Here is a 62,143-nt window from a genome sequence, read left to right on the forward strand (position 1 = left end):
CCTAAACAATTCTATGATTCTATGAATGTTTCATCACTTGTGACGGACATTAAGCTCAACATAACCAAAATGGTCATGAACTTAGAGTTGATTTGGATAAAGAATAATCTGAAGCTTGTCCAAATACTGGCGAAGATGTGCTAGAAATGGGCGGGGAAAAAGCTGGAGGGTTTTATTGTAGATTTTCTATCAAGTAAAACTGGGCAGAAGGAGGCTCAGGCCATCACCCACTCTGTTTCTAAACAGCAGGCAGGATCAGCAATACCTGAAACATTTCTTGTGCTCTGACCCCTTCCCTGACCTTCAAAGGTAAAATCCTATATTATTTCTGTTTTTTAGAAATAATGACCGTCTTATTCCATCATTTTGAACAGACTTCCTGTTATTCAAGACCTTGCCGCAAATCTCTTGTCACTTCAGATCAGTCAGTCTGTAGGATTCCTCTTGGTTTGTACACTGGGAATTGAAATATTAGTAAGTATTTTATCCATATGTATCAACAGGGTATCTCACTGCTAGCATTCTACCCCTTTGAGGAATTGTAAGTTTTATTAATGTGCTTGTTTTTCACTCTTCTGTTGGATTTTTTTTTTTTTTTCATTAGGTCTTCAGCTTTTTCTACCGCTCTACACTTACTATTGGTCTTCTTGTCTTTGCTGGCTGGCCAGTGATCACACAGCTGTGGGTTCAAGCAAAGGTACTGTATTGCTTTGCTTAAAAAGAGCATTTTAAATGGCTAACAGCTGATTGCATCTTAGGATGTTGGGACTGGTCTCTTTGGAATGTTGCTTTAGATTCTTGTTCAGTTATGCTCTTATTCTGATCTCTGTCATGAGCAGCATGTAGCAAGGCAAGGGAGTTAAATATGATCTGGATAGATCTCTTATATGAGAAGTAATAAGACTGCTTAAGAATTTCAGGGTAGCTATGAGTTAGCTATCAGTTTTCTGTTCTTAATGATAACTAAAAAATGCTTGACTTAAAATCATATGAAATACACATAATTTATCAAATTGTCACAGTGACAAAAGCATTGACGTGCATGATTGGTGAAAGTGCCACCATTTAAGTAATATGATCATTTATTGAAAAAAAAGTACTAATAACTGAAAAATGCGTGTCAATTCATATTGTCTGCAATCAACTGGCACGCATCATTCCTCAGGGGCAGCTTTCTGTACGGTTTTCCCCAGGAAAAAACGTCACTTTGTAGATATGGGTATGAAGTGGCACAACCTTTAATATAAGAGGCTTTTCTTCCATTAGTTTATCCAAACATCTCTTATTTCACAGGATACTTAAAACCTAAAGTTCTGGTGTAACATTAACATTTTAATTAAAACAAAAAAAATTGGAGTCAAATTGCCAAGTCTTGCTCTGCAAGAACTGTCAAGATGGAGGCTTGTATTTATTTACAATTTTTTTTATTGTATTTGAGTAATCAAGTAACTTGTCTTAAAGCTGGATATACACAGAAGATGTTTTGCAGCACTGAAAATTTCCTTTCAGGAACTTGAGTCTGACTTGAGCTTGAAAACTTGAAGTGATATAGCTCTTAATATCTTTAGAGTAAAATACCTGGGATAGGGTTGGTTTTTTTTTCCCCTCCTAGCAAAGAGTTTAGAGAACTACTTAGACGATTATGGTGGTTAAATCAAATGGCATTCACATTCAAAGACTGGAAAATGTTACCATATTGCTAGAGAATGGGTGATTACTTAACTGCTGCAAACTTCTGATGAGATTAGTTTTATTCCTTTCTTCCATAAGGTTACTCATCAGCTTTCTGGTGACTGCAATGTGTGTGAAGGCCATACTTTAAGAAAGTGTTTTTAAATATAAACTTAGCTTTAATTCGCATTGTCTTTGATAGGATTTTGACAGCTGTGTAAATGAGATTCTTTTCTGTATTAAATTGAAGTGCTGTAATACCAATGACCCTGTGTCCTTTTTTCAGTTAATTTTACTCTTGATAGATGCAAGGGTGTTCTGCCTGTGGGAGATGCTAGTAGCCATTAGTAGTTCACTGAAGTATTTTTTTTCTGATTAGACAATTGTCTGTCCACATGACCTCCAAAAAAATCCCATTTGTTTTTCTTCTTTTAGGCAACAGCATTGATGTGGACTTTTCTGTGTGTCCTCCTGGCAATATTTCCTTTAATGCCTGTTGTAGGAAGAGAACCAAACATTCCTCTGGTGTAAGAATCTCATGTTGTTCTCTAAACTTTTTATTTCCCTCTTTGATATTCAAAATTCAGGCTGAGGAGTTGTATTACTGAAAGCTGGCTGAGACAGGTATTGAAATTCAGAATTTAAATAACATGATTATAGAGACCTCAGTTATTCACTAATGTGAATGAGAACAGACTTTTAATTCTTTTGACACATCCATTTGCTCTTTGCATTATTCTGTAATTTCTTGTCGAGGGAAACATTTCTCACAATACAAAAATTTGCAAATTTTATGTGAAAATAAAGGTCATCATTAAAGGAGGAGCTTCACTGGGGTGCAAACATGGTAAATAGCACTGAGATATGTGAATAACAGCATTTATTCAAAAGCCATTTACTTTGACAGCATCTTTCTGAATTCCTCCATCTAATTTTGAATAATCTGTCTTTGAATAGGACTCTATACCTAATGAGATATTCAGGGAAATAGAACAGATAGAATAGGCAGAGCTCTCTTCTTCCTCAGTGTCTCCTTTGTCTCTTCTTTTTCCACTTCTGCTTCTCTGTTCTGCATTTTCCTTTCTGGTGTTGCCTGTCTAATTTTCTACAGTTGTTGATCTGCATTTTTTTCTAGTACATCTTTGTCGTCTGTCCCTCTCCGCTTGTGAGCTACTCTTTCATCATACAAGCAATTCTCTCATATCTAGATACAATCCAGATGGTTGGCCTGAAGGCGTTGGGCTTGTGGTATCGTTGTAGTTACTGCAGAGGGAGACTTGAATTGACCTAGACTGCAAAGGCTGCTTCTGCTGTCTGGCAGAAGATACTGTGCCCCATCAGAGCCAGGGTGCCTGATCCTCAGTAAAATACAGGATTTGAGCAGTAGTATGTGATTGCAGATAGAATTGTGAGCCCAGATATTTCCAAAATTACTTACATTCTGCCCTGATATTTTTCACTGTGATTTAAATCTATCTATTGAAAACCCTTCTTAGTCTTGATGCTTGGCATGTTGGAAATATTCAGGACAGATTTGCTTTGGCTGTATTACAACCTCTCAGCTGTATACACACGTATGTATTTCTGCTGGTCCAAACTGATTTTTTTTTTTTTTTATTCTTTAGAACATTTGAGCACAGCTTAGAAATCAAAATGGAATTAAATTACCTTCAGATCTTCCTCGCTGACACTTCTTTACATTCACCTTACCCAGGCTATACATCTTCCTATTTAATCTTCTAATGAAACATAGTACCTCTGAAACAGTTTGCACCTGTCTGAATCTTGTCAAGGGAGTTTTGAATCTGAAAAGGCTTGAAGCAACAATTAATATATGTATATGTGACACTTCAGGATATTGGAGATAAGGAGATGCTGGGAGAGAAGATACAGGAGGGAGAAATTAGAGTGCCAATGAGAAATAGGGGCATTTATTAAACCTGTTCTTGAGCAGAGGCACTATATGTCAGGTCAGGGCTTCTTCAATACATTAATAAAACTTGTATGGTACAAACAGGGAGCTCCTGACTCAACTCAGTCATAAAAAGGAAGCATACAGGAGGTGAAAGCAGAGTCAGATGACCCAGGAGGAACATAGAGATGCTGTCTGAATATGCAGGATAGGTTAGGAAAGCTAAAGCTCTCCTAGAGTTGACTCTGGTGTGGGATGTAAAGTGCAACAAGACAGCGTACAGCAGCAAAAGGACAATGTGGCCCTGCTGCTGACTGGGACGGGGACCTGGTGATAAAGGACATGGAAAAGGCTGAGGCCTTCTTTTGCCTCTGTCTTTACTGGTAAGACTGGCCATTAGGAACCCCAGCCTTCAGACTGCTGAGACCTATGGGAGGGTCTGGAGCAAGGAAGACATAACCTTAGTGGAAGAGGATCAGGTTAGGGAACACTTAAACAAATTGGACATGCACGAGTCTATGGGCCCTGATGGGATACATGCAAGAGAGCTGAGGGAGCTGGCCAATGTCACTGTGATCATCTTCGAAGAGTTGTGGCAACAGCTGGTGGGAGAGGTTCCTGAGGACTGGAAGAAAGCAGATGATGTCACTGCTATCTTCAGAAAGGGTAAGACAGAGGATTCAGGGGACTACAGGCCAGTCAGCCTCACCTCAATCCCTGGAAAGGTACTCGAGCAACTAATCCTGGAAGCAAACCATTTCTAAACATATAAAGGACAAGAAGGTGATTGGGAGTAATCAGCATTAAGTTATGAAGGGGAAGTTGTGCTTGACCAACCTGGTAGCCTTGTAAGATGAGAAGACTGGCTCAGTGACCCAGGGGAGACCAGTGAATGTTGTTTATTTTGACTTCAGCAAGGATTTTGTTACTGTCTCCCATAACATCCTCATACACAAACTGATGATGTACACGCTAGATCAGTGGACGGCGAGGTGGACTGGAAACAGGCTTAACTGTCAAGTTCAAAGGATTGTAATCAGCGGCACAAAGTCCAACTGGAGGCCAGTCACTAGTGGTGTACAGCAGGTGTTGGTACTGGGGCCAATACTGTTTTAACATCATCTTGGCTTAAATGATGGGATAGAATGCACCTTCAACAAGTTTGTAGGTGATACAAAACTGGGAGAAGTGGTTGATGCAGCAGATGGATGTGCTGCCCTTCAAAGGGACCTCAACAGGCTGGAGAAATGGGCAGACAGGAAGTTCATGAAGTGCAAAGTCCTGTACCTGAGCAGAAATAATTTCCATGCACCAGAACAAGCTGGGACCGACTGGTTTGACCACAAGCCAGCAATGTGCCCCTTGCAGGAAAGGCCAATAGTATCCTTGGCATCACCAGGATGAGGAGGAGGAGGGTGATTATTCCTCTCTACTCAGCCCTGACGAGACACATCTGAAAGTGCTGTGTCCGGTTCTGGGCTCTCCAGAAAGAGAGACGTGGACATACTGGACCAGGTCCAGAGAATGGCCATTAAGATGAGTAAGGGATTAGAGCATCTGTCACAGGAGAGCAAGTGAGAGCTGGGACTGCTTGTCCTGGAGGAGAGATTGGGAGAGCTGGAACTGGTTATTCTGGAGAAGAGAAGACTCAGGAGGATCTTATCAATGTATATAAATACCTGTCTGGGGGAGAAGTGTAAAGAAGACAGATTCTTCTCAGTGTCCAGTGAAGAGACAAGAAATAGGCAGAAATTCAGATACAGGAAATTCCATTTAAACATAAGAAAAAAGCTTTTTTACGCTGAGGGAGGTGAAGCAGTGGAACAGGTTCCCCCGAGAGGTTGTGAAGTCTCCATCAGTGGAAGTATTTAATACCCAGCTAGGCACGGCCCTGAGCAGCCTGCTGTAGTTGGCACTGCTTTGAGTAGGGAGTTGGACTAGTCTGATCTCTAGAGATACCTGCCAACCTCCATTCTATGAGTGAGTAGCCTGCAACTGTGTTCCTGTATTGGTTAGATCATTGCTTGAAAATTGCTATTGAGATATGCCTGTGTAGCCTGATTTTACTGAATATGAGGTATTTGTACGTTTTTGTGTTATGCCTGAGAAAACACGAGTGGAGCAGTCACAAATGGAGATTTTTGTCAGTAATCTCTCAGTGGAGATGCCAAGGGACAAGTGGAAGTGAGGACTGTGTGGTTTGACTACTGCCATATCAAGGTTGTACCGTGACAGAGAAATACATGCAAAAACTTCTGCTGCTTTTACAGTTCCTCTGCTTGCTTGATGACTGAAGGGAGATAATCGGAGGTGCTATTAGTATTGATCTTTTAGTGAATCATGTCTATTATTTTGGAACAGTGTCATAATTAGTAGATTTACTCAATTTATGTCAAGCAGTGCTTTTTTTCCTGTGTTTACTTGATGAGTGACAATCTTCCTTGCTGTTGCGTTTAGACAAAGCTATTTATTTGATAGTAATGGTGGTATGATTACCCTGTTAGATGACAACCTGACAAACCTTGAAACCACTAACTTTAGATCAGTGATCACTGTTACTCTTTTGTTCAAAATATTATTTGGAGGTAATCAAAAGTACCTACAAATAATGGGTGACAGATCAGACACGTGGCCAAAATGGAGATTTTTTTTTTTTTTTTTTTTTTTTTTTGGCCACTGCCGTGAAAAGAGAATCACTATATTTGTGGATGACAAGCTTGTATTTAAAAAACAAACAAACAAACAAACAAAAACAACAACAAACTCCCACCCCACCCCCTGCAAAAAACCCCCACAACTGACCACTACAAAAAAAAAAACCAACAAAAAACCACACACCACAAACCACACTTGATTCTGGATTGGATTTTGTTTTTCTAAAGCTGGATGTTGAAGCTTCCTTAATGTATTAAGTCTTGATACTGTAACGAATTATTTCATCTTAGTGAAGAACACTTCTGTGAAAATTTCCTGAACCTTTTGATGATATTTCCTGGGATTTTATTTTCTTTTGTTTTTTTTTTGCAGACTAGTAACTGGTTTGCTGACTCTCTTGATCTCTTGCTTCTCATTGGCATCTCTTTGTAAAAGCGAAAATAAGTACAGAAATAACGAAGATCTGAAAGTACATTTTTATCAGGTCAGTTGCGACTTTTCAGTAATTCTGAATGTTAGAGGGTTTTTACATGCAAATTTTTACATACTTTCTAAGAACGTGTTCCTACCAAGGCCACAATTTTCAAGAAGAAAATTATTGTTCCTAAGAGTTTTCCCCTTGACTGTTTTAAGAGAACCATGTGCTCATGGTAATATGCATTTTTAAATATCATTATGCTATGTTCCCAAAAGCTCATCCTGTCCATATTTATGTGTATTGATACATAGATGTGCATAGACATTTTGATGCTCTACTCGGAGAGTTTGAGAGTTTGTCCTGCCTTCAGTCTGTATGTAACTTCCAGTGACCTTTGCAGGAATTGCACATGCACACCAAGGAAAGTCTTGCTGGTTCAGGGGGTTCTTTCCAGTTTCTGGCTGTTGAATAACAATGTGAGACTGATACTGAGCTCGTTTTCTGTTGGTTAAATCTTCTTTCAGATGAAAGATGAGATTTTTCACTTTATAGCTTCATGAAGTAGGTAGATCTTTTCATAGTATGTGCTAACTAAGTTCTAGAGAGCCTTTAAGATTCTAATAATACCTTGCGTGTCTGCTGTCCTCTTTTTTTTTTTTTTTTTTTTTTTTTTAAATCTTATTACAATATAATGGTTTTATTTCAGGACCAGCTTTATTGGTTATGACTTATGTGCTGGAGTTTCTTATTGAGCTAAGCAATGCATTCATTATATCAGTGATTTAGGTATGGAGCTCAAATTGGTTAAAACGAGGAGGGGAAAGAATAATGAATGCTTAAAATGCCTTTACGTGAATGTACCCACATGTATAATGTGCTGGTGGTTTCTCTTAACTTTTCCAGCTTAACTGTGGAGAAGAGGTATCAGTTCCTTTCCTAAGCATTTAGGACAGATATTTTCAGTATATACTCAGCAGTGGATTTCTCACTGGAATGCCTGAAAACAAATTGTACTGGATGGGGGAGTGAGAGAGCAGCTGGGTGGGTATCTGATAGCTGGCTAATGTCAACTCACCACACAACTGCTACAGCATCTCATGCGGAGATGGAGAAGCTCACAAATGATGATGATGATGATGAAATAGATCTGTTGTCAAAAAGTAATGCCAGACTATTCTTGAGCCAACTTTAGAGAATCAGGAAATTCACTCACAGAGCCCTGAGATACTTAATTAGATGAAAATGTTCTGCCTGCTTGTTCAGGGAATAACATCTTCGTTTTCCTCCCAACCTTTAAGAAGATCATAAAGCTCCTCAAATAGCTCCTTAATCAGAGGATATTTTACAATAGTGACATCTAATTACTAGTCTCTATAAGATTTTTATTTCAAAAGCTTACTTGGGAATGGAAAACGTGGATCCACCATTCACACTCTGGGTAAGGAAAGGATTGGGAGGGGAGATTATTCAGACTTAAAGGGGTAAAAGGACTTTACAGAGGCATTACCCGTTTCTAAGTAAATAACTTATTTTGAGGTTAGATTTCATTTAGTTGCTTTGAAACATACAGGAATACAAAAGGAAAATGTTTATCAGAAGACTAGTATTTCTAGGCAATGGAATTCCCTTGTTCTCCTTTTTCTTTTGAGTTGGAGTTTTCAGTGGGGACAGGGAAGAGGGTAGTCTTCAAAAATGCTGGTTTGGAGTGTTTTGAACACATGAGTTTTGATTTACAACTCCCAGGCAGTTTTAAGGGTGAGGTGAATCCTCTAGTCAGATGAAACATACCTATTTTGCAATGACAGACAGAGATCAGGGCACTGACGTTCATATACATAAGCACACATGATCAGGTTCCTGCTTTGCATCTGACAAAGGGTTTCTTAAAAGTAGTTTTTGCAGCTCCCCCGTTTGTGATGTTTGGAGACAGTCACTGAAGGTTATGCGTTCCTCTGGTAATGTTGTTCCTTCCTAGACAGGAAGTTAAGATTGGTTGTTGGACATTTCTTCATTTTGGGGAGTGAGAAGATAGATTAATTTGCTACAGGTCTTTCTTCTTTGTGTGCCACTTTCCTCCAAGTATTGATTGAGGTGGAAGGGAAAATACAGCGTCCCTTCCTCATATTCTTTGTGGTTTGTCCTGGGGATTCCCTTAGCCACTCTGCTAACATCTTTTATAGGTTCAGCTCTGACTAAAAGCTTTTGAATTACACAATGGAGAAGGAATAGCTGGTGTTTCTAGTTTTCTTCCTTTTAGCAAAAAGCCTATCGATCTGGCCAGACTTCTCTGATCAGGATCCCCTGACTTTTTTTTTTTTTTTTTTTTTTTTTAAAATCCTTTTCCTCTTTGTTTTGGTAGAGTCTGTGTGTAAGAACCCTCTTTTAAATCTTTCATTTCATTTCACCTCACCTCAATTTTTTGCATCTGCTCATTTGGGATGAGATGCATTTTCATACAAGAAATAAGGTAATATTTCCCAAAGGCTCAAATAGTTCTGAGTTGTTCTTCACAAGTTATTTTGGAATTGCATCTGAATAAAGACACTTCCCTTTTCAGTTCTCTTCCTGTTTCAGTTAGAGAAAGAGAGAGATTCAGCATAGCCTAGGCTTTTTGTTGTGCTTATGATTAATTTTTTTCCTCTTCTGAAGACAACTTTCTTCTTTCTTGTCCAAGTGAGCTTCCTTTTCCATCTGGGAATTAGCCTGTAGTGAAGATATCGTGCCTGGTAAGGAATAAAGCTTGTTCCATTATGTTAATTGCTTTCCTTTTGGTCAAAAAGAAATCTGAGTTGGCAGAGACCCTCAGAGTAGGCAAAATCCCTCCAGTTTGCATGTAGTCCTCCACAGAAAAGATAATTCCCTCCAATCCAGTCCTGAACTATGTATTTTTGCCTTGGTTTCTCCATGGATGGGACAGAGTGTACACCTTAGCAAATGAGTATGAACTACATACCTGTATGGCCATTTACAGACTACTCATTTATTCACTTGTTTTTGCACCTACACACTATAGATTTCCATCATGGGTATTAGCCTTAAAGAAACAAAAAAGTCCCAGACAACCAAACATCAAAAGTGTATAAATAAAGAAATTTTAAAAAGTAAAAATGCAAGCTTGAGTAACTTCGTATTGTTACATTTACATTTCTGTTACAAAAACTTCAGTTATATTTAGACCTAATTTTGAAGTTTTGATACATGTCGCTGCTTGAGGCAGAAGATACTAATTACACCCTTATAGTTTCTGAAAATTGCCAAGAGTTTCTCAGGTTTTCTCATGATATCATTAAAGCAGGAATAACTTTTTTTTTTGCTGAGTTTTGTTTGCTGTGGCAAGGAGAGAATTGTCTTTTGGTTAATGCTACTTCTGTCTTCTAGCAAGATGGGTGTTGGTTTCTTTTCCCAAGTAACAAGTGTCAGGATGAGAGGAAATGGCTTCAGGAGGTTTAGACTGGATATTAGAAAAAATTTCTTTACTGAAAGAATGGTCAAGCACTGGAAGAGGCTGCCCAGGGAAGTGGTTGAGTCACCATCCCTGGAGGTATTTAAAAGACGTGTAGGTGTCGCGCTTAGGGACGTGGTTTAGTGGTGGACTTGGCAATCTTAGGTTTACAGTTGGACTTGATGATCTTAAAGGTCTTTTCCAACCTAAATGATTCTATGATTTTATGATCTTTGAGAAGTCAGGAAGGCTTCAGGAATGGTGAAAACAGGAGTTATTGATAATCCATCAGCTAGACTGCTGCAGTGCCTACTGTACAATTTAATTTTTTTTCCTGGAGAGAACACCAGTTTCTCTTTGCCAGCAGTTTCATAGGTGAAGTCCAGTTTTTGCTGCACTACCGAAAACACTGCTCTTTCCATTGGTTGATAATGTTGGGTCAAGTTGTTATTCCTAGCAGGCTTGAATTTCATGTGGGTCCAAGGTGGTCAGTTTATTAGTTTTCTCCTCTAAATTAGGAGGAGAAATAAACAATAGGAATCCATATCGTATCAGTGGAACTAGGGGACAGGAGGAGTGTTTTCAACTAGCCTCGTATAGTGTCCAGCTGATGATGCTGGTTCTCCTACCATTCTCTCTATGGGTTCTTACCATGTTAGATGCTTAGGAGAGCTCCCAGCCAGAGCTGCTGACGAAGAGGTGTTGGGACTGCAGATGTCACCCTTGGTTTCCTCTTTCTATCTGTAACCTATGGATGAGTGTTTCTCAGGTCTTGAGCTGTTCAAGAATAGTCTCTGAAATTCAAAGAAAGTTGTGAAGGGGGAAAGAAGACAGATTCTTAGATGGAGACCTCAGTTTGCACCTTGAAGTTGCTTCTGCACTGTTCCACAGTCCTGGAGATGTTGGTGAAAGCTGAGAGCAGTTTGAACATTACTTAAACTGCAAACACAGGAGTCTCAAAAGCAGATGCTGAGCCCTTCCCTGGACACTGGCATAGATCTAGCAGCAGTAAATTGGGTTTACTAAAGTGCCCGGGTCATCACAAGTCTTTCAAGGCACAAGATATATTATGGGAGATGACACAAAGTGAGTGCAAAGTGACTTCACCAGTGGCTAGGGCATAGCAGAGGGATTACCAGAGCTCATGACACTAAAAGAAGTTGAAAAGGTATATCAAAGGGAAGAGATCTGGCCTGAATACAGCAAAAGCATCTGAAATAAACATCAGTGGTCTAAAGGGGCCAATTCCCTGAGCTTTTGGAGACTTAATGCTTTGACCTAGCTTATTGATGTCACACAGAAATAAAAGTTACATGTTCTTGTGGCCTGAAATTAAATAAAAACGGCAGATACTGAGCACCTGTGAAACTGGGCCAAAAAAGAATGCTGACTGCTAAGTGTATCCTCTGGGCAGGTACCACTAGGAATCACTGCGTCTGGCAGGGGAATGGCAGCTATTCATACAGTAAAAAGTGACAGATGTGAACACTGCGTAGTTGCTTTGCACTAAAAAAGACACAACAGCAATTAGATCTTGTAATGCAGTTTTAAAGCACATGCTTGCAAAGTACCATGCATGCTTGATTTGCCTTTTAGTGGAACTGCGGAGTTGTGAATAAATAGCAGTAATTGAAAACTTGGCTCAAGCATTTTCTTGGGTAATTGTATCTTTCAAAAATAACTGACTCATGGGGTAATTTTCCTAAGGTTTTTTTGCACCTACTTGATGACTGAATGGTGTCTCTTGAATTAGTCAAGAAAAAAACCCTCTTCAGCTTCACTGCTTCTCCAAAGCAGAGGACTCTGCTTGAGGTGGTTCAGACAATTTCATTTGAACAGTCTGCTGAGATTGCAGCTTCTTTCCATTTCTTAAAACCCACCTCCAATCTGCTCTGCTGCTGCTGTCTCTTCTTACAGGAGCTGTGCTGTCCATGCAAAGCTTTTGCCTTAACTACCCTTCCCCTTCACCCTGTACCTGATCCTGCAGCAAAGCCAGAGGTTCTGCTAGTTCTTCACGGTTGCTGTTTGAGGACAAGTGCTCCTCAAAAAACTGGGGGCATATGTTTTCTGTGGTTTACATGAGTGTTTAAGTAGTTATTCTTGACAAAGAGCATATCGTGTCAAATCAGTGATCCAGGGCACTTGTTTAAACTGTTTAAAAATAGCACAAATAAATAATAATAATTAAAAGAAAAAACCCTAGAAGGAAGTTTTTAAAAGCAAATATTGTAAAAAGCTAGAAATACTCGACACCACATATCATTCTTCCTGTTCTTATGTTGATTCAGATGAGGTGTTTATGCAACTCTAAAGGATATTTACATGTTTAGTATGGGATGGCAGAGATCCATACATTAATTATGTGTTTCATTGTCTGATTTCTTCTTTCTAGATGTTGAGTATTGCACTTTCGACATACGTTGTAAGCAGTACCCATGACAGTCTTAAGAACAAGCAGGGATTGCCTGTATTGAATCAAATTATTAGCTGGATGACTCTAGGTAAGAACATCTTCCCTCTCAAATTTGTATGCTGATAGTTTGTGGGGCTTGGGGTTGAGTGGGGTGCAGTGACGTTTTTTTATTAACATCTTACTTTTGCACATATTCCTTTATTTGACTCCTAATAGTTCTTCCATGTGTTCCCTATTCTTTCCTAAGTGAGTTTTTTTGAGGAATGTGTTAGAAAGTTTTCTAAAATATTACTTCTTTGTAGGTTTGTAATAAAATGCAAAAAACTTTGATTTACAAGTAACTTTATCTTTTGTTTTGAATGTTCTGAATATCTTGAAGACCCCTTTTAGGGATACAATGGTATAAATTCCCTTTTTGTTTCACTTGGAGCCAGGTAAGGATGATCGGAGATGTTCTGCAAGCAATCCAGTTAAACATAGGGAAGTGAGGAAAGGTTTTTGCTGTATTTCAATAGAAACGTGAAGTTGCAGCTGATGGCGGAGACCCTTAGGGTTCGGAAGTGCTTTTCAGAGCTGCCTTGCAAAATACCTGTGAACTAATGATACTAACGTATGTTTGATATCTGTTAGAACCTAATTATTAAAGAAAAAAACAATTTACAAGTCTATGGATTTTTCACCACTCTAAAATTAAAATCTTAGGCTGATTAAACAGAGCAAATGTAATTATCACTGGGATTATGGAACACAGTAAAGCAATACCTTTCATACTTCAGCTATAAAATAATTTCGGTAGGGGTCCATTAGAAAATGTTGAGCATTGTTTAGTCCTGAGTGATCTGGAATGTGGGATTTGTTTTAGAGCTAAACATATCCCATGCAAAGTTTGATAGCAGCACTTTGCTAAAAGTCAAGACCAGGAGTTTAAACATAGCTTAATGGAAGAATTATGACTCTTTTTATCTAATTGCTGGATGTCTTGTACATTCCTGTATTGGTGACATTGTTTTAACTTAAGCAGATCTTGTCAGTTTTAGCAATCCTGCTTCTGTTTGAGCAAATGGATTCAAGGTTAATACAGCTGATTGTGATCAGTGTGTGTGTGAGCAATGGTCTCTTTGTAATGTAGTTTTCTTCGGAGCATTTTCCTTTTCACCATGCTTTCCTAACCCTTCGTAGCCTGCTAAGCTAAGTGGGGATCTCTGCGTGGATGAATTCCTTGCAGTTGTAAGGTCAATGAAATCAATGATGTCCTGCTTGGCTTACCGGAGCAGGAATTGAGGGTAAAGGTTATCTTTCTCTCCTGTGTAAGGGTAAGAGAAAAACATTTTTCATCGAAGAGGTGATTTGGGCAGTCAGAGAGGTCTAGAGTTACGAGGAAAAAGTGTATTAGAAATTCTCTTTGCTGTGGGTGATGTTTCTATGATAAAAATAAAGCCAACGGTGAAATAAACTGTATATACCCAAAAAGTCTACTTGCTGCCACGGTAGTATTGAATATTTTAGCAAAGTCTTTCAGACTGGAAGTAATCATTGTAAGTGAATATGATATACAAGGTAGGAGCTTTATGTGCTTGCTGAAGTTGCTCTATATAATTAAACACAGAACTAAGCGGGTAAAAAGCTAAGGCATTCAACAACATGTCCTCAATACTCCTGTTGGAGAGAAATGCCTTGTCACTAGCATAACCACAACTAGCATCTGCCTTGTCACTAGTGTGTACCACAAATGTGGCACCATAAGAATTAAGGTACCAAGGTCTACTGTAGATTTTCCAGTTAGTGGCATTATAGGTGGTCAGACTCCTCTTCATCTTTTTGCTTAGTTGTGGAAGAATGACACTCTTACTGAATTCTCATTTTGTACCTCTGTGTGTATTTATATAACCAGAAACACACAATTATCAGTGTTTATTCATAATAATACTGATATGAGTAGTATGATGTCAGTATGATAATGAGACTTCTGAAGTTTTCTAGCAAATTGTTCCCCCTTCCCCGGCTATTCACTCTGATTAATATGAAGCCTACCTTGTTTAAAGTTTTAATTTAGGCCTAAAATTTTTTTTTTTGAAGAAAGACTGGTTTTTGGAGAACCAGGCAAGTGAATTAGTGGTGGGTGGGTTCCTGCAGACCTGTGTCCAGCTGGCTTTAGCTGTTACACTGTATGGTTCGTGCAAAGTACGTTACAAACACACAAACATAGAGGTAAAACCAAGAGGCATAAAGTTAATCCAACTGCTTCCCATGTTCTTCAGAACCACGACACAGAAATTTCTAAATGAATGTATATTATGTTTTGAAGTTTTCATCTGTGGAAATCTATCATAGCAACTTGCCAGATTTTGAGGAATTTGGTGTCACAACTGTGTGCAGGGGACACAAACAGAGATTTGTATAGGTCAGCCAGAAAGACCTGCAGGTCTTTTGATGGTTAATATCTGATGTGTCACATCAGAGATGGAAGGGAAAGGCTAATTATCACCTACCAGCCACTCATCTGTTGTCATCTATGATTGTGCTTGGAGAGTGAAACACGTCTGCTGTGTTGAGTGTCATTCACAGAGGCCAGTTGCCATGCTGAATATCTTTCCAGCCATTCTGACCTGAGGTGAGGTCCCTGGAGTTCCTCCGTGAGTTGGGCCTTCTTCAAGTATAGAAAGCTACAAGTGATGCTGAAAGGCTGGAGCACCCTTGAAATGAAGTCACTTATTCTGTAATTGTAACAGTGGCCAAGGCTGAAAGCCAGGAAATAAAACACACTGACCCACAGGTTTTAGAAACAGCCTCATCTCTCTTTCGTTGATACGTTTACTAGAAATACTAATGTATGCTATGACAATAAATACAAGTGAGCACTTTCCGTATATTACAGTTTTATTTCTGTTACTTATTAGAGTGATTATTAATTATGACTTACTGTTGATGCAGTCTTTGAATGATTCAGTAATGTGAGGGCACTATACCACAATGAAGAATCACACCAATGTTATTTGTCAGCGCGCTTCTTTATAAACACATGAAACTTTCATATTAAAAAAATCAGGTTTAAAGATTAAATCACAGCAATGCTTTTCCTTCTCCCTTTCCTTGCTTCAAGCACTGGCCACTTTTCCTCTGCTTTTCTTTCTCTTTACTCACTCTTCCAGTAGCCTATTTCCTCTCTTCTCAATTTTCCTCGCCTCCTGCAAACTGTTGGGCCCTGTCCTCACTTGCAGAAGTTTCACAGCTAGAGGAGCCTCTTTAGAGGCAGCACGGACTCTACTAGCCAGGGCTGACTGGGCAGTTGAGTAATGGGGTGCACTAAGGAGTGACATGCAACTCTTAAGATCCCACACCTGCATTAGAGAAATGCATTACAAGTTGAAGGCAAGAGGCATGAATCATGACAGATAGGTCCCCTGTAGTTCCTTAAATATTCCTGTTTTAAAACATTTAAGTAGTGAAGCTAATAAGTTGATAGTTTCTGTATCTTTACTACCAGTATTTTCAGTTGCCACCTCAAAACGTGGCAGGTTTCCTAATCCAATCCAGCAGAGCAGTGGCTCTGTAACCGCAGTCTTTGAGCTGCTGGAGGTCCTCGGGGCATGGTAAGTGATTCTCAGAGTAGTATTAAACAGTCAAGTTTGAATGTTTTTTGGGGTAGTGCTTCTGCATCATCTTAAGGACTTATTAGCATCAGTTCGTAAGAAATTATAAAGGCTGTGAGGTAGAAAGCCAGGGAATTAAAATGATAGAGAACTAAAATTACTTTTGATAAATATTAAGCATTCCAAACATTGGGTTTTCTTTAGCAAAAGTAACTTCTGAAAACAGAAGGGCATATATGACCAGTATTGAATTTCTGTACATAAAGTGTCAAGATTTGAAGAATGTTATCTTGTTGCAGAGGATGAAATGTCTTGCATGTAGTGACTGACGGATCTCTTTTTCTTGCAGTTTCTTCCTCAGTGTTGCCGTTACTGAGCCCCACATTTCTCTTTCAGCGACTGTTCAGCATATTGCTCTCCCTGATGTCCACCTACCTGCTCCTCAGCACAGGGTACTTCTTTCTTACTCTGTTTGGATTGGTCTTACATATGAAAATCAGGGGCTAAATGTGAAACTACTGAATCTCATGGACATTTCTGTTAAAGGTGTAACGTGTGCTTCCAGCTGTAGTCTCACCATTTATCTCCTTGTTTAGTTTCCTAAATAAAATTTCAGGGGAACTTCCATATTCCTCCTTGTATTATAAATACTCTTTTGTTGACATTCCTTTCAGCTAGACCAAGCAGTGGCTGGAAGGGTATATATTCAAACAATCTTGCACCAAAATAAGAAAGTCTGGTTTAGTTTGTCTTTTGTTGTTTTGGCATGTGCTTTTCTGTTCTCAGACAAAAGGAAATAACTTCTTTCCCAGCTGCTCAGCACTGGTGTCTAGTTATGGCTTAAATGACATGTGACAGGAAACAGGTAGCCCTAAAATGAGGGGAAAATTTTGTTCAGAGAGATTTTCATGGAAGTAATTTTTTTCAAAGGGATGCTAGTCCCTATAAAGAATAGGGCTTGCTTCTTTTTGGGTAAAAGACAACTCCTCAGAGCTTGTAAATGAAGAAAACACTGTGTCAGCCAACCCTTTTTTTCCCAGACTCAGTAGCTCTTAAGAGCATAATTAATGGGGAGTATAGGAACCATTCTTTCCGCCTCCTCTCTCACTAATCCTCTGGATTTAATTACACTGGAAAGTTAAGTAGAATAAAATATCTTGCAGCAGGCATTTTGCAATAGCTGCCTCTTGTGGATACTCTCATTTTAGATGACGCGTCTCTCTTTTTTTTTTTTTTATCTCCTGCCTCCCCTACCTCCCACTTCCCCATTAAGATTTTGATCCTAATCTTACTCCTGTCTGCACACACACTCTTACACTCAACCTTCTTAGCCTGTCCTGGCTACTGGATAAAGCATGAATGTTGTTCTCTCTGAGGCTGGTAACCTCCCTCTTTGTATTTTGGCCCTGCACCAGACCACTTAAATGCTGACAGCTCTCTGCTGTCTTCCTACAATGTTCAAATAGACCAACAAATTTTGGAACAACTCTTTTTTAAAAAAAAAAAAAAAAAAAAAAAACAACAAAAAACAAACACCAAAAAAACCCCAACAAAACAATCAATCATCGCAAAAACAATGCACTCGGTACCAAAAGTATCCAGTGTTTCTCTCCTCAGTGCTCTGTTATACCGTGTAACCCAGTGCATGGCCCAGGTAACTACAGCACCTCTCTAGGTGCAGTTAAGTGGAAGTATTGAAGCCAGCTGAAGAGCATGGTTGCATACAACCAGTTGTCACTCTCTGTTGAAGACATTCAGTTTGTAGGCAAGTGTAGACCACTGTGAGGATTGTAGGTGCTTTTGTTACTGACAACTCAACCATTGTTGTCTTCGTGTTTAACTGCTTGTCATTCTGATAATTAAAGCAGAAAAGACTATCAAAACCTTTTTGTTCCAGTTTGAAACTGCTTTGTAGCTACACTAGTGGGGAGGCACAACAGAAACAATACCAAGATTAACTGCAATGATTTTCTTATTTTTAGACAAAGTAAGTGTGTGTCCAAGGAGGAAAAAAATAAAAAGGAAAACAATTACAATCTTGTCAGTATTAGTGTCACAGTCAGTGTCAGTATTATAATTTTATCCTGAAAGAAAAAAAAACTGAGAGACACTATGAAGTGCAAGCAGAAACTAGTATTATCCAATGACAGTCTACACCCCTAAGTTATCTGGGGGTTTTAATCTCTCACATATCTCTCATAGTTTGCTGTGTTTGAGTGCTGTAGGAGCCAGAAATACTCCTCTGAGTTTGGGGGTGTAGCTAGAACACCGTAGCGGCCTTGGTTAGAGAGTGACTTGATGCTGCTATTGCAATGGATTGGTATATAGTAAAGAAAAGGACATTTCACTTCAGTTAAATGTAATGCTTTTTTTATTATACAGATGCTTCTCTCCTTGGAACTAGACTGAGATCACCAGAATGAGTTTGTGTGATTAGGTCCTAAAGAGACACAATCTCTAGTCGCTGTCTGGGTTGGACTGTAACCCCTCAGTTCCAAATAGCTCTCATTACAAAATTTTCCGTTTTGCAGAAAATGGGTGCCAAATGTGATTCTTTTTTTCCTGTTTCTTTTTAATTGTATTCCAGTTTTGCTAAAATTAATCATGACACAAAGGGCAGTCATCCAATGTTGTGGCAGCCATCAAATGAGAAAGTAGGTGCAAAACATGACAAAGCTGAAGCAGCCTCTGTTTCTCCTACTTTTACCATTTAATTACTGCATGGCTTTAAACTTCAACTAACCAACTGTGGGTACTCCTCAGAAATGGGAAGAGAAGGGGGAGAATGCCACTAGGTCTTTGGTATATCACTTGTTTGAAGGAAAAAAAAGAAACATGTCAGTATTTGATGTTAAATAGTTGTTAATGGCTGCACTTACTATGATTATTATGTTACTCTTCAGGTATGAAGCTCTGTTTCCACTGGTGCTATCTGGTTTGATGTTTGTGTGGATAAATATGGAGCAAGAAGCACTGCAGCACTATGGTCTTTCACTCAAACCAAAGGTAACAGCTCCAGATAGCAATATCAGGTTAATTATCAGCTTTATCTTTTTTTGTCCTTGAGGATATAATAAATATTCTGTGTGGTTTTCACAGAGCAACACTTTGCATTTCTTTAAGTTTGGGAAGCCAGTATCAGCTGTTTTATGAAATAGGAATGTGACCTTGTAGGAGAGATTTATAATGTATGTTATTGAAGATATTCCACATCAGAGCCATTTCTAGGAATGCAGGAAATGAGTTTGACTTAGTGGTATGTTCTGTAGGCTACAAAGCTCTGTTTATCAAGTGTAGTGCTAATTCAACATAAGGTACAGTAACTCTTTAAAGTAAGTACAATGTCACTGTACTTTTTTTATTCTGATGGCAGAGTCACGAGTGAGAGGCTGAAAAGAAATAATTTGATTTCTGAAATGACCCATAGGAAATACTAGAAATCTTAGTTTGACTTTGTCCTTCTACTCTTTCTTCAAGGGCGGAGTTTTATTTCTGATTAGACAGACAAGGAGCTGGAGACTAACTTGGAACTAGCACCTTCTCGGATTTGCCTGGAGAGGGAGTTTTGTAATCAATGCAACTTCTTTCACCTTAAAATTTAGTATATTGTCAGCAATTTTCAAAGCCCATGCTGCTCGCACTGCTACTTAGTTTTTAGATTAGGTCAAGGGTTAACAAACTGTGGCTATGCCATTGATTTGGTTAAATCTGAAGTGCTGGTTGCAGAGTTGTCTGGGTGCTTGGAGCCAGGCAGGTGTGCAGCACAGCTCTCCCCCCCTTCTCCCAAATGTGCTATCCTTGGTGCAGGTCACAGAGAACCTGGGTACAGATGCATGGGTGTAGCCAGAGTCACTTGTAAGAGAAGTGGCAGTACACATCTTTCCTTCCTTTTGCAGCTCATAATAATTAGGGAGAAGTGCTGGGAGGTGAAATCTGAGACAAGTCAGTCACCAGAGTGGACCTGACACATACTGTGGTTTTGCAGTTCTCCTGCAAGGGAGACCGTTTTAAAACTTGAGAGAGAACAGGCTTTACCAATTCAAGGCTGAATATCAGAAATGAAAACAGGAATCGCTTTTTATTTATGCTATGTGTAGTTATGATACTTTGTGTGAGCATGTTTTGTAGCATCTTAAGTGATAGAGAAGGAATCTGAATGTAAAAATGTATGCTTAGCATGAGGCCATGATTGCAGCCAGAGGTTTCTAGCACAGCAGAGTCATGTGTGGGATGTACTTTCTCTTCCACTCTAGAACCCACTCTACCTTTTGCATCTTGTAACAAGGCATCTGTGATGCTTCCCTGTCTGATGGTGGTCTGATACTCTGTTTGCTTTAAAATAAAATTCTATTAAAGCAGTATTAAACAGTGATGAACACTTTATTAATCAAATGCAAATGAAAAGAACATAGGTAAGCTGTAATGAAGTTTTCTGTTGTCACTCCCTGTATGTCATTTGACTTTTGGTTTCAAGTGAAAGAAACAATAATGCTTACCTCTGCTTCTTGTTTTTAGGTTAGAAAAATCATCTCTACAATGCCTGTTAATATATGCCACAAAGTAAATCTTGTATTAGAGAATACAGCTGAGTTCTCTGATGGTGTGAGATTATTTTTAATTAAAATGTTGTCAGTGTTGAATGTCTATTACTTTAATTTTTTATTTTCCCCAGTGAAAAGGAGTTCACTGACCTCTTAAACTCCATGAAGACAATTTTTCTTCAGGTCAAGTGATACTGTGCTGAGAATTGAGTGAAGGAGAATATTTTAGTATTCTCACTCACAACATAAGTCAACTGAGGATAATTGTAGTCTTTTATTTCTGTGGGTCTTTATCCACATGCTCATGTAAGCAGTGGAAGTGTGTAGGAGGAATATTTATAATGAAAAAAGATGATAAGTCTATGGCATAGAAGTTCATTTTTAGTGTAGATAACAGCGGAAGCTCCACTATTCATTTGATCATCTCACTTGTACAATCTTTTGGCAGAGTCATTAAAGTATAATGAAAATATGGGAAGGGTTTGCAGTTCTCATCATACTACTACTCTAATAACAGCTGATAGGGAAGTAGGTTTATTTCTCATTCACTTCAGTAAAAATAGGTGGTTCTATCAAAGTACATCAGTTGATATTCAGTATTGATTTCTTCTGCTATCTTTCCAGCTTGCTGTTTTCAACTTTGCCTATGCTACTGATATAACTCAGTTTCGACAGCTCCACCTAGATGATGTCCGCAGGTCTTTCTTCTTTGTATCCTTTTGCTGGTTGCTGCATTCCAGAGAGAAGATGGGTTTGTTTCAAAAGGCCCCGCAATCATAATTTGGTAGCCACTGGAAACAGAAGCTGATGAAGATGATTTGACTCGTGTTGCTCAAAAGACAATGGTCTTGTACATTATGGTTTTTGATAAAGTAGTAAAAAATCCAGTACAAGCTGCACTCTTTTGGAGTCTGGCTCCTTGGCGACTTTGAAAAGTTTGGTCTCTTACGACCATTACAGTTGAGGTAAACTTTCTTCTAAGGAGTCCTGTTTTCAGTTTGGTTTTGTTTTATTACATTTTGGCTGGAGGGAACTCATTGAACCTTCACAAATCAGTTGGAAAAGGTGATATTAAAGTTATTCTCATTTTCTTATTTTTAGAATATGGCAGTCTGTTAGGAAGAAAATGTTAGGGGGCAGGCATTGGCCAGGCAGATGAGATGAGAAGGAAAGTTCCTGCGGACTCTTAGTGAAATGTGTTCCCAGAATCTGGCCTAGAATTATTTATATCACACGTGGTTTCTGCTGTTAGAAATTATATGGGCTTGGGAGGGAAGAGCTGTTTGTTCACTAGCATGGCAGTTATTTTGCATTACTGTAACCGAAACTACAGCTGATTTTTTTTTTTTTTTTTTTTTTTTTTAAATACCGTACAGACTTGGTAACATTGTCATTTTTCTATTCCATCATGGGACTGCAGTTAAGTGAGAGGTATTTGGAAGCAAGGGTGATGGGTGTGCAAGTGAGAGAGAAATTATGAGCCAGTCTAGAACATATGGGTTTCTAGTGCAGGTGGGTTATCATAGCTGGAGCTGGGGAAGGAGTTGTCTCAATACCGGTTCCTGCAAAAACAGGCTTTATAGTCCGTAGAATAACCAAATCTGAGAGGGTGGATCACAGTCGCGGAGTCTATGCTGTTGCAATTTGGGACAACGCTGTTGGACATTGGGAACCTGCAGCAGAGGAAGTGTGAGGGATACCTCATTAAGAAGACAGTTCAGCGCTAAGGAAGGAGGCAAAACAACTTGCTAGGTGTTGAACGTTTGTGTTTGCTTTAGAGTATACCTGAACAGCAGCTGACACACCTTGCAGTAAATTTATCAAATTCATTTGCTGTTTTGCTATTTTAACAAAAAATAAGCTTTTAGTAAAGCTACTGCTGTCTGTCAGATGCTAAAAATGAGCCAAAACAAAAATCAAACAATCCAATGGTATTTTTTAAAGCTCCAGCATAGTACTACTTTAATCTAACACTTGAATGTAGCACTAGTTTAATGTCATCTTAATCTAAAACATTTGAATGTATTTTGTTCAGCTCATGAAAAAATACACAATCTTGCAGGTCTCCTTTGCAGTGACCAGGTGTGATACATGCCTGCTCAAAAGATGTTGTGGCTTTTTTAATTTAGATGCTGTTTAATGTTTAAAAATAGTGGTATTAGAAGAGAAACCTTTTCTGCTAGAGCAATCACGTTGCAACTACGACCCTGTGAGCTGTATATCTTGTCTCAAGGTTACTATATAGGGCCCAAAAGTCAGCATGTGCTGAGGGACCTTATAGCCTGATCTTCCAGAATAAGATTCAGATTGCTTATGCTTAGCATTTTGATTAGACCTATGTGCTACTGGTAATTTTTTTGTTTTATTGCGGAACTGTTGTTCTTATAAATCTTAACTGGCAGAACTGCGCTATGCTGTTAGACTGCTGTGTTACTAAACTTGAAATGATGTGATACTCTTGGGAAGCATAATTTCTTTAGTTATGCTGACCTAATCCTTCCAAAATATTGCATGCAGAATCCCAACAATTCTGCTGAACAGTTGGTAGCAAATTGTTTATGCAGATACTTAAATGATCCAGTGCAGGAGCTATAACAGGAGTGGAAGGACCAGAGGGAGCTCTGGCAACAGCAGCCATCGTCACTGACTAACCCTCTGCCTGATGCAAAAGAGCAGTTAAAAATTGTTCTTCGACTGAAGAGATGTGAGCTACAATGGTCCCCAATGAGCTCAGGAGGTAGAAAAATATCTTTCATGGGCTCATATAGCAGCAAGTGTTGTACCTAGATGAAAAGGGTAGGGTTTATAAAAAAACATCCAGCTATATAGATACTGCGAGAGTCATCCTCCCTCCCTCAAGTAAGGAAAAAAAACTGGGAGTCCTGTTTTGCAATGGATAGACTCAGCATAACCTTTGGACAACAAACCTATGGGAGGGATAGCATAGGAACCTTTAGTCTTGTTTCATAGCCAACTACCTCTTCCACAGTCAATTCCTCAATAAAGCCATCTCTTTTGGTGTGCAGTACACATGCATACGTCATTACTTTCTGCAAAAGCATGTGTGTTTGAATGCACAGCTGAGATTGTGGTCCAGGTATGTTCCTATCTTGCTAAGCAGGGGCCCAGAAAAAACAAGTGGCAGCTTTCTGGCAGGGGCTTCAAGACAGGCTCTAAAATCTTACCCAGGCAGTCCCTGTCTTTTAAAATTGACGTAGTCGTGTGCGAAATCTTGGGTAGAGCTAGACAATACTTTGGATTTCTTAATGCAATGTAAAGCTAGTGGGTGGGTCAGCTTCTTGTAGTTTCATGATAGGATTTTGAAAGTAAATTGGAACAAATGGGGGAAAATGCTCGTTTTGTTTTACTGCAGCCATTTCTGTGGTGTATTTTCCTTAAATACATTTAGGTTTTCTTCATAGTGACAGCCTTTTTTGGCACCGGAAACATAGCTTCTGTTAACAGGTAAATTTTATTCATTGACTTGAGACACAGGGTACAAAAATTCTTCCTGCAGTTGGTGTACTGAATATAAATTTGATTAGCACAATCAGGGCAGCAGAATTAAAGCAATAGTCAGTGGAATAATGATAACAATTTATTTTTTCTGCTCTCTGTAACGTGTTCCCTAAGAGCCTGAGCTTGTTGGTTACGAGGTCGTCTCAATTTCCATTAGAAGTTATTGGCAGTGTGAGCAGAGAGAGCTCGGCTGCTCACCAACAGCACGGCACCTCGAAAGACACGAGCAGAGAAAAATTGTAGAGAAAGAAAAGTGAGGTAGGCTGTCCTTGCTAATTTAATATCTGAGCAAGAGAAGAGAAAGTTGGAAGCCTTGTTTAAAAATGTATATACGCAGAGTGTGTTACAGAGTAACTAAATGCACTGGTTTTTTAATGGAAAATGCCATTTCAAGGATATGTTGTAATGTCTTTTTCATGTTTCTCTAGTTTTGATCCTGCTTCTGTCTATTGTTTCTTGACTGTGTTCAGTCCCTTCATGATGGGAGGCTTGCTTGTGCTAAAGGTTAGTAATCTTACCTTAGTGAAACCTTCTCAAAGAACTGTTTAATAAATATCGTATCATGTACACGATTGTTACTTCACAATTTACAAAAACATATGTATGTATTTGAGCTTCATTAGCCTTCTTAACCATGTGTGAAGCTTTCAGCCTTTGTAGTGTTTCTAGAGACGGATCCTTCTGTTTCCCAAAAGAGAGAAGCTAAAGTACCTGGAAATATAGTTTATCCTTCTGTTTCCCAAAAGAGAGAAGCTAAAGTACCTGGAAATATAGTTTAACTGCATTAGATCGGTTTATTGTATTAAAATGGAAATTTTAAATGTTGAAAAAACTTAAATTATTTAAAAAATTATAAGCTTTCCCTATAGTATAGTATCTACAGAAACATTGAGGATATGTCTATTTTATTAGCTCTATCTACATTACATTAAGTACAGGCATTGAATGCTCTACTGATTAGGTTGTCATTTTACAATGGATATTATTTTTTATAATTTTTAATAGTCTAGCAAAGATTGGATTGCAATTCTTGTTTACAGGCAAGGTGTGGGAGCTCTTTTCTAATATTTGAGTAAAGGATCTACCAGAGGGGTAAAGAGGCAAACAGGAAGGCAGGCAGACATGGAATTTATGGATTATTGCTAAAATAAGCAGTATTTCCTGCTGCTTCTGTCCCAGAGAAAGCAGACTTAAGTTACAGGTATACTGTGTGTTATACTGCAGGACATAAGTCAATAATGCAAACCTTCTGGATGCAAGAGAACAGGTTTTAGCAATGCTTTTACGCTACTAACTTAAGGATTACAAGTCAACTTTGGAAAGAGCAAAAGGCAACATTCATGTTTGTGACTTGTTTGTTTGGTTTGTTCTTAATTTACTGATCTGTTTGCATTTGCTTAACTTGGCTTTGGAGGGGCAGTGTGATCCTTGCCTTACTGAATACATTCTATATTCAGGGTTTTTTTTGTGGTTGAGATGAGATTGTCCTCTTACGCTTGGAGCTCTGCAGCCTGTTACATGAGATATTGGATCTGAATAGTTCTGTCTTCTAGCCTTGTTGAAGTATTTATCACTAGTGCTAAAATGGATAAATGAAGTGAGGATCATTAATGTGTTTTAATTACAGTTTTCCATATTGCCTCATGGCTTATTTCACTGCAGTTCAGCTATGACCATGGAAGGGGTTTTTTATTCATTTACTAAACATGCTTTCTGCAAAATGACTTTCTACCTTTTCTTGCCAATATTTTATTTTTGTAACATACACATTCTGTGATAATTTCAAAAGCAGGAAAATGTTTCCATAACCTACCAGGTTGTTTTGTAAATATGGCTATAAACCAAAATGTAACTTGTGTTTTAAACAGGTTGTAATCCCATTTGTTCTGGTATCATGTGCTTTCGAAGCCGTTCAAGTCACAACACAACTGTCTTCTAAGAGGTACAGTAAGTGCTATATTTCTGCATTAGTAAGGGTTTTGCAAGAATTCAGAATTGTCAAATCTCAATCTAAATTTAAAAACAACAGTAGATCACATTGTTGCTTTTATTTGTTATTATGGTTTGGGTTTTTGCTCACTGATTTTGCAAGCTCGGGAATTCTTTTCTTAGTGATAAATGAGTATAAATGGAAATGTTGGCCCTGTCTGAAACAATCAGATATTTAATATTCTTTGCTGACAATACGCAGAAGGAGCACTTTTCTCCCCATAATGTAGAAAAATGAGCAGAATTTAAAGTCTGATTTTTGTTTTAAATTGCATCTTTGCCTACAGTACAATATTTTAAAAATAACTCATTTATAATGTAACCAATTTACAACTTTGTAGCACTGACCTCACCACAAATAGCATTTAAAAAAAAGGCTGTATGACCTTCCATTGCAGTTCAATGCTTCACAGGTGTGTTCAGTATTACATGTTTTTTGCGGTAGGACTAGATGGCTGCCAGTCCTTTCTCCATCTCCAAAGACTTTTCAGAGAGAATGTGGAACGGATGCCCAGCTTCGCAGAGTGCTGTATCCGGACTTGAACTACCCTCACTCTTTTCACTGTCTCAAGATTTTTATTTTTTTAACTGTTAGCCCTCCCTACCCCTTTCAGTGCACCCGGTGCACATGACTGAATCCTCTGCCCATCATGTGGGATTACGAATGGTGCTGAGACGGAGGAGGTCCCTGTCAGCCACATGGTTTTGAGTTTGTCACTGTGGGATGTTGTGTGGGGTTGACCGAAAGTCTCGCTGGACAGTGGCAGGGGGACCACAGGATGTCTGTCCTGCATATTGCTCAGCTGAGCAGAAGGAAGCTGCCTTTGCTCAGTGTGATGCCCTCTGCTTTTCTGTTTTTCATCCTGCCTGTGCCCTACCTGTTGTCTCCTTATACAGTGCCACCCCGTACTAACGAGGGTCATGGCAGCCTGAAATCTGACTTCTTGCTGGAGAGGAAGCACAAGGCTCACCATCCTTTTACCTTCTCTACCTTAGCTGTGCGTGCAGTGTACTTGGGCTGTCCCTGGACCCCCCAAGGAAGTATATTCATGCTCCTCACTAAGGCTTATACAGAAGCAGGGCTGCGTTGAGGAATCAGGGTTGCTCAGAAGACTAGCTAGTGATTTACATTTCTAGGGCTCAGGCATCATAAAGGTCACCATTTCCTAACTTGTGAACGCTTGCCTTGGCAGCACCAGTGATATTGCAAGCTTTTATGGAATGTGCATCTGAGTGTGTGAGAGGGGAAATGATATCAACTTCTTAAATCAGGGGACATGAGTACGTCTGTGCAGCTTTACGAGGCTGTGATTGTAACTCCGGCTGGTATTTGTACTGGCTTCATTTAGTTGTGCTCAGGTAACAATAGCAGCGATACCGGCACAGTATCAGCCTGGGAACAAGGCAGAAACCACAAGATGTGCCCAGGATCCCTGGAGAGGCTGTGCTCTGATTGTCAGTGCATCCTGAGGTCTGTGCTGCACTCTTTATTGCCTTTGCTGCCCCTGCTAGATAAATTAAGCCATCACAGGGGACAATCTTGTCTTTGTAGTCTATAAATGTGCCCTGAAATTAGTGTTGTCCTTCGTTGTGAAAGGCTTCCTGCAGTTCAGAAGGGCAAAAAATAGATTTTTGTGATTTGGACAAATTGCTCCTAAACTCCCCGTTTACAGATTAAAGATTTTTTTTTTTTTTTTTTTTTCCCCCCTGTTTGTGGGGAATATTCTGTCAGAATATGTTCTTGGAGCTTGCCTGTGAAAACAGCCCTCTAGTTGAATGCTTCCTAGGCACTACAAGATTGCAACATCTTATCTGAGCTATAGGGAAACGGCGAGAAGCCTTTCAGTGCGTCTGAGATACAGTTGGTTTGTGCATCCTTATTTACTAATGAAGCATAGCTGACGTAGGCAATATCAGAAACTTCCTCATCAGAAGGCATTGGTATGGGTGTCCCCCCAGTACATGCTTATACAACTCTGCAGCAGGACATTTTCTCAAAAAAAACTTCATGGATTTATGATGGTAGTACTAATAAATTAACTGTATTCTAGTTAAAGACTTTTCTGTTAATGGGTCAGCTGTTTGCAACATTGCTTCAGTGTCATTAACTTAGAAACTAGTTTTAACCAGTTATAGCAATTGCTTTCATGTAATTTAGGATTTACATAGTTTAATGAAAAGAAGATTAGGTTAATGGGGAGGGGAAATAGCTCTGTGTGCTCCCTTTGGTTCCTTTTACTGGCCGCAGCCTACTTTGCAGAAGTAACCTGCCGCCTGACAGAGAGGCCCGTGGGTTTGGGAGCATGCCACCAAAATGCTGGGCTTTCCCAGAGCAGCTTACGGGCACCCAGAGATCTGGAAGCGGGGTAAGCACCTTCTTTGGCAGCCTCCTACCCAGCAGGGTGGTTGTCAGGGTAGGACCGATTGGCTCAGGTATCTGTCTGCCTATGCCAAACATCTTTGCTCACTCTTGAGTCCATCTTGAAGCTTCTAAATCAGCTTTATTTGGCCTAACCGGCACATGAGCTCCCTGCATCAGGAGTAGGCAGGTGCTGTTTGTAAGATGCTCTTGTTCTCCAAAAAATGACTTGTGTTAGGTTTCTCTGTTGCAAAATTGAAACTGTTGATGTGAAATGTCTTTTTCAAGCAGGGTGGGATTACAAATCCCAGATGTCCTAGTCGTATATTTTAACTGTTCTCTAATACATTGAAATGTATCTGAGTGATTGAAAGGCAAGTGCAAAAAATCATCTTATTTTAATTTCTTTATGGGGGTTTTAATAAGCTTTGTAACATCTGTGGCAATAAATAAAGGTTGATGATCTGTGTTTTTTTTTTTTTTCTTTGCAGCCTTTTCCTCATTGTTCTTGTGATTTCAGACATTATGGCTTTGGTAAGTTGTTGTTGCACATTCTCTTCAAATAAGATCAAGAAGCAGAGGGTTCTCCTAATTCCATCTAGAGAGATCTGAATTTGTTTCAGACTTCAAAGTTTTTGTAACTAGGGCAGTGAATTGGATTGCAATCCTAGCATAATTTAGAGATAAAACTCCTGCAATCACGACTCTTTGAATTTCATGTAATTAATGCTTCTGAAGAAGCAATATTCTCATAACAATAAGAGACAAAAGTGAAGTAATAATTTATCACTCTGAGTTTTTCATGTGCTTTCCAATCAAATTCCTAGGAAGAATTTAAATGAGAATATCAGTTTTAGCTGTGTGCAGGGTTTAGTTAATTTTCAGGAATTCTGAACCTTTTACTTGCCCCACCTTCACTTGAAAAAGAGAGGAAAAGGAGAAATGCGTTACCCACCAGCTCTGTTAGAGTTGTCAGAATCCAGGAGATCAGAAAAAGACACTTTGTGTCCTTTGTGCCCTTTGTAATAAGCTGTTAGGAAATGCTATCTTCAGAAAGCTTGCATCCACAAAGCAAGCTAGCTAAAACAATCTGAAGCTGAACAATACCCCAAAATAATTTTTTACAAATTAAATGTACATTTTCGTTGCCCCCTCAAACTGTCTTCAACCCAGCAAGCAGTGCCACTGGGTATCACAAGATCAACAGAAAACTTTTCAAAGCAGCAGGTAGAGCTGGTGTTCTCACTTCGTACATGCTGGTTTAGTTTCGTCCCTTTGGAGTAAGCATTGCTGATGTGATTTCCTTGTATAGTGTGATCTGTGGATCTCACTTGATAGGAAAAACAGTGAGTAAAAAACCGAATAATGACTAATTTGTCTGCAGAGTGAGAAATGGAGAAGGTGTAGTTTTGTGTAGTTTCAAATAAATCTGTGTGACTAATCTGATTTTTGATAACTTCCACAGGAAGAGGATTAAAATACCAATAAAGCACACTCATAGCATTTCACTAATAAAATCAGTCTAAGTAGACTAAAAGAAGAGTGCAGGCATGTACTGGTGTGTAGCAAGCCCCAGTATATCCAGATCTTATATCTCAAGTATTCTCCTATTTTGGTTTAACTATTTTAAAACAATTAGCAAATATGTACTTGGTGTACAAAACAAAATATTACCAAAGAGGTGTGATATGCAGGAGCTGTGTGTTTATCAAGAAATGAGAAAGCTGGCAGGAAAAAAAAAAAAAAAAAAAAAAGAAAGAGAACTGGTTTGCGGTTTTGAATCAATGTGGCCACCAGCTAGAATCTGGGGGATTCACTAATAAACAAGTGCTGTCTTCTCCCAACATTATTCCCTTTTTACAGGGGAACTGCCAGAGTTGCCCAAAGAAGTTTGTGGCGGAATTCCATGAAAACAATATGCAGCCTTCTCTTTGGCACTAGGTCTTATTTGGGATCCTGTTATTTCAAACAATAAGGTGGCTTAGCTTTTCTTATTGAAAAAGTTCTCTGCTGGTAATCTACTGTTTCTTGCAAGCCCAGCTTGACAGAACTTAGTCCATCTTTAGGTGTTTGTGTTTGATACCATATTAAATCTATTTCTGGCTTCTAGACTGTTCTTTACTTTGGTCCAAATGAGCATTCCTGGAAAGGTCTTGCCCTTGTTCTACTTGAAGAATTAGAAACTTGGAGTAAACAGCCTGAACACATGGGTTTTAATTTTGCATTTCAAATTGTGCAATGTTGATGTACTAATCAACGCTGTTTTATTTCCTAGCATTTTTTCTTTTTAGTTAAAGATTATGGAAGCTGGCTGGATATTGGAACAAGGTACAGGTTTTTTTTGCCTCCATTGCATTTTTAAAATGCTCGTAGGTTAATATTGTTGTTTATCTACTCAGAACTCGTGTAATTTTTGCCAATTACTCTCCTTAATCAAATGCGTCAGTGATGTTCCCCATACTTAAAATGCATGTGCATGCATGTGTGCGCACATGTGTACATGTATATATATCCCAAGCTAAAACTCGTTTCTTAAAATCTGTGTCAGAGCAACATGGAGTAAGTAATGACTCTAGCATGACAAGAAATACAGTTAGTAGGATTTGTTTGATTTCTAAAGAACAGTAATTATACAAAAAATATTTTAATTACTGTTTTGCATTTTAATTAATTGTAATCACTGTTAACAATTTTGATAGATTGTTATTTTAATTGCCTTGAATCTAGTTAATCCTCCATATACAATCCCCTGTGAATTAATGAACCTTGTGCAAATATGTTGGTGGCTATCAAGACCCATGCATTTATCCTTCCTCTAGTTGGGGGAGAGTAAATCTGTAGCATTTAAACATAGAAAACAGCTAAAATGAGAGAATTTGTTTTGCATTATGAGTCGTACTAGGCTCCACAGCATATATCATGGGGTAGGTTTTCAACTGTGCAGTCTTATTTGTGAACAGTCTACAAATAACGAATACAGAGCATACACATTTCAGATTTACCTTCCCTGAGTTGTGAAAGTAGATAATATGCTGTAATAAGTGTAGTAGGGAATGTGTTGTTAATAATCCAGCCAGTGTGGTCACTTGACACTATTATTTAAACAGAAGTTGAATAGTGACCCATTGTCAATATTCTCTTTAGTCTTCATTTACTCTGTGCTTTGCAGAACCCCAGCATTCCCTCCAGTGCATACATGCGTGTACACATGCGTGCACACGTATTCTGCCTGTTTTCTTTGGACGTTCAAATTCGTGCTTGTACCTGCCTTTTGAAGGTTCCTAATGGGAGGAGATACAGTTAGATCAAATAGCGGAAACGATGCTTTAACATCACACTTCCTTGCTATGGTCAGCTTATGGTAAATCAGATGGCCTCATCCTTTGGTTTGAATTCCTATGCAGATTAATAAGGATATTAAAGACCTCAGAAAAGCTCTGTTCTGCTGGGCAAGAAGCTTTCTAATTGGGATTTAGCAAGCAAAAATATAAATCGTTACAAGTACCCGAAAACTTCCTCTCTGGTATACAGTCTTCATAGCATAGAGATTTACAATGGTGATAAGATTGTTGGATCCATTTCAGCTGGAAGTTTGCCTTATCCCAAAGAGTTTAGGGCAGCTCATTATGCACAACTGTAATTCTGCCTCTTCATGTGTGTGTGTGTTTTGAGCACTGAAGAAAGCACTGAAAAACTCCTTTCAAAAGAGTAATTTGTGATTAATTTTTAACGTGGTAATGCATAATGCTTAGGCAGCCTTAAATTTGTCATTACTTCGCTTTTGAGTGCTTGACTTTGCCACCTACACTATTTTACTGTAGTCTCTTTATATATGTTTTATATGTACGTGTGTATATGCACATAAGATAAAAATGACTAGGTCGTGTAAGAAAAGAGGTGAAGTCATAGGCGCAGAGCTGAAGTGGTCCTTCTTTTACCTAGCATGAGCAATATTTTAGCGCCTGAACCTTCTCTTCTGAGCAGATTTCTAATGTGTGATCCTCAAGCTTGGCAAAATTAGCAGGCAACAGGAGAAGATTTTGTTGTTTGTTTGTTTATTCCTGAAAGGGAAGATGAGCTTCACGGGGTTTTGGGCTATTCCCAAAACCAGTGGGAGAGAGATACTGACATGGCTCTTTCCTGTCCTCCTGTTACAACTGCGGTGACAGCTCTGTAGCATTCCCATTGTAGTGTTGTCTCTTGTTGCTTTGACAGCAAGGTCTGAAAATATTCCATCTCGGTTGCCATTTTAGGTGTTGCCAAAATTTTCCTGAGAAGGCTGAGTCAGTTAAGGAAATGACGGTTCTTTTTTTTGCAACTGTTTGTATCTCAACAAAGCCTGTGTAGGATTTCATGGAACAAAGAATAGGAGCGCCCTTAGGGACAGCTGCTCTCATCTTTTTTTTTTTTTTTTTCCCCTTTTTTTTTTTTTTGTAGCACTGATAGGAAGTGTGTATTTGCGCGTGCAATTGTCAGGGTTCGTTTTATATTACTAGTTACCACATCATTGAAATCACAGGTGGAAAAGCAGCAATTTAATTGCCCAGTGAAGATTCATTCTTTTAAAGTCTGTCAGAGTCCAGTGGTATATGTGCCTCATTTGCAAAGCTTCTGATGTATATTTCCCTACTCATTCTTTCTTGTGGTGATAGCTTTCTATGGATTTTCTAATTACCACGCTTCAAAACTTTTGTATGTCCTCTCTTTTACTAAGAATGTGCAAGTTCAGTAGGAAGCCCTCATTAGGCAATACTTGGGTTTTTCAATACCAGTCCTCAGAAGTTTCATGTGTAAGAGCTCGTTTTTCCCTTGTGATAAAAAGATGACCTTCACTGCTGTTTTATGGTGATGTTTTGTTTCCTAGTGGATCTCTCTCACTGTTTGGAAGCAGGGCTTGTTTACTGAACTTACGTATTTTCCTTTTTTTTAATTTCACCCCTAACTCCTGGCTTTTACATTTCATTCTACCACGCCTTAATCACATTACATGTCGTTTTACTGTGCCTCATATCTGCCTTGACAATGTGATGTCTTTATTCCCCCAGTTGAATTCACCATGACACTTAAGTATTGTCTTTGAATGTAAAGAGATTTCTATTTTTCCCACTCTTCCAGATCATAATGAAATGCTGAGCAACAACAGATCCAACATACAGTCCTGTATTACCACATTCAGCAAATTATCAATGCACCATTGATTTCCTCCTCTCAGTAAATTATCAATTACCATAAATATTTATGGCTTCTTAGAAAGTTTTCAAGCCCCTTTGCTTATGGTCATGCCAAGATCAATGTGAACTTGTTTTTCAGAGAGTGCTTTTCGTTGTTTTGATGTAATAACAGGATAATAATCTTGCAGTGAACACGGAACTCATAGCAGTGGCTTACGCAAGCTTCTGAGGTCTGCTAACCTTCCCATCTACCTATGTATCTTGAGGTCACCCTAAATTGCATCATATGCCCTAGAAGAACACACCATTACATTTCATAAAAATAATAATGCAGTTTTCCTAGTATTTTTGATGTATCAGTGTGTAGTACGTGATCATGAGAAGTTTGTTCTGACAGATTCTTTTATTTTTGAATAAGAGAAAAATGGAATAGCTAGCTTTTCGGCTTCATTGTCACTAAAATAATTTCTCTATGACTTAAAAGGTATGTTTATCTATCTCTATCTATGGATCTCTATAGATAGAGAAATATAGCCTTTAAAGCCTACTATATCTATACAGTATATGCAATTTGTAAATAGCTGTATATTCAGATAGTCAAGATAAACTCTGAAGCTTCTTTATAGGACAGTATTATATAGTTTTATACAGACGCATACTGCACTACTCCCTCCCTCTTTTTATAACAGTTGCTGGAAGATAAAGAGAAAGATACAATCTTAAGTGTTCTGCAGTTTCAAAGTGCAGAGAACATAGATAAAGCACAGAAGACTGTTTTTTAGGTTTTAGGATAACAGAATCAGTTTCAGGTTTGGGATGCTGGGACTTCTAGGCCTGACCATTAAAACAAAGGTCTTGTAAGTAGGAGGAAAACGGTGTTTACCAACAATTTCTAAAACAGGAGCTAGGAGTGATGTGCTTTGTGATTTGTTTTGTGTGAAACAGAGGAGACAGTGTGTGGGATCCCGGCTGGAAATGCAATGGACTTAAAACTCAGAATCTAAATCTGGGGTCTCAGTGTGCGCTTCGGAACAATCCCACAGTTCAAAGTAGCATGTAGTGTAGAAATAAGGTCCTCGGACTCTTCTGGAAAGTGCTCTTCCAAGTCCTTGCATGAACTGTTTTTGTTTTACTTGTTTTATTTCTAGCTATTTAATTGCTATGGTAACTTACTCCATCTTCCTGTCTTCCCAGCTTCTAATCAGATCTGCTATCTTAGGAATTAGCCTGTCTTGGGAGAAAGCTGTGTTTTGGAGCAAGATTGATTCCACCCCACCCCCCTCATTTTTCACTGATCTTTGATTCTTCTTGACTTTGATTAGTACTTCTCACGGATGTATGCTGTCACAAGCAAAGCCATGAGATGGTAGTACCTCATATGTTCTCCTTTTGGTTCCTTGCCACCGAAACAGGTGTCTTCCCCCCTGATACAACATTTTCCTAGCACCAGCTTTGCCTGTTGACCTTGATCCATACATAGGGTACTCACCTTTCCATTGAACAGTGCTGCCTTACCTTAGATTATCCGTGATCCCCTACACTGGCTACCTCTTCTCTACCATTACCTGTCCCTGCCCATCTCATCCTTTATAAGCATTGCCCCACTGTGTCCCACTATGCTATTCTCTTGTACCTGTTTAATGTCTCTTCTTCCTCCACATGGATATAATTTGCCTGGAGCCTAGAATTTGCTCCTTTTTCTTATTAGCTCAGGTTTGACTTCTGAGGGAGGAAGCTTGTTTTGAGAATTACCTGCTTCACTGTAACTACAGATCCAGCCAAGGGTGCAGTTCTGGGTAGTATAGGGATCAAGATTTTGCCACTGCTGTTGTGGCATATACCTGCAAGAGTCTTGCTTTGTTTGTTTGTTTAATTACAGCATTACCCCAGCCTGAGAACTAATTTACCAAGCAGAGCTGCCTGCAGGCACTGCAGTACCAGTTGCTGATAGCCCCAGAGATGCTGGCTGTTTGTAATTATGTGACAAGTAGACTGAAATGGTTTTTAAATGTGCTCTATGGCATAATATATGTATATATTTCTTTACTCTGAACATCTGATAGTTTAATAAAGGAGCATAAGTATTCAGCCTTTTGCAATATAGCAAGGGAGAAGTGCGTGCAGCACTTTCTTCTTTACAAAAGTACAGAGGACCCAGTCCCTTGACTGACAGGTAGCTAAGCAGAGTTTGTGGAGGCTTTTTGCCTGTGAGAAAGCCCCTCCCTATGCTCTATCCCAAAATAATTGATAGCACCCACATCTGGAAAAGCTCCTTTTGGGGCAGACAGGAACTCAGATGCCTGTGTAAGGACCATGCTGTTGGCAGCAAGTCACTGATCCACTGGTCACTCAGGGTGTCTGTAGGAATAAAGGCAGGGTCTTCATTTGGCTTCTGATTTTCAGATTTCTCATTCAAGCTTTCTTTGAAAGCTAGAAGGAAAGTGGTGTGGCTACTTACATGAAAAACTGCAATTCTGGTGCCAGGTGAGAAGGAAAGTTGAGGTGTTACCAGTAATGCATGAGACATTAAGCCATCCAGCTATTTAGTAGGGTGGCTGTTCCCTTAAGAGCCACGCAAACTTCTGTACCTGTGGTGCTTGTACAGTCCCCAAGGACACGTTACTCCATGAAGATAACTGCAAGGAGGGTTTGACTTTCAGTTGGCAACATGTCCTTTCCCATGGAGAACTGAAACTGAGCCTGTAACACGCCCAGGTGGACTTCCAAGGGCAGCTCTTGAGGGAGTTGTGTTATCTTTGTTATTGTAAATATGCTGTGAACTACGAAGTCCAAAGTGCACTGACCAGGTGAAAGTATGGTTTGTGCCTGACTTCATGCTCTCACTGTGTCATCTTACATGTTCCCCACAGAAGCAGAGCAGCAGTATGGCTCTCATAGGTGTGCTGTCCTGCTTAGCTAAAGCTGGAGGGGGGAGATGCTTATAGGAAAGGCATGTAGGAAAGATGGCTTCTGTCTGATATTTTAAACCTTGAGTTGTTCACATTAGTGAATATTTTCAGTTGCACTGTGTACAGGTGGCAGTTTACAGAGGTGCAAGCTGCAGGCTGTTGGGGGTGCATTATGCTTGTTGAGATCTGAGCCCATTTGTGCTCGTGGATTTTTGCAATTGATTTCTTAAAACTATGTATTTTGAGCAAGGTATTTGTGAGAAGGTTTAGTCAGACTCAACAGAAACAGAAAAATCTTGTAGCATGAGTCAAGTTCCTTTCAGTGTTCTCCATCGACTTTGGTCAGACCCTGGCTCCTTTAGTTGCTGGTATCCTGTCTGTGGAAGAGCTCCTGCTCATTAGTGAACTTTTTGGATTACTTTTATTCTCTCACATTGATTAACAGCCCAGCTTTGTTAAGAGCTGGTGCTTCTCCACTTCACAGAGCTGAATTGTGCTAGGCTAGCACCAGGGTTGTCACAGTCTCAGGATCGTGAGGATTGATAGCGTCGGCATTATGAGCTTTACTGTTCTTCCGTGGCTAAACTCTCAAACTGAATGAGTCCTCTGGCAGGAATTCCAAGTCCTTAAACCGGCAAGTGCTCCTTGCAATCCTTTTTTGTGACTAAACTCAGACTTCCTCAAGTCTGAAGTTACCCTACTCGTCCTAAAGAACCATCTGCTTTGAAATAGTGGAGATGAGTGCATCAGGAGGTGTGGGTTCCTCTCATGTCAGAACGCCAGTATCTTCAGTAGTCCCAGGAAAAAAACAAACAGCTGCACTGGATGCGTGATGGACATGGGTGCAGCAATGTTTTGTCTGCAACTCCAGCCTGAAATGTCACTGGATTTGGAAGAATTCTAATTTCTTAATGGCTACTGGTTTACATTAATAGCAGCTTGATTCAGACATTGAACACAAGGTGCTGAATATCCTAGGTCAGATTTCAGTCTGATCCTAAATGGCCCACCTGTAACACTAGCGAACATCAGGTACCAGAATTTGAGCAAGTGGAGGACAAGCTCTCTGCTTGTTATCCTTTTAATTGTTAGTGACTTAAGGACTTCCTAACCCAGAAGATGCATCTTCATATTGTGTTTGTTAGCCACTCTTGAACTCATTTGTTTAATCTCTTTGAAACCATGTGTTACCACAGCATAGAATTCCACAATTTTTAGAAATGTTGAGTGAAAAAGTAGTGGGTTTTTTTTCTTAAAGCTGCTCATCACTGGAATAGTGTTTTCTCTAGAAAATTGCGCTTCAGCTGAAATAAATATCTGAGTTGTCTTATTACCAAGGAATGTCTACCTCATGGCAAGTTCTCCCTAGATTCTGTGTTATCAGTTCACAGCAAACGGAAGTTTTGCGATGGTTTCAGTCACATACGTTGAATTACCCACTTGAATGAAAAATACACCCAGCACCTCTTACTCACTTGGTATATGCTCAGTTGTGTTTTCTATTGTCCCCACCATTTTATTTTGTCACAGACTTTGTTTTTTACACGATAGTGCTGCTATAATAGTTGTCTTCCAGGAGCAGCATATATAAAATGACATACTAGGCCAATAATTAGGCCTAGTTAAAAAGAAAAAAAGTACTCAGAGGGTTGTTTATATCGGGGCTGTTTTTTTACTCTGCAAATTTGCATTTTTCTCTCACTTCTTTTATCTGTCTCTTCCTTGCAGCATTAGCCACTATGTGCTGGTGATGTCATTGACCATATTTATGATGCTGATGAATGGACTGGCCCAGCTGCTAACTACAAAGAGACTTGAACTTTCCAGAAGGACTAAGCACCATTCCACGTGATAAAGCGATAAATCTTCCTGCCTTGTTCCTTGTTCCTGGTTCCTCAGGCTTCCTCTGAACCAACCTCCACCTCTGGAATGTAAATATAAGTTAACAGACTAGAGTGCCAAAATCCCATCCAGGGATCAGAGAGCTCTGCTGATACAGGTTAAATGCTGTCCCGTGACTGAAATTTGCATTTGGAGATTGCCATTTAGACATCAATGGGGCTAAAAAAGCCTCAGCTTTATTCTCCAAGTGTACATATTTCTTGAAAATAAAAACAGTAACAAAGTCCTTTTTAAAAGAAATAGGCAGCCATCTTTTGGGGTTTTTTTTCTGGTTGTTATAACTTGTCTGCCAGCTGTTTCTCACACACGCGCTCAGTCTCATTAGGAGTCTGCAAAGTCCTAGCTTCATTTCATGTCTCACATAAGCATCTCACAGACTAAAGCATAAATGAAATCAGTCTGGGCAGATCACTGATTTGTATGTTGCCAATGTGGCATATGCATTTGAATATCTCTGAAACTGGCTACACTTTTTGCAAGCTGTGTCAATGTACATGTGAGAATATGTTGAGGCAGGTTAAGACTGGTACGCTGTGAGGCTGTTGCTTGTAAGACAACAGATTTTAGCTAACCTCGGTGTGAACTGCTGCTGCTGACTGTGCTCTCCGGCAGCCTCCTGTGCTTGGGTGAGCTGAGCATACCTGAGTATGCCAGCTCAGGTAATTGATCCAAATGAAAAGGAGCCCGATTAAAGAATTGTAAAATAGCATTCAGACAGATTCCCTGGTCCAGCTTGTGACAGAGTGGGCAGGAAGGTTAGGGCCGGTTGTTTCAGTTAGATCAGCAGCAAGAGGTCATGAAGCTGCAACTGGAGCTGGTGGTTTGCATAGAGTGATGCCACATGGAGACTTTTTTCTTTTCTTTCCCTGTTTTCCTTTCCACTTGTGTTCTGCTCCTGATTACAAGCGTCAGTCTAGGTAATGGCTGCACCATGAATCAAACGCAGACACAAATTCCCTGCTTGTACACTGATTACAAGTGAGAGCAAAGAGCCAGGGTGCTTAGAGGCTCTGCTGTTGTGGGTGCTCCTGGGGACCCAATAACTGTAAATACATTGCATGAGGCTTTGAGATAGACTTGTAACTTTGTAGCCCTTTCAAACAGCAAGCATCAGCTTCCCGACCACTAGCCCACAGCTGATTAAGTAGCACAAACTACAGTACCCACCTACACCTCAATGCTTCATTGCTCCCTCGAGTCATCTGTTGCAAGAATTAAACAAAAATTTTATCTCCTGAAGCAAAAATTGTATCTCCTGCTCAGCAGGAGGCCTGCACAGAGCTAGGTGTCCTGCCTTTGAAACAGCTTTTTCCATCCACACCATCAATAAAAGGGCTTTTGAAGCAGATCCCTTTGCACAGTGAAGGAAGTGAGTGAAAGAAAAAACTTCCTTTTTTCTGTGCTATTGTATGATGGCATCACTAAAAAATTGTGCTATGTAATATCCTTGTGTCACACTCTCAACTTGCAGCCAGGGCTTTCTATCTGGGTGCTGATACATATGGTACGTGATGCTGGCAGCCGAGGCTAGACATTGGTCATGAGGGCTGCTCCAATACTCTTTCCAGCCATCTGGTATTTGGCCGTGGTCACACGTCTGTTTAATGCTCTGGAAACTAGTCATTCCTCTGCAGGAACTTTGGCTGGGGGAAACCAGTCACAAACCTCCCTCTGATTGTTGAGTGCTAGAAAAATATCGTATCATGGGCCTGCAGTCGTCTGTGCAGCTTTGGAGTGCCTCTTAAGAGCATCTGAGCACTGGAGAGGGAGTCATTTTTCCACTAGGTAGTGGTCCGGTGGTCCTACAGGGCACGTTGCTAGCACCGCTGGCCTCAGTCACAGAAGATATTTCACATTTGTTACAGACTATACCTGGAGACTTGCGTGCCGGAAGGTGGGCACGTGCCCACTGCTGGTAGTCGTACCATACAGCCAAGGCAAGGAGCAACCATGAGCAGGTGGAAAGTTGCTGCCACTGCAGAGACTATGTGTAGGCATGGGAATCTGCCACGCTTGTTCTCCTTCCAGTGAGTCTCTGCTATGGAGAGCTATCCCTGCCTCAGCCCCAGTCTACAAGGTGCACTATGTCATTGAAGGGTACTGTATCATCAGCTTTGTGTGACCTAACTGATGTCTTGAGACCTCTGTCTACAGTGCTGTCATTTCAGTACACACAGCTATAGGCAGCTGTACCATTGGGCCTCCTAGCCTCCATTGCTGGAGCGACTTATTTGCAAAACTACTGTTTGTAGAGCAAATTCAGTGATGGGAACAGCTGAACAGCTGGTGGTGGTGTGATGTGAAGGAATTGACTGAAAAAGTAGTAGCATGAGACCCACAGGACTGTCACCCTGACGGCACATCTTCTGCAGGCATGTCAAAACTGCATGTTATCTATGACAAGACCAAGTGGATGTCCCACCTACCAAGTGAAAACACTGGAGGTGCATACTGTCTGGTGCTGCAGGCTCCCTGGGAGAATGTACACGGGCGCTCAGGCCTGATGTCTTTTCTTACCACAGGGGGCTGGTAATAAAACAGTGTCTTACCCCACTGCGTCTGGTGCTGCTCATTTATGGTAGTAGGAATAATCCATATACTCTGGTATGCAGGCAAGTGGAAATGGCTGTAGAAGTACGACTTGCATCAATTACTCTTTCTGCTTATGGCTTCCATACTGTCTCTTTCCACAAAGTAGGTTTTGGCTTTTTACATCCATTCTTGTAAGAGCAGAAAGGGGACGATGAACACAGGGGAACATTTGCAAGACGCGCATTGCTTTTTCTCCAGTGCTGCTCCTCAGGGATCTGTTCTTCTTTGCCATTTGCTCTGGTTAGGCCATAGTGGTAGCCACCTTAGCTGACCTTTCCCTTTCCCCTTCTGGTCCCTCGCATCTCTGTGCCATTTGTGAATTCAGTTTCTAGCCGAGGCCGCGGGAGTGCTAGAGAGCAGCTCTTGTGGAGAGGCAAGGATTGGCTGTGCTATTCCCGTGTTTCCCCAGGGGAGGCTCTTGCCGGAGTCTTGGCCCGTACTTTCAGGTTTACTCTAGCACAGGGAGGTGTCAAAAATTCTCCCACTCGGCTACTTTACACAGCCCCATGGGGTGTGTGACAAAGTTGGCTCTTCACTCCCACGGATGTGTGTTCCTCTCCTTTCCAGAAAGAAATGTCATCAGCAATAAAAAGTCCTCCCCAAACTTAGGAGCTAAGGTGGCCGGAGTCTTGGCCCGTACTTTCAGGTTTACTCTAGCACAGGGAGGTGTCAAAAATTCTCCCACTCGGCTACTTTACACAGCCCCATGGGGTGTGTGACAAAGTTGGCTCTTCACTCCCACGGATGTGTGTTCCTCTCCTTTCCAGAAAGAAATGTCATCAGCAATAAAAAGTCCTCCCCAAACTTAGGAGCTAAGGTGGGGAATAAAATTTTGTACTCTGCTGAGTTTAAGATTTCTTTTCCTCTGCTTGTGGGTCTTCGAGCATCATCCCTCTTCATGGGGCCCAGACAGGACTCAGGTCACAGAAAGGGGGCTCTGAGCCAGCAGAGCCTTGCAGGCCAGTGCAGGTATCGCCCAGACCCTGTGCCCAGGCTAAGGGCATGAAAGCAGAATTACCCCGAGACCTCCTGCCTACCTTCTTTCACCTGCAGCAGAGTTGCAGACTCTCTGACTCCTAGAGCAGGTGAGGCTCCAGACAGTGAAAACCTCAGGCAGGGAAAGGCAGGTAGATCGACATTGGTTTTTATGCCTGGGGCTGCGCAATGTTTTTTTAACTATACTCATAGTGTAAAAACCTCTGCAAAGCTTATATTTCTTGCTTTCACAGCCATGGACTCCTGAAGAGTTAACCATAAACCTGGAGTGCCCATCAGGTGGTGTAATGCAAGAGAAGCTGTACTGAAGAGCAGCTGATACAAAGATCTTGTAATCTTCAGTGCTAGGTATTGTTCTCTGCTATTGTGTTATCAAGGCTGTATACAGCAGCCTTTTGATATCCGTCCAGGGAGCGAGCTGTTTCTTCAGAGATGATGAAGCTTAGATTGTATCAAGACCTCTTATGACTCAAACTAAATGACTTCCCCTTCCCCCTCAGAGTAAATCAGATTTTACAAGCTTTGGCAATTTCAATGCATGCCGTGGCTGTTAGTTGTAAGGCTGCTGCAGCCTTCACGTTCTTGAATGAGAACGAAGATATGAATGAACGTTCAAGGTCTTACCCAAACCTTGCTCTCTAGCATTGCCCTTGAACTGCGGTGTCTGGTTTGGCCAAGCCATGCTACAAATGTCATTTCAGCTCCTACCACCCCAGCTAGTCTGTAAGGGTGCGATGCTCATCGCTTTTCAAAATTGTCCACATGAATCCTGCAGTCCCTTCTCCTGTATCTTTGGGTTGGTGAGGGTACTTCTCTCAGATGCCTTTGGCAAAGAAGATGAGAGCACGGAGGGTGCCAGGCTTGCTGCTGCATCCTGATAGATGTGGGCTGCTGTGAGCAGGAGCCAGCTGGAGAGGATATTTTGGGGAACTACAGTTGTGATGGTAAACGGAGAAGATCTCTGTCTTGCACCTGCTCTGGGGTGTGCTCTGCGTCACAGTGGTGGGGCAGCTCCAGGTGCCCCTTTCTCCATCATCACATGGCTTCATCCAGCCTGAAGGCAAGAAACTTCGACTTTCTTTTCCGGTGTATTGTCTTCAGGCAGCTGCTTTGTGAGCTGCCATGGCCGGGGAAGGTTTGGGAACCTATCTTGCACTGCTGCCACGTGTGTGGGACAACCTCAGATCAGCCCTGGTCGTTCATGAGACAGGGCTCGTGGTGAGCTGGAACTGACCATCACAGTGGCTGGTGGTCACCAAATTATTTACAACTCTCTTTTCAACTGGTCTCTCCTGGACTGGTTACGTTAATAAGGACGTGCAGGGTTGAATCCAGTTCATCGGCTTAAAGAGGCTCTGAATTCAGCTGCTTCCTGCAAGGGCTCCCTCCTCGCCCTGGGGCAGGGCACAGCCTTTTAGCATTTGAGGAGGACTGAAAAGGGGAAGGAGAAAGTTGAAAGGATGGCACTTGCCCCCTTCCTGTGACCTTTGAAATCTAGCTTGTTGATATTTTCTTTATTTGTTTATTTATTGACTTATGCTTGGCAGCAAGCTTCATAACTTTCTAACTTTGAAGGTGGATAATATCAAGTGGAAATAGAGGAAAACACACCTTATTTTGTTTGCGTTTTATTTTCCATGTGAGTTGTAAGAGAAAATGCCTTTTCTTTTTTTCTTTTTATTTCCTTTAATGTTACATAAGGTGAAGCTGACATACAGGTTTACCTTTCACTCGGGTCAGTACCGCTGACAAACCTGTTAATGGCTGGATGTCATCCAGTGCGTTCTGTGAGTACCTGCCCAAGCCCGACTCCAAGCTTCAGCAACCGCAAGCTGATCCAAAGGGCGTGTGTCCAGTAACAAACATTGCAAAATTGAACCGCTGGCATTTAGGGCTGGGGAAACCTCTGACCAAGACCTAAACTCCTCTAATTAAACTTAGCTTATCGCTCTTGCAGAAGTGCTAAAGGACAAGGCATTCGGAGTGCAGTTCTTGTATTGACTTTCTGCGGAGTAACCTTTATATATCTCAGTAGACGTGGCCTTTTGTGCTGGACATCATTATTCTGTCTTCTTGGCATATGAGACAGTGCAAGACAAAAACTGCAGAGTAATTTCAACAAGGGCTGAAATTTGGTGGTGTGAGTCCCGGTGAGCACACAAGCAGAGACGGGCTCTGAAAATACTGTTATTTTATTTTTGTATCAATTTCCATATTAAGTTAAGAGACACTTTGTACTTACTATACAAAGCACTGCTATCCAGAGCTATATTTAGCTGCTCAGATGTTTGTGTCTCCATCTCACTAGATCTCCAGAAATGAGTGGATATTTTCCATCATGGGCTTTGAGTAGGAAGCTTGTTATATCTGACCTACTGTGAAAGGAAAATATCCATTTCACCGCTTGCATTTTTTCCTACAAGCGGTATCTTTCTGCATCTCTTCTAACCTACGTTAACACGTTATATTTCCTTCAAAATGCTACAAACTTACTTGCTTTAATGCAACTCGGCAATTGACTGGTATTTACGGCCAGAAGTAGAAATGAAACGTGTGTGTCATTTTTAAAGAATTACATAGTGAAGGAAAACCTCCTAGTATTTGGGATGACGGCCAAATCTTCATCTGGGACCTGACTCGAACACAAGCCTTCCGAAACGTTGTCCCAAGCTCCTCCATTTCCTGGGGCTTTATTTCCCTGCCAATCCCAAAGCAGTCATGCAGTGAACCCTGCCTAAGATTTTTTTCCCCGAGCGTGGCTTTTCGCGGTTCCCGTCGAGGGTCCCTCCTACCCTTGCTCTTCCGCTTGTGTCCTGGGTGGCCCGGGACCCGACCTGCCAGCCTGGCTCTGCGGCAGAAGCTTGGGAGCGTTCGCAGACTCAGCGCCCGAACCCAGGACGGTTCAGGGGACAAGTTTTGTCCTGTTCGGTAGGTCATGATGGCAGCCGGTCTATCATGGGGGAGCCTGTTTGCTTGGTTTGCTGATTTTGTTTGTTTGTTTAGGATATTTTTTTTAATGATACTTAGAGCTCGGGGTTTGGTTTTTTTCAATTAATGATTGGGAGACCAGCTGGCGGCATTAATTCATTTTAATATGACTCAATCTGAGAAGTGCTCAAGCTTCCTCTTAGAAAAAGTGGCTGACTGCATTTTTTTTTTCAGGCAGTTTGCTTGACAGAGAATAAATTTTTACAAAAATTGCTCTACAGAGCAAGGGAACGGACTCTGTCATTTTCCCTTCCCGGTACTCATTTCTTGCAAAAGTACCTGACATTTGGAGGAAAAGCAGCCTTTTCATTAGTGGATGCATAGAAGGCCCCACGGGCAGGAGCGCAGAATAACTGGCTTTGCAATCTATGGAACTGCAACTAATTGTATTTTAAGGCTCTATTTCAGCGAGGCACCATTGCCGCCTATCATTCCAGTACAATATATTGGAACTGAATGACAGCAAGTTTCTCTCTGTGCAATTTTAATTCTTTGTGAAAAGTCACAGGAGCTGTGAGCTTTCTGAATACGAAGCAAGGGGGCTCAGGTAAGTGGAGGTGACATTCCCCTGTAGTTCACAGCAATGAAACTCAGTGAGGGAAAGAAAAATTAAAATGGTCTCTTGTGTTTGGGAGAATTACATTGTGATACATTGCAAATACCCTCATCGTAGGCAGTTATTTAACTTAATCTGTGCCACAGTTATGCAAATATGCTTATCATGCATTTGACAGCGTGCTCCCATTCTCGCTCTAGGAGTGGCGGTGTGTGTAAGATGGATCGATGTGCACATTCCTAAAGGCAAAATGCGTGATACTTGTCAGGTTAGAGCTAAATGGCATTATTTATTTGTTTATTTTGTAAGTCTGTGAATGCGTCTCACTATTAAGAAGAGGAACACAGTAATGATTCTGTTTAATTAACGGAGAAGTAACTTTCTTGCCAGTTCCAAGTGCCGTTTGATCTATCTGAGATGTCACAGGACTGAAGAACTTCCATAAAGGGCTGAGAAAGCATTATTTGTGCTTGGTGCGCGGAGCTTTGTGAAAGCAATTTACATATTTGCACACTGAAGCATAACTACCAGCACATAAGCAAGGCGATAAATGATTAACTATAAAAGATTGACAGTTTGGGCAAAAATCCAGCAGAGCACTTAAGCATGTGCTTAACTTCAAACAACCTGGCTCTGCTGACTGCAGTGGGGCAGTCAGGTCCTCTCTTAAGTTCAAGAAACTGCTTGTGCACTTCAATTAAACATGTGCTTAAGTGACCTGGAGGACCAGAGTCTGGCTAAGAGAGCTTATAAAAGGGAAAAACTTTCTCGTATAACACTTAAATCAGGATGGCAGCAGTAAGTAGGACTGTAAACAGATCGGAGCTCATCATGGATGGAGCATCCCCAGTCCTATTCATGAAGTGGGAGTTGTCAGTCACCTAGCATTTCTCAGACTTAGGACAAAAATAGAGGTATTCCAGCAAAAGACTAATCTAGTCTGCCCGTTTCAGAACAGCATTTTGTTCTGTACGGTTTGTTCTGGTTTGTTTTGGTTTTGATTTTGGGGAACATGAACATATTAAATATTTTATCGTTGTTCCGTGAAAATCTCATTCTGCTTTGGCCAAATATTGCTTTCACTAAATGGCTTAATTGAAAGTGGAATTAGGCCAGAAAAAGCTAAAACCCCCAATCTCCCAGCAAACAGTGTTTTTGTTTTGCGGTAACTTGAAACTCTTCCCCAGCATTCATCCTGCACTGGCCTCACGCTACCCACCAGGAATCCTGTTAGTAACTTCACTTCATCACAAGCCCCTTTCTTGCGGTGTATTTGGAAGTTCCTGAAGCTGAAGGTGGAAAAAGCTGCTCTGAACCACAAGTGTTAAGCAAAGGTTGAAGGTCCAAATCGGGGTCATTCTGATGAAACTGGGTTTGGACTCCATGTAACAAACTTCTTCAAAATCCGTGGGAATGATTTCATGTGCCTGAGTGAAATTTAGCAAACTAGAACTACAAGTGAAGTCCACTGCTTTCTCCTTGTAACCCTTCTAAAGGAGAATATTTGGGCTTATATCACTGTCAGAAACATATGCTCCTCGGGTTACCGCTTCCATCTCCAGCAGATACCTGAAAGCAATGGCTACTCTATGTTCATCAGGCATTCACTCAAGCATGAAACCTTCACAATGATCCCTCTGTGCTTTTACCTCAGCACAGAGCAGTACATGCTACTGTTGTATGTTCTTTGCTTTTTGAGAAGCTTTTTGACTCCATAATTTTAATTTTTTTTTTCTTTACCTCTCCTGATATCATCTCTCTTAAAATATGTCTGAAATTCATGGTGGTTGGGTGAAGCTTAATTAAAGCATGTCAGTGTGATGGTTTCTTTCATTCAGGAGACATGCAGGAAGATGATAATCTCCTTTTTTGGAACAAAAATGAATGGATTCAGTGCCCAAATTAACAAGAAACAGAAAAGGATGGTGAAAGGATTTTTCTAGGGCCCGAGTTCAGATCTAAGCAAGAAGATACTGTTACTGGAGTGTGTATTTTCCAGAGTAGCCAGGAAACAGACAGAAAAAAGGAGCTAGAAGGTCCTGGAGACAGAAAAAAGTTGGAAATATGATCCAGAGAGAATGGCTGAAAAATCTCTTTACAGGTTTGAGTGCAGGCTAGAAAATGATAAAGAAAATATCTCTGATTTGATTTGAACTATCTTCAAGGCTTTTGTATTTCTTTTTCTTTTTTTTCTTTGCAAAAGAAAAAATTTCTCAGCAGTTTTTCCTCCTAATGGAAATAACTTGAAAGACACTGAACGATGACCAAACAGCATGACATACAACTACTATGAAAGTAGTCATATTTTTGTAGTCAGAGGGGAGGGGGACCTCGAGCTTTCTCCATATCTGTTTAAAGCATCAAAATAGATTTTATGCTCTGCTAATGCATGGACCTTGGATATAAGCCAACAATCGCCAAAATCAGCACAAAGCCCATGGAAGCCAATGGATTGAAAGGTCGATCATAGATCAACAGTCAAAACGTTCTCTAAAGAATGTAACTTAAAGGCTAGTTGCTACAGAATTCAAGTGCTGAATTCAATTCAGAAGTCTATTATCATTCCTTTTTTAGAGCCAGGTTTGATACACTGGACTTATATGGAGGTTGTGGCTTTGTGTATATGAGCAACATGCACATGCTATTAGCAGGTGCTGTGTTGCTGCAACTTTACGGGTTCTGGTTGAAGTGATGAGCTGACTGTCTTCTTGTATGCAACCCACCCCACTCCCTCCAGCCAAATCCTCCAGCTCCGGTGGTCTCAAATTTGAAATCCCAACCTTCACTCAAAACTCTTTGTGTATTGGCCAACTCATATGAGCATGGGCAGGAGCAATGCCTGATCAGCTGTGAAGAGGGAAAAATCGCTAGCATTCATTTTCATAATCAATCCTGATTCCTTGGGGAGAAGGTACATTGGGGTGGATTTTATCACTAGTGAATTAACTTGAGAATGGGTGAGGGATGTGGAGGAGGAGCTCACAACTCCGCTGTTAGCATTATTGAATGGTTTGGGTTTGCTTCTGTTACTAAAGGAAACTATATATATAGCCTTTTTTTGTTGGTGGCTTTTTCCTCTCGACTCAGACAAGTCAGAAATTCATATCAGGAGAGGCAAGTTTATTGTTTTCTGTTTTAAACCAGTTCTTCTATGTTTTGTCTTGCCTGCAAAATCCTTCCTGCTTCTCAAATGCAAGATAATGCAGGCAGGCAGCATTTCTAATGTAAGCCAGAAAAGATGTAATGATAAATGTTTAACTGCAGTTTTCCATTTCATATGCTGAAAGTAAGAAAAGGGAGGAAAAAAATAGACATGTTAATGATGTCCTATTATCATCATCTTCTCTTCAGCTAACATGGGAGGAGGACACGTAATTACCTGGACAGAGACTAAGTATATTGACTTCAGTTATTCCTCAGCTGGAGCTGTTTTTCAGTGTGTGACCACAGAAAGCTTTAAGGAATAATGCATAAAAATGCTATTATCTTTGGAAAAAGCAATATTCAGCTGGCTTGGCCATTATGTAGGTGAAAGCACAATGGGGACTGCCGAGTACATTTGCATGAGATTAGTTAAATCATCTAAGCCGAATGTTCCCCCTATCTGTTTCACCCTATGCTCAGATGCTGAGGAGCTTGGAAGCAAAAGTAGCAATGAAGATGCAACACTGCATGAGCAATTTCATTATTTTTTGTGATAAAATAAGAGGCACAAAAAGGTGGGAAGAGTCATGGGAAACGCTAGTGGGGAAATCAGCAGCTCTGGGCTCTGTTCTGGGCTCTGCCACAGCGTGTGACCTTGGGCAACTTGATAAAGTGTCTGGGATCTTTTTGGCACTCGATTTCATTTTGAAAAGACCATGACACTGAAATTCCCACTGTAATCCACAGCATTTGGTAGGAGGTACAGCCCACATCAGTACTTCCCCTGTGAAATGGGAATCGTTTGACAGGATGACCCACACTTTACCCCTTCTCTGAAAGGTTAATAGCCTACCTGGACACAAGGGGCAATTTCCTATTGCTACCTTATACTGCATGCAGGGGGAATCTGATCTGGTTGGGGTCTCTGGGAACCGCAGTACTGCAAATAATAATGCCCCCGCCCCCAGCATCGGCTAAACGCCATTTCCCAGGTTTTGATCGCCTGGTGCCGATACGGGCCAATGGAACTTGCTGGAGCCGAGACAGACGCTAACCTTTCCAGCATAGCACGAGTATGTGCTTGCCAGGATGGATGGGGTCTTTTTGCAGGCTGGTTTTGTGTTGTTCCGAAGCCTTTGTAGGCAATTTAGAGAATATATCCCCAGGACATTGTGCTTTGGAAAACAGGCATAGGGATTGGGGCGTGTTAGCTCAGCTGCGGTTTTATTGGCAATATGGGACATGAAATAACACAAAGTTTCATCTGGCCATAGAAATGACTAAATAGAAGTACTTTATGACTTCGGGAGTGTTACATTCTTGTCATGTTTCAGCATTTGCAGATACAACAGATGAAGCAAATTAAATTATGCATGCACTAAAGGAATGCATTGTTAGCCACAGTCTTTGTTAACTCGCCTGCAAATAAATAAACACAAATAATTAGAAGATGTATCTTGAAGATTTGGTAGGTTGGGGGGTTTTTTTGCCTTATGCTTATACATGTAATATATATGTGTGTGTGTGTATCTGTAGGTGACCCGTCAGCCATACCTGCTGCACTTGTTACCTGGTGGGTCTCACGGTGTAGGAGAAGCCACATGGCTGCACATCCCTCATTTGCATTCCAGCTGTATACAGCTTTGGCAATTTGTTTATGCAACTGAATGTATGCAATCATCAATAACACAGTCCGCAATAAGTCCCAATTAACGTTGCCGCAGGAATCTTCCTTCATGTTTGTGCTGGCTTCTGTAGATTTAAACGCTCAACCTTAATGATGCATTAATGTTGTTTTCTTTTTTTTTTTTTTAATGCTGTGTTTGCAGTATAAAGTCCACAATTTATTTGTTCTCTTTGCCCAGCAGGGACACTTTTTCCACTGATTCTTTAATAAGAAGCCTTCATGAGTACGAAAGCCATTTATCTTTATTAGTTGTATATTTTGCTCATCACCTCTCTTACATTTATGAATTAAATATTTATTGATTTTTTCACGAAGAATAATGCCCCACTGCTCAGTAAGAACAATTACCACCAGCTATGCACAGAGAACCGTAAGTAAAACAAGCTTGCATTACTTCTCTAAGTCATGTCAGAAGTGACAGGAGCGGAATCTTTCAATGGAGATCCTTGCGGGGTTGGGGTTTTTTTGAAGAAATCTGCAAAATGGGCTGTGGAAGAAGGGCTTGCATCTGTTTGTTTGCTTTGTTTCATTTTCTTCTTTTGCTTTGTGATTCACAAGCAAAGGTGAAGGAATTTTTGTTCTCTTCCCCACTTTTTGCTTGTAATCTCATCGATAGACTAAGAGTATATATATACTGATGAGTATTCGTTCTGTCTGATACTGTGTGAAACCTATTCAATTATAACTGAAAGTGATTAGCTTACTCTCATTTTTTAATGGATTAATTTTAAGGCTCAAAGGACTGGTATGGTCAGCTACCAGATATTACTGCGTCAAGCCTACAGCTCCAGCTGGAAGTTGCTGAAGAAAGATGTACAACCCCGAGCAGAAAACTTTGTGTTCATGTAGCATACATGACAAATGCCCATCACCTCTGAAAATATGGAGCTTGTTTTCAAGCTAGATTATGTACCTTCAAACTGCAGCCATGGAATTTGATGCTGAGTCTGCATCTATAGCACAGCAACCCCCATGAAGGAAATCAGTCACAGAAAATAACTCTAAAAATTGTTTCCCCTCCCCAGCAACACCCTGTATTGTTTGAGGTTACGTCCCCTGAGCAGAAGACCCGGCGGAGCCTGGGCAAGGCTGTGCCTGTGCCCCTGTCCCCTGGGTGCCTGGCCGCGTCCCCCGGGTGCCCAGGCAGGGGACAGCTGGGCGAGTCTGCTGACCCACCGGCCAGTTGTGCCCGGTCTTGGCCGTGTGCTTTTCCCTGGGATCTCTTATTCTCCCAGGCGGCTGTGTCTCATCAGCCTTCTAGAAATTCAATTATTTTTTGAGACTTATACCTCTAAGACTCCTTCGAATTCAACTGAAATTGGCTTCGAGAGAGGCAGAGAGGGATGGAGGAAGCATTCTCTCCTGAGGACCTGGGTTGATAACTCTGGGCTCTCCCTGCCCATCCTTCCCCTCCCCTCCCTTATTGCAGCCCTTGGCAGCTGGAGGTTAAAGACAACTTGTGCCCTCTGGTAGAAATCATCTAGGTAGATCACCCTTTTCTGGGCAAATACTGCCTCTGGGGAGGCAGCCCTCTGCACCTTGTGATCCAAAAGGGCCAAAACTAAGCCGTCCCACTGTTCACTACCCACTCCCTTGAAGTCGGCAGGGTGCCCTGAAGACCTGAGCTTTGATTTTTTTTCAGGATTGAGGGAATTTGGGAAAGAAAGGGAGCTTCTGTCCCCCGTCGGCTTGATGTGTGCGAGAGGCTCCCCCGCCGGCCTGGGCCTGCGGCGGGAGCTTGGCCCCTCGCCGGGGAGCTGCCACACGCCGGCCCTTCCCGAACGCACACGCAGCTGTAATTGCTTTTTTTTCTACCTCTTTTTTTCAGCTGGGCTGGCACCACCCAGGAAGTGGGATCACCCGAAGGAAGGACACACAAGAAAATGAGGGTAAAGGCCCTTTTTCCCAGAGTCCTTCGCTGAGGGGCGCCTTGCGTTTAACACTAGCGGAGCCAGCGAGCTCAAATGGCTTCACGCTGGATGCATGTTTCTGTGGGCTCCCATAAAAAACACTTTTTGCCAGCGCTTTGGGGTTTGCTTTTCTTTTTAAGGGAATAGAAACATAGGGTGGAAAAAGCTTTTCCTCAGCAGCACTGTTGACACAGTCGCCATTTTCATTATCTGCACTTTTCTTCCGCAGCAGCAATAATGTCACCTCCCTCCTGCTCCCCTGCGCTCTTCTGACACATCAGGGAAATGCCCACAGCAAGATTGCCACGAAATGTCTTTTGACAGGAACGGCAGCTCGTGGCCCACAGCTACGATGGCTGTTACGACGATTGGTGTGAGGACAGTGCACGGGGCAAATGCTGAGGTAACGCCAGGCATTGGGCCTTGCGCCATGTTCTTCAAAACACTCTTTAATCCGCTCTTCTTGCAGGACTTCACCCGCTTCACTTCTGACGGATTAATTTCTCCCTGGGGCTGCAGCCCCGTGTTTGCTGGTATCTCTTTGCAGTGAAACACCTCTGTAACCATCAACTGAAAGACAGCAAAACTGAAGGAGATTTTAGGTGTGTCCTGTCAGAGAATCTTTAGGTTAACGCTTTCTTGCCAGGCGCAGGCCATCCAAAGCTATGTTCTAATTAGTCATACTCCTGTATTTAAGCTCTGCTGATATTGCATCTTCGTTTTATTGTTTCTATGTCAGGTAAATCCTTTCTTTGCAAGATGCTTTCCTCTAGCTGTGGGTATGTAGCCCTCCATGGAGGTGACTGTGCCACTGGCATAAATACCCCCGAGGGCCAGGAACCACAGGGCCAGGAGGTCCAGCTGGAAGCATTGCTGCCCTTCGGTGTTAACGAACCCAGCTTGTATGGTGAGGTGAGCAACCCACATTCAAATATGCACGTCCTGTCTCTCTGTCCTCCCCCACTGGCATTTCTAGTGTAAGGCGTTGCAATGGGAAGACCCTGTCCCTTGGCTGCCAGGGTGCTGGGATGCTCTCAGGTATGCAGAGGGAGATGGTCAACTCCATATCCTTTGCTGCTACACTCCCCCCCCGAAGGCAAAAAAAGGGTGCCCGGGGGGCAGTTCGGTCCCAGGGGGCCTGTGCCCACCAGGGAGAGCCCAGGGCTCTGCAGCAGGTTCGTTGCTGCCTGTCAGAAATGGCCCAGCTCTGCCTGACAGTGAGTGATATATTCTCCGGTGGCATCAATCCAGTTGCAGCTTCACCCATGTCAGGTTTGTGATGAAAGATACTCTCCTTTGCCACCTCCTCTTCCTCCTCCTCCTCCCCAGGACTGACTTTGAAAACCGTGGCTGGCTTTCAAAAGCTGGTAGTTAAAAGAGATAACAACATGCCTGCCCATGAAAGCTAACCGTCCTGAATGAGCTCATGAGAAAATCTGATCTAACCTGCCTGTCTGAACAGTATTTATAAACACTGCTACCCAAGGATTAGGCAGCCCAGCCCGGCTGCACTGATGTAGTCAGTGAAAGCAGCTGTTTGTATTTCAAACTTTCTGATGTAGCAGGGTTTTATAAAGTCACAAAGTTACACTTTTTTTTAATTTTTTTGGTTTTTTTTGGCAAAGCCTTGAGAGGAACAAGCAGTGCTTCAAAACGCTGCTGCCTCCATTTATTTAAACATTTCAGGATGTTGATGTCATGTCCCCACCCCCCCATCCCAAACCTCAGCAAATACCAAGATTTGTCTTTGGAGCTGTAAAGGAAACCAGGATTCATTCCACAGACCAGAGCCTCGCTGTATGTAAATTCCTATAGCTGCACCTATGGTGGGCACGCTGAGCCGATTTACACCAGCTGATTAGCTTTAACCGGGAGGGGAGGTCACTGATTTGGGGCAACTCGCATGTGGGCATGGGGACCACAGCCCTGCTCCCCGCGCTCTGCCAATGCAGCCTTCCAACATGCGTGCAACACTCGCGCCCTGCTGCATGTAGGGCTGGGGCTTTCAATCAGGTCTGGCCAAATATACAGCTGTTACACGCCTCCTAGGTTGTGAGCCACTCAAATGGGTGCCCACAGGCTATGGGTTTCAGGTGGCCTGTTTAGACAGAGGGGTTGGAGGATGATGGGAAGCAGCTGGGGGAGGAGGGTCTGCTGCTGACCCCAAGAGGTGGGATTGCTGGGGGGTCCTCCTGGTTACTCTCTTCCTGATGGCTCCAGTGGTCCTCCTCCTCCTGCTGCCCTGGGCTCCTTCAGGTACGTGTCCTGGGTTCTTGCTGTATGGAGGGTTTGCTTTGTGGCTTTTATCACGAGGCAGAAAGGCTTTCAAAGCTGCTAGTGTATCTGTGGTGGATACCCTTTGGGCTCAGGGTCCTTCCTGCTCTCTTGCTGCACATCAGAGGGGCTCCCGTGCCCAGCTGCTGTTGAAGGAGATTTCTTCCTCTCTGGTCTAGCAGCTAAGCAGAAGTCTGTGCTGCTGCTTTTGTGATACCCCAGAAATATTTTTTTTCAGCTGTTGTTTGTTTCAAAAGCATGCTAATCCTTTGATTCCACCCCGGTAGGAATGGAAACCCTTGTTGTTTTACGTTACTCGATAGTCAGCATTTTCACTAGACGAGATTGAAGGATAAAGGGTGTTTACTTAGGACTGTGGGCGTGTGATACTAGAATAAAGTTAATAAAAGAAAAGAATTATTAATATTGTACTTAGCTTTAAGTCTTTTTTTGGCTATTTCTGCAATCCAGCTAGCTTTTTGGGGTAGTTCACTAGCTGCTGCCCCTGGGGCTGGCATATTCTTGGAGTGTTTTCTGCCACCTCTTCCTCTGATTTTAAAGGTGGCTACTAGAGAAACTATTCTAGTTGCCATGTTCCTTCATAGAAAAACTTTTTCTTCTTCCTGGCTGATTGCCTCTTGGTGCCTGTGACTTATCCCTGGGACCTGGCTCTGTAAGGACTTGCATTACTTCTGTCTTCCCCCCTCTACTTTCAGGTTACTGAATTTACATTTCTATTGTACAAGTAATTACCTCATTCCTGGCTTCAGGCTGCATCCTTTTGCTTACGGAAACACTGTGGTGTGACTCTATAAGCGATATATTATGAGAAATGTTAACAGTACACACTCCTTTTATGATTTATAATTGATAGCTCGCCACAAACTTTGCATACAGCCTAAATGCATAAACATGACCAAAGGGTGATCTGAGGACGTGGTTCCCAACACGGTGCGACGCTCAGCTCCCATTTTATTAGATTTTTGGGACTCCACTCCAACCAGCCACAGAAGAGATGCTGGGATTCCCATAGCCAATGAAGGGCAAATCCCATACCCACTGCTGTGCCCCTTTTGGCAGTGTGTCGCTGCTTTTGCTGCGATTTTTCTACATCAGTATCTTTGGCAGATGCAAGCCCACGGAAGTGAGGGACCACCAATGCCTGGCTGGTGGCCTTGAGGAGAGGCTTCTCCAGCCCTGCGGTGTTCAGGGTTCAGTGGTCCCTTGCCAAGACGATGGCATTTTGCTGCCATGCAAGACAGGGCATGGGCTAACAGGCTCTCCCAAGGAGGAAGGAGCTTGCTGTATTTGCCAAGCCTATTTCTCCCGGGGCTTTACATACAGATGGGTATGAGTGTGTACGCACGGTCTCTACCTCCCTGCCTCTCACACCCCCGAAGGTGTCTGCAGGACTTGCCTAATGGTCCTATGGATGTGACCCTATGGATGGATGGCTGCCCTCCACTGAGGCTGCAGAGAGTTAATGCTCCTAACTTTGTTGCTTCGATTAACCCCTTGCATTAGGTGGAAAATGCCTAAAGTACATCTCCCTTATTCCCAGTCCTGCTCCCAGTGAAACCAAGTGACAAAAATACTACTTAACATCAGCAGAAACAGAAAGTCTCAGAAATCTGCTGAAATGACTGAGATCGGATCTGGGCCCCAAACTGCTAAATAAAAGTAGCAGTTTGGGCTAATTTAGAGAATCGCTTTTTTAAAAAATACTTTTAAGGAGTTTGAAGGGTGTGGAGGCTATTTTTTTAATCTGCTTTGAATTAGAAAGAGATGGCAGTGAGGCTGGTAAAAAGTGTAAAGAATTTTTCTCTGAGAAATTATCTTATTGACTTTGTTCTGTATATATATAGTTGCCATATATATATATATAAAGAAAATCTAATGAAAAGCCTTGCCCTTTCCCAAACACCCAACCTTTTCAGAGTTCACTTTATGGTCTTTAAAAAGAAAATTTGGAAAAACACTTTTAACTGAAAGGCAAGGCTAAAGAGGAAATGTTTTGCCGAAAAGTAGTTTCTATCTGAAAAAGTAGCTCTCTCTTGCCTGGTTTCTATATTTAAATTTTTATCAGAGAAAAAACTATTTTTGCAGGAAAGTTTCTGTGCAGAAATGTTGATTGGTTCAGTGCAGGAGTCGGAGTCTCAACAGAGGGTGACTCTTCACTGAGCCGTATTCCAAAAAACAAGCCTCCAATTAATTTTCTTTTTACTGAAAAATATTCTTTGTCCCTTGCTGGGCGCGTCTGGCAAATTTCAGGGTAATGGTTCTGTACAGCAAAGCTGTGCTGGGGCTAAAATGGGGCTTTACGTTGGAAAGCCTTGTGACCTTCTGTCTTTTCTACTGCTTCTTTATAATGGATGTAAATCCATGAGATTAATTGTTAAGATGGGTCTGAGGGACTCATTTGTCATATCCTTACGCATATATATGTTCACCCCTCTCAAGTAGGGATGATGTTCGTAACTTGCAGCCAAGGCTTGATTCATAGATGATAAAGCAGTTCTGAAATGTGTATGTTTGCTTGATGTAACCCTTCTAAAAATAATCCACAGGATTAAAAATCTCTGTCAGAAAGCCAACTAAATGGTAAAGCTAATAATCTCTGCCAGGGCCCCAGGCATAGGTCGTCACCTAACAAACGGTTGGGTTTTGTGGACCTTTAAGTGCAAACATCTACAGTACAGCTCATGGATTAGTAATACTGTGATGCAATTTAGCGACATTTTAGAATCATGGGGGGGTGGGGAGGGAAGTCAATCCAAATATCTTGTCATTATTATCTACTTGAAAACAGCAGTACTGAGAGTGAACTCTTTTATCGGGCTTGAGGTTTTAAGTTGACTGTGTTAAAACAGCAGAGCAGTAGTTTTTGTAACACTTAAATGCTAATACTTTCCTTTGTGAGGGTAATCCTATTTTAATGTTCCTAATTTCCATTAGAAATTAAACCACCCTCCTTCCCCATAATATCACAATGCATTTACAATGATAAAGGCTGAAAATGAACTACCTTCTCCTTATGACTGAACGGATCTGTGCGTGCTGGAGCATGGAGACAGGCCCGTCCTGGGCAGGGGGTTCCTCAGCAATGGGCAACCCTTTCTCAGTCACTGCAGATTAAAAGGGTTCAAGAGCTGTCGGAAGGCACGGGGCTCCCTGTGAGATCGCGGTCACGGTGTAGGATGGGCTGCAAAGCCTCCCTAGAGTCCCTGCTCCCCTGCAGGGTGCAAATGGGACGGACGGAGGGCAGTGGTGGCCCTGATGCCCTGCTGTGAGGGAGCGAGCCTGGGCAGGTGGGTGATAACCCAAGTACGGTTTTGCTGCTTGGTTGCTTGGGTTCAGAATAGGCACCCCGGCTGCTCGGGTCGGCTCTACTACTGCTACGCAGCGCCCTGGGGTTGGAGAGGGGGAGCCAGAGCAGGGCTGGGAGACCCGACCGGGGACACCATGGCGGGCACCCAACTGGCAGGCTGCTGTGGGAGGGGGAACTGCAGCAAATGAGGCCCATTTGTGGCTGCTGCCGCTCTCTGCATTGGCACTGGGGAGAGCCCTGATTTGAAAGGGTGCAGAGATAAAGTACAAACCCCCTTTCCCTCCTGAAAACCTGGTAGAAGATCGAAATGTACGTCCTGCAGAATGTTCAGAGAGGGAATTTTCTTGTCTCTCTTGATCAAAGAGTTTCCTTCCTTGATCCACTTGCTGGATGACAGTGTTAGTAGTAAATTGTTGCTCCTTTCATCTTCATGGGTCAGACTTTTTAAAATCTAACTCAGATGGCTACCTGGTAGGGAAGCATGTTTTAGTATAGTAGTTCTTACATGTGTTTTCAGAAACAACAACTCCATGGATATCCACCTATTTGAGTTTTAAAATATTTTTAAAATCAAAAAAGCCTGGACAAACCAGCCTAAAATCAGCTCTAAGTTCATTAATGAAAATGAAAATTAGAAAATGCATTCAAAAGTTGCATGATTCAACATTTCTTGATTCCTGGTATTAAGAAAAGAAATGGAACTCAGAGTTTCTGGTACTGTGATCTGGGGGACTATCTCCTAGAAAAGCTGGGAGAAGGGATCTGAAAGAAGGTTTTGCTTTTAGTTGTTCACCCGTTGCTCATCTTAGCATGAGGTCTGTAGTTGAGGAAGCTGTGTAGTTTGTAATCTTCTGGTATGTTGGTTTTTTTGCTGGGAAATTAATAAAGGGCCAAATTTATTACAACACTTGAATGCTGCAAGTCATCAGTGTCTTGTAATGTTCCATCTTGATACGAACATGAAAACACAAAGGCTTTTGGGGCTGGACTTGACTGCTCTGCACTATTTTCTCCCTCCTTGTCTCCCCCTCTTCCCTTCCAGAATCACTGATGCATCTCTAATAGGAAAAATGCAAAGTGTGCAAGTTGTCTTGACACTGTGGCTCAACATCTTGTCATGTTGCACTATTATGTTGACTCTTCTACACAGGGAGAGCGCATGAAAAAATCCCAGAAGCACTGTTCTGGTTCAGGCAACCACAAAAGCAATTCTCCTTTTTTGTTGGCTGTGGGAAAAGAGATTCTACAGAGATGGGCATCTCAAAGCCAATCAGCTGGTTTGACTTAAAGGGAGCTTAAAGGGAGGAAAGCCAGTGGCAGATTGCAGACCTAACTGTGCTCAGACTTAGCTATTGTTTCTCTTGCCTGCTTTTTGGATGTGGAAAGAAAAGAGGAGCTGCAGAATTCTGCTTCCAAAAACTGGGTGTATCGATTGGTCATAATTATCTTGTAAAATGGGAGGGGATGAAATAGGGAAACTTGACCCAATTGTTTTCAAGACTTCTGAGGGACGAATTTAATTATTTCAGTATTTTGCATTTATGCCCACTGAAGTATGAAGTCCTTCAGCTACATGTGTCTGTCCATGTGTTTTAATTTAAGATATTTATAGATTTCCACTATTGTGGTAGCTGTGCCTTTCGCAATCCATAATTCAGCACATCACTCTGAACTACTATTGGTGACGACGCCTCTCTGCACAAAGAGAATTGAGACAAAGCATATGCATTTGTGGAACTTCGAGGGGTTTTCTTCCTTGTTTAAAGAACCAGATTTGTTTCGGTATATGTTTTATTATCATGCTTAATCTATTTACCCAAGTCTTGAAGAACCTCAGCACAATGATTTTAAAACATTAAATGCTATCCCATATGATGCAGTCAGTGCTCTAGTGCTTATAGCTCCTGCCTGCCTCATGCCCGTGTAGTCCCTGTAACATAGCCTTGGCACAGTCTGCTGCGGATAAGAAATGGGACCCGGTCCTTTCCAAAAGCAAGGAGTCCTCAGCAAAAGGAGATAAAAAGGCTCAGCAAAGAAGCAAAGACCTTCATCCCACCCTTTTTTTTACGTGATTACAGAAGGGTTCATAGCAGACCTAAGGCTAAATTCTTTGATCGGAGCAAAGGCTTCCTAACTTTTTCTCATTGGCTGTGGTTTTTGTAGTGGTGCTTTATGAAAACAAGGGTGCTCTCTCTGTTCTGCTTAACAAGAGCAGCAGCAAATCACTAGTCTGTTAAATTGTTGGTTTGCTCCCATGATGTGTGCCCGCTGAAAATGCTTAGGTCAAAATGAAACTGAATAGTAAAGCCATGTGACTGCTAATGGAGAGAAAGGGCATAAAGAACAATGCAGTAGCATATTAGAAAACACTTGTTATAAGGTTGATTGGAAAAGTATTGAAGTTAATGGCGATATTTCCTTCAGCAGGTTTGGATCAGGCATTTACAAAAGCATTCAGGCTCATTCAATGGTTGCTTTATAAACAAGGGATCTGTGGTTTGATGATTGCAATGGAGGGATGCCTCAAGGGGCTTTACACAAGTCACTTGGGCATGAGCAGCAGCCTGGTCACACTCTGTTAGAGCAGGGGCCTGGGATGATGCTCTCGGGGGTCATTCCCTACTCTCTGCTCTCAAACCTTGCTTCAGCAGTTCTGATACTGCAGTGATTAGATTCCCTTAGAAATTTGCATGGTTACAATTGTTCCAAGCCTTGATGTTGACACACTTGTTTCACTATTAAAGTTTATACAGGAGCAGTCAGCCCTCCTTTATCTGAAAGGTATGCCAGACAGAAAAGGCCTCTGAAGCAATTCTTGCCTCTGTGCTGGAAACCATTTGGGTTCAGGCATGTTAACACTATCTCACCGGACGTCTTTGGGCTTCTCGGGCCTGGCTGATCATCAGGTGAACCCTTCCCTGCAGTAGCATCACGTGGTTCAGGTGGGAGCTGGATGCTTTAGGCAGGGCTCTGGATCGTGTCTCAGCACCCCACACTGCATCCCTGGAGGTCTGCTGTGCTGGGGACTGCAGTGTGCAGGCACCCCAGCAGCTCTGCTGAAGTGACCCTGCGTCCAGGCAGGGTCAAGCTGCTGGCCCTGGGTACCTGGGGCATCTCGCTGTGCTGGCGGTGGGAGGGTGCCAGTTTGGCTGCCTAGCTCGGGCTCCCTGCTACACAAAAGTGGGGAATCTCCTCCTGGAGCCGAGCTGCTTTGGAGCCAGTCTTTGGCATGTTACTGTGTCGGGGCAGATAAGTCTCCCAAAGACTCCCAAAGAGCTGAGTTTTCATAGAGCCAGGTTCAACCCACAGCCATGCTAGTCTGCAACTAAGAGAAGCCATCCCTCCATAGCTGAAAGTTGCCTCTCAATAATTTATTCCCCGCTATAACAATACACCTTTTAATACTGGTGTCAGAGTGCCCACATGAGCATGCGCTGCCTTGCCGCGTTGCTCGTTTAGCAGTACCTCAGCTGGGAGGGTCCGGGCCTTCGCTCCCTGTCTTTTGCCTGTAATACAGAAAGGTGGGGCAGATGGTCAGGTTATTTGTTTTTTCAGGGAGGAAAAAAAATCAGAGGTGATTTCACCACCATATTGTTAGCTGAGGTCACTTTGCCTCTGCTAGGGTCACATCAAGACATCTGTCTCGAGGTAGCATGGTGCTTCTGCAGGGAAGACAGAGATCCTGCGGGATTTCAGGCCCTTGGGCCAGGGAGGCTCATAACGCCTCTCTGCCCCACTCTCACTTTGTAAAAGGGAAATTTTCCACATATAAAGCCTGGTAGCTGTTCCTCTGAAATATTTAATTCCCTAATGGGTAAAACTCATCCCTTTAGAAATGGCCATAAAACCCAGATAACATGGCTTTTGGGATGCTGAGGTGATGCTGTGGCTGGCTCACAGTACGAAAGTGGATTATACCGTGGTGTTGGCAAAGCATTTTGAAACTCACTGAGGAGAGCACCCTAGATTCATAATTCATAGGATTTAAGGCCAGAAGGGACTATTAGATCATCCAGCCTGACCCGAGTAATGCAGGTCATAGACTTTTGCTGAGTAATTTCTGCTTCAGTCCTGTAACTTCTGTTTGAGCTACAGTGTACCTTATAGAGGAACATGTAGTTTTAATTAAATGAATCTAGAAAGTAAGATTTATTATTATTATTATTATTATTATCAT

The 62,143-nt window shown here is 41.5% G+C and overlaps 1 protein-coding gene across 1 annotated transcript; it reads left to right on the forward strand.

The window, feature by feature from the left end:
- Positions 1-374: 374 nt before the first annotated feature.
- LOC104076490 (GPI ethanolamine phosphate transferase 1-like) lies at positions 375-38,441 on the forward strand (the record flags this gene model as incomplete). The annotated part of the gene is made up of 14 exons (XM_009577375.1): positions 375-474; positions 605-697; positions 2,107-2,198; positions 6,611-6,722; positions 12,491-12,599; positions 16,451-16,553; positions 19,005-19,107; positions 21,267-21,353; positions 24,052-24,107; positions 24,590-24,665; positions 26,030-26,103; positions 29,001-29,043; positions 30,785-30,837; positions 38,318-38,441. Coding segments are annotated over 14 exons (1,225 nt in total), but the record flags the coding sequence as incomplete, so codon positions are not given.
- Positions 38,442-62,143: the final 23,702 nt, after the last annotated feature.

The sequence above is a fragment of the Fulmarus glacialis genome, unplaced genomic scaffold (genome assembly GCF_000690835.1).
Source record: "Fulmarus glacialis isolate BGI_N327 unplaced genomic scaffold, ASM69083v1 scaffold6405, whole genome shotgun sequence".
Taxonomy (NCBI): domain Eukaryota; kingdom Metazoa; phylum Chordata; class Aves; order Procellariiformes; family Procellariidae; genus Fulmarus; species Fulmarus glacialis.